Source organism: Schistocerca cancellata, chromosome 10 (genome assembly GCF_023864275.1).
Source record: "Schistocerca cancellata isolate TAMUIC-IGC-003103 chromosome 10, iqSchCanc2.1, whole genome shotgun sequence".
NCBI lineage: Eukaryota > Metazoa > Arthropoda > Insecta > Orthoptera > Acrididae > Schistocerca > Schistocerca cancellata.
Window position 1 is genome coordinate 201,203,655 of NC_064635.1, and position 72,089 is coordinate 201,275,743.

Consider the following 72,089-nt stretch of genomic DNA (forward strand, 5'->3'; position numbering starts at 1 on the left):
TGAGAATAACATTGATATCTGTAACTATTGATGTAACACTAGTGGTGCAAATGACCATTATCACTCATTATTAAACCTGTAAGTGCCTCAGGAACGAGTCCAATATGCAGCAATAAAACTTCTTTATCGTTTGCCCAGTACCATAAAATGTTTAAATTGTGAGACAAGTACCAAAGCAATTGGAAAGAAGATGTTTCCAAGTGTTGTGACATTGAGTAGCACCGAAAATTAATATTTTCATTGTGTTACCACTACATCATTTCGGCACAACTATCGTTCAGATGATCTCTGGAACACGTAACTAACAAACAGAAAGCTTAACGATGCTCAGCTGCATTGGAGGCCTACCTTTGCCATTCACCAGACAAGCGACGACGTGAATGTACCAACAATTACCACTGTTGTCCGTGGTTCCTTGTTGGGGAAACTCACGAGAATCGAAAACTTGCTACTCGCCGAGGATAATCATCAGGGACCGACCTACTAATTAAAAAAAAAGTATCCATACTTGTCCTCCAGCACGATAGGATAACACTGGGCCCTGTAGCTTAGCGACTTCCTTGTTACCATTCCTAATGTCTCTACAGCGTCTTGCGAAATACGTACCATACAGAAATGGGACTCCCAAATACTTTCAGAATCTAACAACCTCTTCGTGGAATATATTCAGAACCTACCCACAAGTTATCAGTTTTTGAATACAATGACTGTCGAAAAGGGATGCAAGTCCGAAACAAGACCAGTGCAATGAAAAAGTTTATGGAACAGGTAAAGGAGGCGATATTGTGTCTTCTTCTACTGTCCTTTGTTGCAACGCGCGCGCCTTACAAAACAATGTAGAGCACTGTAACAAAATGCAATGTGGGTTTTGCAGGTCGCCTTCCTGGAAGGCAAACATTGATTCGTGTTGTTAGCGGAGCCTACCTTGACCGTCGCCTTGAGGGTGAAATCACCAAACGGAGCAGGGATCGCAACAGCTGTCCACAGCACCTCGCCAGCGTTACACACCTGCTAGACGCCGAGGTAAGTCACCCGGGTCCGACACACTGAGGAGAAAAAAATAAATCAGTACTCCTCGAACTCGGTGGTACAACACTGGTACCCCGTAACGTACCAATCGCCCCAGTGAACACGTCCCGAACCTGTCTACGGCGAGTTAACGCGGTACGAACCGAATGGAGGTCGCCCTCGCGCTGGTGCCTTCAGAATGCAACGGCCTGCTCGTGCAGTCCGGTTACAGTAGAGCCGCGGTTCTCATCACACCAGTCCCGACTGCAGACTCCGCTCGACCCCTCGCGAGTCCCCGACTTCACGCGGAGGCGTCCCAGCGCCGACTGAGCATCGCTCGCTCGGTGAGCCCAGGCGCGCAGCTGCACCCCCTCCCCTCCCCTAGTCCAACACCCCCCCCCCCACCCAGTCGCAACGCCACTAGATTAGCCGGAGCTAGTGCGCAGGCGCCAAACACCTTGCGCGCCTGGGCCCAGCAGAGCACGTCGGTACGTCACACGCTGCCCCTCCTTAGCAAACCCTGCCTGTCTCACCTCCCGTGGGGCTATTAGCACGTCTGCCCATTAAATAACCACACGCAGGTGCTGGCTCGCCCCTATTACACGAGGAAGCCCGGATCAAGTTGAGCGTCCCAGGTGTCGTCTATCCTGTCTACATCTACATGACTTCTTAGCAACTCACACTTAAGTAAGTTTTTGTAAAGAGCCACGGGTCGCACACCGTATTTTTTATTGACCACTTTCACTTTTTATTTTATTTATTTATTTATTTATTGTTCCGTGGAACCAAATTAAGGAGAAGTCTCCATGGTCATGGAACGAGTCAATAAATGAAATTTGCATGGGGGCTTATTTTAAATGCAATAATTTTGCCCGCATCTCGTGGTCGTGCGGTAGCGTTCTCGCTTCCTACGCCCGGATTCCCGGGTTCGATTCCCGGCGGGGTCAGGGATTTTCTCTGCCTCGTGATGGCTGGGTGTTGTGTGCTGTCCTTAGGTTAGTTAGGTTTACGTAGTTCTAAGTTCTAGGGGACTGATGACCATAGATGTTAAGTCCCATAGTGCTCAGAGCCATTTGAACCATTTTGCAATAATTTTAGTAGCTGTGTGTCCGGTTACGAAGTCTCGTAACCGGTTGGCGCTGAGTAGTATTAGTACGCAATTTGACTGCATAAAATAACAATAAAGAATGAAAGGAAATTTCCGTTAACACAATTGATTAATTAAGTCCCCTGCAACTATAAAAGCTACGAAACAACCAAGCACAAGTGTAACTGTTCTGTGTGTGGTAGTGTGATTCAACGTACATGTATCTGGCACGGTTCTTCCTCAATACGACAAGATATTTCAAACACCATTTACAATGAACTAATTGAAAAACCAGAAATACTATAATTGCACATAGAGACCAGAATTTCAAATCTAACACATGAACGCGAGCCAGATGCTTTGTTGACTGAACCTGTGACCAAGAGGCATTGTCATTAAGGAAATGTGAAATAAACCTTTTTGTTTTAACTCCATATATATTGACGAAAAATACACTGTGATGATTGCAACATCTTCCATCTATGCATTACACCAACCGAACAGCATCTACTCTCTCGCCCAACAGAACAACAATCGCACACGACATGCTCTGAACTAGTACTTCCCACGACATCCTCTCAACAAGCACTGCCCACGGCAACCTCTGAACTACTACTGCTCCAGTGGAGGCGGCGGAATAGTAATCTTTGGCGCAATCTCTGGCACTGTTATTCAGTGTAGCCACCTTTTAAATTATAACACGATAGTAGAAACAGATAAAATGAAATATAAGACACTTATTATGGTGACAAGTCGTAAGTTTAAATAAAGAAAATCAACAATGTAACACTGGAATTTGCTTAATTTTTCAGCTCTTCCAGGTTCAAATGGCTCTGAGCACTATGGGACTTAACATCTATGGTCATCAGTCCCCTAGAACTTAGAACTACTTAAACCTAACTAACCTAAGGACATCACACACATCCACGCTCGAGGCAGGATTCGAACCTGCGACCGTAGTAGTCGCGCGGTTCCGGACTGTGCGCCTGAACCGCTAGACCACGCGACCGGCAGCTCTTCCAGGATCTCCTCGACAGAATAGAAGGAGTGAGCCATGAGGAAACTCTTCAGTTTAGACTTTACATCTACATTTACATCTACATTTATACTCCGCAAGCCACCCAACGGTGTGTGGCGGAGGGCACTTTACGTGCCACTGTCATTATCTCCCTTTCCTGTTCCAGTCGCGTATGGTTCGCGGGAAGAACGACTGTCTGAAAGCCTCTGTGCGCGCTCTAATCTCTCTAATTTTACATTCGTGATCTCCTCGGGAGGTATAAGTAGGGGGAAGCAATATATTCGATACCTCATCCAGAAACGCACCCTCTCGAAACCTGGCGAGCAAGCTACACCGCGATGCAGAGCGCCTCTCTTGCAGAGTCTGCCACTTGAGTTTGTTAAACATCTCCGTAACGCTATCACGGTTACCAAATAACCCTGTGACGAAACGCGCCGCTCTCCTTTGGATCTTCTCTATCTCCTCCGTCAACCCGATCTGGTACGGATCCCACACTGATGAGCAATACTCAAGTATAGGTCGAACGAGTGTTTTGTAAGCCACCTCCTTTGTTGATGGACTACATTTTCTAAGGACTCTCCCAATGAATCTCAACCTGGTACCCGCCTTACCAACAATTAATTTTATATGATCATTCCACTTCAAATCGTTCCGCACGCATACTCCCAGATATTTTACAGAAGTAACTGCTACCAGTGTTTGTTCCGCTATCATATAATCATACAATAAAGGATCCTTCTTTCTATGTATTCGCAATACATTACATTTGTCTATGTTAAGGGTCAGTTGCCACTCCCTGCACCAAGTGCCTATCCGCTGCAGATCTTCCTGCATTTCGCTACAATTTTCTAATGCTGCAACTTCTCTGTATACTACAGCATCATCCGCGAAAAGCCGCATGGAACTTCCGACACTATCTACTAGGTCATTTATATATATTGTGAATAGCAATGGTCCCATAACACTCCCCTGTGGCACGCCAGAGGTTACTTTAACGTCTGTAGATGTCTCTCCATTGAGAACAACATGCTGTGTTCTGTTTGCTAAAAACTCTTCAATCCAGCCACACAGCTGGTCTGATATTCCGTAGGCTCTTACTTTGTTTATCAGGCGACAGTGCGGAACTGTATCGAACGCCTTCCGGAAGTCAAGGAAAATAGCATCTACCTGGGAGCCTGTATCTAATATTTTCTGGGTCTCATGAACAAATAAAGCGAGTTGGGTTTCACACGATCGCTGTTTCCGGAATCCATGTTGATTCCTACATAGTAGATTCTGAGTTTCCAAAAACGACATGATACTCGAGCAAAAGACATGTTCTAAAATTCTACAACAGATCGACGTCAGAGAGATAGGTCTATAGTTTTGCGCATCTGCTCGACGACCCTTCTTGAAGACTGGGACTACCTGTGCTCTTTTCCAATCATTTGGAACCTTCTGTTCCTCTAGAGACTTGCGGTACACGGCTGTTAGAAGGGGGGCAAGTTCTTTCGCGTACCCTGTGTAGAATCGAATTGGTATCCCGTCAGGTCCAGTGGACTTTCCTCTGTTGAGTGATTCCAGTTGCTTTTCTATTCCTTGGACACTTATTTCAATGTCAGCCATTTTTTCGTTGGTGCGAGGATTTAGAGAAGGAACTGCAGTGCGGTCTTCCTCTGTGAAACAGCTTTGGAAAAAGGTGTTTAGTATTTCAGCTTTACGCTTGTCATCCTCTGTTTCAATGCCATCATCATCCCGGAGTGTCTGGACATGATGTTTCGAGCCACTTACTGATTTAACGTAAGACCAGAACTTCCTAGGATTTTCTGTCAAGTCGGTACCTAGTATTTTACTTTCGAATTCACTGAACGCTTCACGCATAGCCCTCCTTACGCTAACTTTGACATCGTTTAGCTTCTGTTTGTCTGAGAGGTTTTGGCTGCGTTTAAACTTGGAGTGAAGCTCTCTTTGCTTTCGCAGTAGTTTCCTAACTTTGTTGTTGTACCACGGTGGGTTTTTCCCGTCCCTCACAGTTTTGCTCGGCACGTACCTGTCTAAAACGCATTTTACGATTGCCTTGAACTTTTTCCATAAACACTCAACATTGTCAGTGTCTGAACAGAAATTTTCGTTTTGATCTGTTAGGTAGTCTGAAATCTGCCTTCTATTACTCTTGCTAAACAGATAAACCTTCCTCCCTTTTTTTATATTCCTATTAACGTCCATATTCAGGGATGCTGCAACGGCCTTATGATCACTGATTCCCTGTTCTGCACTTACAGAGTCGAAAAGTTCGGGTCTGTTTGTTATCAGTAGGTCCAAGATGTTATCTCCACGAGTCGGTTCTCTGTTTAATTGCTCGAGGTAATTTTCGGATAGTGCACTCAGTATAATGTCACTCGATGCTCTGTCCCTACCACCCGTCCTAAACATCTGAGTGTCCCAGTCTATATCTGGTAAATTGAAATCTCCACCTAAGACCATAACATGCTGAGAAAATTTATGTGAAATGTATTCCAAATTTTCTCTCAGTTGTTCTGCCACTAATGCTGCTGAGTCGGGGGGTCGGTAAAAGGAGCCAATTATTAACCTAGCTCGGTTGTTGAGTGTGACCTCTACCCATAATAATTCACAGGAACTATCCACTTCTACTTCACTACAGGATAAACTACTACTAACAGCGACGAACACTCCACCACCGGTTGCATGCAATCTATCCTTTCTAAACACCGTCTGTGCCTTTGTAAAAATTTCGGTAGAATTTATCTCTGGCTTCAGCCAGCTTTCTGTACCTATAACGATTTCAGCTTCGGTGCTTTCTATCAGCGCTTGAAGTTCCGGTACTTTACCAACGCAGCTTCGACAGTTTACAATTACAATACCGATTGCTGCTTGGTCCCCGCATGTCCTGACTTTGCCCCGCACCCGTTGAGGCTGTTGCCCTTTCTGCACTTGCCCGAGGCCATCTAACCTAAAAAACCGCCCAGCCCACGCCACACAACCCCTGCTACCCGTGTAGCCGCTTGTTGCGTGTAGTGGACTCCTGACCTATCCAGCGGAACCCGAAACCCCACCACCCTATGGCGCAAGTCGAGGAATCTGCAGCCTACATGGTCGCAGAACCGTCTCAGCCTCTGATTCAGACCCTCCACTCGGCTCTGTACCAAAGGTCCGCAGTCAGTCCTGTCGACGATGCTGCAGATGGTGAGCTCTGCTTTCATCCCGCTAGCGAGACTGGCAGTCTTCACCAAATCAGATAGCCGCCGGAAGCCAGAGAGGATTTCCTCCGATCCATAGCGACACACATCATTGGTGCCGACATGAGCGACCACCTGCAGATGGGTGCACCCTGTACCCTTCATGGCATCCGGAAGGACCCTTTCCACATCTGGAATGACTCCCCCCGGTATGCACACGGAGTGCACTTTGGTTTTCTTCCCCTCCCTTGCTGCCATATCCCTAAGGGGCCCCATTACGCGCCTGACGTTGGAGCTCCCAACTACCAGTAAGCCCACCCTCTGCGACTGCCCGGATCTTGCAGACTGAGGGGCAACCTCTGGAACAGGACAAGCAGCCATGTCAGGCTGAAGATCAGTATCAGCCTGAGACAGAGCCTGAAACCGGTTCGTCAGACAAACTGGAGAGGCCTTCCGTTCAGCCCTCTGGAATGTCTTTCGCCCCCTGCCACACCTTGAGACGACCTCCCACTCTACCACAGGTGAGGGATCAGCCTCAATGCGGGCAGTATCCCGGGCAACCACAGTCGTAGTCCGATCGGGGGATGCGTGGGACGAGCTGGCCGTCCCCGACAAACCCCCATCCGGACCCCCACAGTGATGCCCATTGGCAACAGCCTCAAGCTGTGTGACCGAAGCCAACACTGCCTGAAGCTGGGAGCGAAGGGATGCCAACTCAGCCTGCATCCGAACACAGCAGTTGCAGTCCCTATCCATGCTAAAAACTTGTGCAAAGAACGTCTGAACTAATCTACAGAGAGCGCAAACAAAACGACACAAAATTGAAGCGGTTATTAAAATACAAGATTGCCTAGTAAATGCAGTAATGCTGCCACTTGTGCACTGCTGACACACTGCTCGGCGGCGGAAGGAGACTACGCGATTTAACACTATTCGAGTACTAAAACGTGATGCTACAACTCTCAAATACTATAATACGCCCGAAATTTATGAATTAAACAATGCAAGTACCAAAAACACGCAAAGAAATTAAGAATTAAACTATGTAACAAATGAGTGAGCTAGGAGTATACGACTTGCTGCTGCAGCTGCTTATCCAACGGCGGCAGGGAGCACACTGACTGTGACCAACCGACACTGGCCGTTCAAAACAAAAACAGATGACAGACGACTACGCGAATTTACACTATTCAGGTACTAAAACGCGATGCTACAACTCTCAAATACTATAATACGCCCGAAATTTATGAATTAAACAATGCAAGTACCAAAAACACGCAAAGAAATTAAGAATTAAACTATGTAACAAATGAGTGAGCTAGGAGTATACGACTTGCTGCTGCAGCTGCTTATCCAACGGCGGCAGGGAGCACACTTTGTTTGGGCTACTGCTAAGATTTTTGAGTTCTTGTGGTAGTTTATTAAAAATGGATGCAGCAGAATACAGCACTCCTTTCAGCACAAGAGTCAAGGAAGTGCATTCCACATGCAGGTTTGATTTTGAAACGTCCCCTTAGAAAAATTAATGAATTACTGAGCTGATGAACCTCTCACATTATTTGATTTTCAAACAGCTGAGCAGAACTGAACGTACTCAGACATTCGTTCTTTACCTGTTCTCCCGTGCCCGGGTTCCCGGGTTCGATTCCCGGCGGGGTCAGGGATTTTCTCTGCCTCGTGATGACTGGGTGTTGTGTGCTGTCCTTAGGTTAGATAGGTTTAAGTAGTTCTAAGTTCTAGAGGACTGATGAACATAGATGTTAAGTCCCATAGTGCTCAGAGCCATTTGAACCATTTTTTTTTTTTTACCTATTCTGATCAACACTAAACTGACACACAATATTTTTAGCACAACGCAATCTGACTTTCAAAAATCCCTACAAAAGAATGGCCCTGACTAACAATAACCTATACGTTTCACAAATCACTTACCTCACAAAAATCTTCGTTACTCGAACTACTGCAATACAGCGAGCGCCACTACTGCCAGCTAAATAAAAGATTCTAACTACTGAAGTCACTAACTACTGATAGGCATAGTTAGCAAATGAAAGATTTTGATAGAGAACAAACAATGTATTTACCTTAATAGTGTTCAAAAGTCATAATATATATAGCAGTTCATAACATCCAGTCTTACAAATTTACTGTCTCTGATGGACACACGTCCACATCATCCGCTCTCAAAACTTCACCATTTCTCTCCCTTCATCCACCACTGCTGGCGGCTCACCTCCAACTGCGCAACGCTACGCGCTGTTAACAGCCAACTGCCCAACACTACAATGGCGAACAACAATGCAACCAACCTCAGACTGCACACAGCACAGCCAGTGATTTTCATACAGAGCGCTACGTGACGTTGCCAACATAAAAACCTAAACAGCCTACTTACAATTTCTGCGTAGTATTAACTGAGTGAAAGCTTCTAACTCTTGGGAATAATCTAATATTGCTAACAACAAACGACACATTAAAGAAAATATATACTGTGAGGGCAATGTCAGAATTCCCAGACTATTGAATAGGGGTCAACAAGAGGTTCTCGATCTTAACACCACATATAGCTCGAACAGCCCGTTTTTGAGCCAAAAATACCCTTTTTGAATCAGAAGAATTACCCCAAAAAATAATACCATACGACATAAGCGTATGAAAATATGCGAAGTGTACTTTTCGTGTTGAACTGTCACTTATTTCAGATACCGTTCTAATGGTAAATAAAGCAGCATTTAGTTTCTGAACAAGATCCTGAACATGGGATTTCCACAACAGCTTACTATCTATCCGAACGCCTAGGAACTTGAACTGTCCCGTCTCGCTTATAATATGCCCATTCTGTCTGATCAAAATGTCGGTTCTTGTTGAATTGTGCTTCATTCTGGTTTCGCGCGACCGATACGGTCGCAGGTTCGAATCCTGCCTCGGGCATGGGTGTGTGTGATGTCCTTACGTTAGTTAGGTTTAAGTAGTTCTAAGTTCTAGGGGACTGATGACCTCAGATGTTGAGTCCCATAATGCTTAGAGCCATTTTGTTGAATTGTGAGGTAGAAACTGTAAAAACTGAGTCTTATTGTTATTTATCATCAAATTATTTTCGAGAAGCCACGAACTTATTTCATGAACTACATTATTTGATACTGTATCAATAATACACCCAAGATCCTTCACTACAAAGCTAGTGTCATCAGCAAACAGAAATATTTTTGAATCACCTGTAACACTAGAAGGCATATCATATGAACAAGAGCACCATCAGAATACACACTGTGAAAGATACAAATTGAGATAATAATATGGCTGCACTGTAGTACTTCAACATAGGTTTAAAGTACACCAGTAAACGATGACATTGACAGCGCCAAAGATGAAACTGATTGCAGAACAGTACTAGTATCATCCATGGTACAGCGTATACAAAGATAATTTACACCTATAGAAAATGAAAATTACATTGTAATCGCCTCTTTTATGGGCTCGTGTATAAACATCTTACATCTGTACATATCTGCTTACCTTTCAGAAATACGAGTATATGTATAAAATTAAAATATCTTTCAAAATATGTTATAAAAATAGATATTCAAAAATGTTCATGCAAAAATGTATTCACTGAAGAGCCAAAGAAGCTTGTAGAGGTATGCGTATTCAAATACAGGCAGAGTACGGCGCTGCGGTCGTTAACGACTATACAGGGTGTTACAAAAAGGTACGGCCAAACTTTCAGGAAACATTCCTCACACACAAATAAAGAAAAGATGTTATGTGGACATGTGTCCGGAAACGCTTAATTTCCATGTTAGAGTTCATTTTAGTTTCGGCAGTATGTACTGTACTTCCTCGATTCACTGCCAGTTGGCCCAATTCAAGGAAGATGATGTTGACTTCGGTGCTTGTGTTGACATGCGACTCATTGCTCTACAGTACTAGCATCAAGCACATCAGTACGCAGCATCAACAGGTTAGTGTTCATCACGAACGTGGTTTTGCAGTCAGTGCGATGTTTACAAATGCGGAGTTGGCAGATGCCCATTTGATGTATGGATTAGCACGGGGCAATAGCCGTGGCGCGGTACGTTTGTATCGAGACAGATTTCCAGAACGAAGGTGTCCCGACAGGAAGACGTTCGAAGCAATTGATCGGCGTTTTAGGGAGCACGGAACATTCCAGCCTATGACTCGCGACTGGGGAAGACCTAGAACGACGAGGACACCTGCAATGGACGAGGCAATTCTTCGTGCAGTTGACGATAACCCTAATGTCAGCGTCAGAGAAGTTGCTGCTGTACAAGGTAACGTTGACCACATCACTGTACGGAGAGTGCCACGGGAGAACCAGTTGTTTCCGTACCATGCACAGCGTGTGCAGGCACTATCAGCAGCGGATTGGCCTCAACGGGTACACTTCTGCGAATGGTTCATCCAACAATGTGTCAATCCTCATTTCAGTGCCAATGTTCTCTTTACGGATGACGCTACATTCCAACGTGATCAAATTGTAAATTTTCACAATCAACATGTGTGGGCTGACGAGAATCCGCGCGCAATTGTGCAATCACGTCATCAACACAGATTTTCTGTGAACGTTTGGGCAGGCATTGTTGGTGATGTCTTGATTGGGCCCCATGTTCTTCCACCTACGCTCAATGGAGCACGTTATCATGATTTCATACGGGATACTCTACCTGTGCTGCTAGAACATGTGCCTTTACAAGTACGACACAACATGTGTTTCATGCACGATGGAGCTCCTGCACATTTCAGACGAAGTGTTCGTACGCTTCTGAACAACAGATTCGGTGACCGATGGATTGGTAGAGACGGACCAATTCCATGGCCTCCACGCTCTCCTGTCCTCAACCCTCTTGACTTTCATTTATAGGGGCATTTGAAGGTCTTGTCTACGCAACCCCGGTACCAAATGTAGAGACTCTACGTGCTCGTATTGTGGACGGCTGTGATACAATACGCCATTCTCCAGGGCTGCATCAGCGCATCAGGGATTCCATGCGACGGAGGGTGGATGCATGTATCGTCGCTAACGGAGGACATTTTGAACATTTCCAGTAACAAAGTGTTTGAAGTCACGATGGTACGTTCTGTTGCTGTGTGTTTCCATTCCATGATTAATGCGATTTGAAGAGAAGTAATAAAATGAACTCTAACATGGAAAGTAAGCGTTTCCGGACACATGACATATTTTCTTTCTTTGTCTGAGAGGGATGTTTCTTGAAAGTTTGGCCGTAGCTTTTTGTAACACCTGTAGAAGACAACAAGTGTTTGGCGAAGTTGTTAGATCGGTTACTGCTGTTATAACGGCGTGTCATAAAGATTTAAGTGAGTTTGAACGTGGTGTTATAGCCAGCACACGAGCGATGGGACACAGCATCTCCGAGGTAGCGATGGAGTGGGGATCTTCCCGTACGACCATCTCACAAGTGTACAATGAATATCGGGAATCCGGTAAAACATTAAATCTCCTACATCGCGGCGGCCGGAAAACGATATTGCAAGAACGGGACCGACGACGACTGAAGAGAATCGTTCAACGTGACAGAAGTGCAAATCTTCCACAAATTGCTGCAGACTTCAAGCTGGGCCATCAGAAAGTGTCAGCTAGCGAACCATTCAACAAAACATCATCGATATTCTCGGAGCCGAAGGCCCACACCTGTAAGCTTAAGCCTCGGCTGGGTCCATCAACATCGACATCGGACTGTTGATGACTCGCAACATATTGCCTGGTCGGACCAGTCTCGTTTGGATTTGATTCGAGCGGATGGACACGTACTTGTATAGAGACGACCTCATGGATCCACGGCCCTGTATGTCAGCAGGGCACTGTTAAAGCTGGAGGAGTCTCTGTAATGGCGTGGGACGTGTGCAGTTGAAGTGATATGGGACTCCTGATACGTCTAAATACGACTCTGATCGGTGACTCGTACGTAAGCATCCTGTCTGGTTACCTGCAACCGTTCATGTCCATTGTGCATTCCGACGGACTCGGGCAGTTCCAGCAGGACAATGCGACACCGACACCTCCGTAATTGCTGTAGAGCTGCTCCAGGAACACTCTTCCGACAAGGGGAGGCCGCGACGTTTGGAAGGCGGATTTACTGCAGACTTCGTACACTCGCAGTAATCGATGAGGACAACAAAATGTGTAAGCGGTAGAGTGTACTTCTCAAGCGATATTGAGAAAATCGCAAGGTAATTTCGGTCGTCAAACATATATCTGTGCGTGGCTATTTTAACCATGAAGCGGCTGCAGCCGAGTGGTGCCGGCACGGTAGCTCAGCGTGTTCGGTTAGAGCGTTAGCTACCCTTTCTAATAAAAGAACTGAACGAACGGACCATCGAACAAACTGAACGAGTGTAATCGGACTCCACCCTGAACAAATTCTGCGAACAATATAGAACAAAATGTTTCTTTTTTTTTTTAAAAAAAAAAAAAAAGTGGTTGGCGTTGAAGCCGCTAGATCGCTGGATCGAGTTCCGTTCGTCAGTTTTTTTTATTTTCAACACAGTCATTTTCTTTACTATTTATGTTACAATTGATATAATGGGAAAAATACGTGCGATCGGATGGACTTTTATTAAATTTACAATGTTATTTGGCAGTCTACTAATTTTTATTATCACAAATAATATTAATATTCATGACTATCTACTAGTAAACGACCAAACGCATAAAGTAATACTGAAAATGTATGCTTGTCCGTGTCTTCAAAAATGTTCGTATTTAATCGAAAGAGAACGAAAAATTGCTTCTCGGAAGACGCTATTAAAATACACTCGATACTGCCTACTAATTTTTATTATCACAAATAATATTAATATTCATGGCTATCTACTAGTAAACGACCAAACGCATAAAGTAATACTGAAAATGTATGCTTGTCCGTGTCTTCAAAACTGTTCGTATTCAATCGAAAGAGAACGAGAAATTGCTTCTCGGAAGACGCTATTAAAATACACTCGATACTGCATAACCAATTATCAGCGCTGATTTTTAAGGAACTACTGCGTTATGCATGGTTTGCTTCCAAACTATCGTCTGAAACAGAGGTTTTTGAAAATGATAACGAGGTTTGTTTTTCCACGGAAAACGTCAAAAGACCTTGCGTATGAGGAAACATGGCATTTATTCAATGCAGCTGGTGCCGTTTACCTTCACCTTTTCCCTGTTTTTACGAATAATACCATCCTCCAACTTGTACCCGTAAGGTCGAAAGCGACAATTAATTGTACATCTATCGAAAGCCGTCTGTGCCGGTCATAAACTTGGAGGTAAGAAGTCGTTTCGTGCTCCTTCCAGGTATAAGAGATTTCTCAAATCACGGACAAGCATACAGTTTCAGGATCACTTTATGCGTTTGGCCGTTTACTAGTCGATAGTTATGATTACATTATTTGTGACAATTAAAATTAGTAAACTGCCAAATAACATTGTAAATTTAATAAAAGTTCATCCGATTAAACGTATTTCCCCGTTACATCAATTGTATTATAAATACACTCCTGGAAATTGATATAAGAACACCGTGAATTCATTGTCCCAGGAAGGGGTCCCAGGGGGGTCAGATACATCACATGATCACACTGACAGAACCACAGGCACATAGACACAGGCAACAGAGCATGCACAATGTCGGCACTAGTACAGTGTATATCCACCTTTCGCAGCAATGCAGGCTGCTATTCTCCCATGGAGACGATCGTAGAGATGCTGGATGTAGTCCTGTGGAACGGCTTGCCATGCCATTTCCACCTGGCGCCTCAGTTGGACCAGCGTTCGTGCTGGACGTGCAGACCGCGTGAGACGACGCTTCATCCAGTCCCAAACATGCTCAATGGGGGACAGATCCGGAGATCTTGCTGGCCAGGGTAGTTGACTTACACCTTCTAGAGCACGTTGGGTGGCACGGGATACATGCGGACGTGCATTGTCCTGTTGGAACAGCAAGTTCCCTTGCCGGTCTAGGAATGGTAGAACGATGGGTTCGATGACGGTTTGGATGTACCGTGCACTATTCAGTGTCCCCTCGACGATCACCAGTGGTGTACGGCCAGTGTAGGAGATCGCTCCCCACACCATGATGCCGGGTGTTGGCCCTGTGTGCCTCGGTCGTATGCAGTCCTGATTGTGGCGCTCACCTGCACGGCGCCAAACACGCATACGACCATCATTGGCACCAAGGCAGATGCGACTCTCATCGCTGAAGACGACACGTCTCCATTCGTCCCTCCATTCACGCCTGTCGCGACACCACTGGAGGCGGGCTGCACGATGTTGGGGCGTGAGCGGAAGACGGCCTAACAGTGTGCGGGACCGTAGCCCAGCTTCATGGAGACGGTTGCGAATGGTCCTCGCCGATACCCCAGGAGCAACAGTGTCCCTAATTTGCTGGGAAGTGGCGGTGCGGTCCCCTACGGCACTGCGTAGGATCCTACGGTCTTGGCGTGCATCCGTGCGTCGCTGCGGTCCGGTCCCAGGTCGTCGGGCACGTGCACCTTCCGCCGACCACTGGCGACAACATCGATGTACTGTGGAGACCTCACGCCCCACGTGTTGAGCAATTCGGCGGTACGTCCACCCGGCCTCCCGCATGCCCACTATACGCCCTCGCTCAAAGTCCGTCAACTGCACATACGGTTCACGTCCACGCTGTCGCGGCATGCTACCAGTGTTAAAGACTGCGATGGAGCTCTGTATGCCACGGCAAACTGGCTGACACTGACGGCGGCGGTGCACAAATGCTGCGCAGCTAGCGCCATTCGACGGCCAACACCGCGGTTCCTGGTGTGTCCGCTGTGCCGTGCGTGTGATCATTGCTTGTACAGCCCTCTCGCAGTGTCCGGAGAAAGTATGGTGGGTCTGACACACCGGTGTCAATGTGTTCTTTTTTCCATTTCCAGGAGTGTAGTAAAGAAAATGACTGTGTAGAAAATAAAAAAACTGACGAACGAAACTCGATCCAGCGTTCAAGTGGCTTGAACGAAAACCACTTTTTTTTTAAAAAATTCTGTTCTATATTCTTCGTTGAATTTGTTCAGGGCCGACGTCCGATGATACTCATTCTGTTTGTTTGATGGTCTGTTCGCTCAGTTTTTTTTATTATAAAGGGAAGCTAACACAATTTTTTTTTAATCTCATTTTGTTCGCTCTTGTTCGTCGCAACTGCTCGGGGCGGACGTCGTAAGACCCCCTTTTAAATTCCTTGTTGATCGATTAACTCAGTTTTTTTTATTACAGAGGGCAGCTACCCCTGTGACCGAACACGCTGAGCTACCGTACCGGCTGTACCGTGCCGTCACCACTCGGCTGCAGCCGCTTCATGGTTAACACGGCCACGCACAGGTATATATGTTTGACGACCGAAATTATCTTGCGATTTTCTCAGTAACGCTTGAGAAGTACGCGCTACTGCTTACACATTTTGTTGTCCTCGTGGAGTACTACGAGTGTACGAAGTTTGCAGTAAATCCGCGATCCAAACGTCGTGGCCTCCGCTTGTGAGTTTAAACACTTCCGCTGGACTCCAAACTCCCCAGACATGAACATTATTGAACATGTCTGCGATGCCTTGCAACATGCTATTCAGAAGAGGTCTCCACACCCTCGTACTCTTACGGATCTGTTGAGGGTCCTGCAGTATTCATGATGTCAGTTCCCTCCAGCGCTACGTCAGACATTAGTCGAGTGGATGTTACGTCGTGTTGCGACTCTTGCGCGTGCTCGCGGGGACCCTAGATGACATTAGGCGTGTCTACCAGTTCCGACAAGACAATGTATCTCTGCATGCTTCTGCTAGGACCAAAAAGTGATTTAAAAATAAAGATATCCCAGTCTTGCCCTGGCCTGCGCGTAGTCCAGATATGAACCCCACGGAAGGCATACAAGGCATGTTTAACGCAACGAAAGGCACTTTGAGGTCATATGGGAGATAAAATGTGCGGTGCTAGAAGAGTGGCTGACAACTTCGCTGAAAAATGTGCAAACCATAACAAGGTATATTTTACACTACAGGGTGCAGTGAATACAGAGAACTGCCAAATTTGGGGCACTGTTGAAATGTGTGCTGTGCGCGAAGAGATACTGCACTCGCCGTATGTGGCTGTGTGGTGTGGAACCACAAGCATCTTTATTCTCCGTCTGTTCTTCTTTGAAGAGAATACACCCAGAGGGGCCCCCAGGTGTATACCGCGTCGACTATACGTTATCAAGACATCCTTGTGCAGCACTTGTTTCCTGCTTTGGAACAGTGCAGCTGTGTGGAAACCACTGTTTCCATGCAAGACGGGGCAGTAAGTCAAGTAGCTCGCCAGATGAAAGACCTGTTTGATGCAAGCTACCACGAACTTGTTATCTCCAGAGATTTTCCAGATGAGTGGACCACAAGGTTACTTGATCTGAATCGAAGTGAGCTGTGGGTCTAGGGATAACTGAAAGAACGCGTTTACCAGGTACACGTTCAGTCACTACGTGGTCTGGAGGCTAGTACACTGCTGGCCATTAAAATTGCTACACCACGAAGATGACTTCCTACAGACGCGAAATTTAACCGACAGGAAGAACATGCTGTGATATGCAAATGATTAGCTTTACAGAGCACTCACACAAGGTTGGCACCGGTGGCGACACCTACAACGTACTGACATGAGGAAAGTTTCCAGCCGATTTCTCATACACAAACAGCAGTTGGCCGACGTTGCCTGGTGAAACGTTGTTGTGATGTCTCGTGTAAGGAGGAGAAATGCGTACAATCACGTTTCCGACTTTGATAAAGGTCGGATTGTAGCCTACCACGATTGCGGTTTATCGTATCGCGACATTGCTGCTCGCGTTGGTCGAGATCCAATGACTCTTAGCGGAATATGGAATCGGTGGGTTCAGGAGGGTAATACGGAACGCCGTGCTGGATCCCAACGGCCTCGTATCACTAGCAGTCGAGATGACAGGCATCTTATCCGCATGGCTGTAACGGATCTTGCAGCCACGTCTCGATCCCTCAGTCAACAGACAGGGACGTTTGCAAGACAACAACCATCTCCACCAACAGTTCGACGACTTTTGCAGCAGCACGGACTATCAGCTCTGAGACCATGGCCGTGGTTACCCTTGACGCTGCATCACAGACAGGAGCGCCTGTGATGGTGTACTCAACGACGAACCTGGATGCACGAATGGCAAAACGTCATTTTATCGGATGAATCCAAGTTCTGTTTACAGCATCATGATGGTCGCATCCGTGTTTGGCGACATCGCGATGAACGCACATTATTCGTCATCGCCGTACTGGCGTATCAGCCGGCGTGATGGTATGCGGTGTCATTGGTTACACGTCTCGGTCATCTCTTGTTCGCATTGACGGCACTTTGAACAGTGGACGTTACATTTCAGATGAGTTACCACCCGTGGAAACACAGTTCTAAGCAAAGAGGGGTTAAAGCAGAAAGGTGGAAGGAGTATATACAGGGTCTACACAAGGGCGATGTACTTGAGAACAATATTATGGAAATGGAAGAGGATGTAGATGAAGATGAAATGGGAGATATGATACTGCGTGAAGAGTTTGACAGAGCACTGAAAGACCTGAGTCGAAACAAGGCCCCGGGAGTAGACAACATTCCATTAGAACTACTGACGGTCTTGGGAGAGCCAGTCCTGACAAAACTCAACCATCTGGTGAGCAAGATGTACAAGACAGGCGAAATACCCTCAGACTCCAAGAAGAATATAATAATTCCAATCCCAAAGAAAGCAGGTGTTGACAGATGAGAAAATTACTGAATAATCAGTTTAATAAGTCACAGCTGCAAAATACTAACGCGAATTATTTACAGACGAATGGAAAAACTGGTAGAAGCCGACCTCAGGGAAGATCAGTTTGGATTTCGTAGAAATGTTGGAACATGTGAGGCCATACTGACCTTACGACTTATCTTAGAAGAAAGGATAAGGAAAGGCAAACCTACGTTTCTAGCATTTGTAGACTTAGAGAAAGCTTTTGACAATGTTGACTGGAATACTCTCTTTCAAATTTTAAAGGTGGCAGGGGTAAAATACAGGGAGCGAAAGGCTATTTACAGTTTGTACAGAAACCAGATGGCAGTCATAAGAGTCGAGGGGCACGAAAGGGAAGCAGTGGTTGGAAAGGGAGTGAGACAGGGTTTTAGCCTTTCCCCGATGTTATTCAATCTGTATATTGAGCAAGCAGTAAAGGAAACAAAAGAAAAGTTTGGAGTAGGTATTAAAATCCAGGGAGAAGAAATAAAAACTTTGAGGTTCGCCGATGACATTGTAATTCTGTCAGAGACAGCAAAGGACTTGGAAGAGCAGCTGAACGGAATGGACAGTGTCTTGAAAGGAGGATATAAGATGAACATCAACAAAAGCAAAACGAGGATAATGGAATGTAGTCGAATTAAGTCGGGTGATGCTGAGGGAATTAGATTAGGAAATGAGACACTTAAGGTAGTAAAGGAGTTTTGCTATTTGGGGAGCAAAATAACTGATGATGGTCGAAGTAGAGAGGATATAAAATGTTGACTGGCAATGGCATGGAAAGCGTTTCTGAAGAAGAGAAATTTGTTAACATCGAGTATAGATTTAAGTGTCAGGAAGTCGATTCTGATAGTATTAGTATGGAGTGTAGCCATGTATGGAAGTGAAACATGGACAGTAAATAGTTTGAACAGGAAGAGAATAGAAGCTTTCGAAATGTGGTGCTACAGAAGAATGTTAAAGATTAGGTGGGTAGATCACGTAACTAATGAGGAGGTATTGAATAGTATTGGGCAGAAGAGAAGTTTGTGGCACAACTTGACTAGAAGAAAGGATCGGTTGGTAAGACATGTCCTTAGGCATCAAGGGATCACAAATTTAGCATTGGAGGGCAGCGTGGAGGGTAAAAATCGTAGAGGGAGACCAAGAGATGAATACACTAAACAGATTCAGAAGGATGTAGGTTGCAGTAGGTACTGGGAGATGAAGGAGCTTTCACAGGTTAGATTAGCATGGAGAGCTGCATGAAACCAGTCTCAGGACTGAAGATCACAACAACAACAACCACCTGTGGCTCTACCCTTCATTCCATCCCTGCGAAACCCTACATTTCAGCAGGATAATGCACGATCGCATGTTGCAGGTCCTGTACGGGCCTTTCTGGATACAGAAAATGTTCGACTGCTGTCCTGTCCATCACATTCTCCACATCTCTCACCAGTTGAAAACGTCTGGTCAATGGTGGCTTAATGATGTATTGGAACAGCTGGATCGAATTTTTCCTGCCGATATTTCAGAACTGTTTAAGTGTTGTTTGACGACCACATAATTCAAGTGGAATGAACAGTATTATGAGCAAACGGATGGCGTGGCTATGGGAAGCCCCCTAAGTCCCGTAATTGCAAACTTATTTATGGAGAAATTCAAAGAACAGGCCTTAGGTACTGCCAGCAAAAACCAAATGTATGGTTCCGATACGTGGATGACACGTTTGTGCTGTGGAGACATGGTAGGGAGGAACTAAGCCGGTTCCACGAACATCTGAACAGTATAAACTCGAGAATTCAGTTTACGATGGAGGAGGAGGTAGACGGCAAGTTACATTTCCTCGATGTGCTTGTTTTTAGAAACGAAAATGGTAGTTTGGGCCACTCAGTATACCGCAAACCCACGCACACGGACCGTTATTTGCACCGGGATTCGAACCACCACCCACAACAGAAGCGGGGTGTTATCAAGACGGTAGCGGACAGAGCTAGAAATATTTGTAAACCTGAGTTGCTCGACGTTGAGATGGAACATCTCCACAATGCACTAATGAAGAACGTATATTCGTCCGCCGAAATAAAACGTGCGTTGAGGCAGCCACGCAGAAATCATACTGACGTCCAGGCTACTGCAAAATCTAAGGTTTTCCTGCCGTTTGTTAAAAATGTAACGGAAAGAATAGGGAGGATCTTGACGAAGCGGAATATTACCGTAATTTACAAGCCCACCAGGAAGATACAGGAATACCTTAAGCCTGCCAAGGACGCTCGCAAACCACTGGAAAAAGCTGGAGTGTATAGGATCCCATGCAGCTGTGGTGATGTTTATGTGGGTACCACTAAAAGAACTGTTTCTAAGCGTTTGGAAGAGCATAAGGGAAATTGCAGAAGAGGAGAAACGGAACGATCAGCTGTTGTGGAGCATGCTTTCCAGCCAGGGAACCACAATATTCGTTTCGAGGAGACGCAAGTCCTAGCAGCCACAAGCGTATATTACGAAAGGCTCTACAGGGAGGCAATCGAAATCCCTAAACACCCTAATAATTTCAACCGTAAGGAGGAGAGTGTGAAATTAAACGGCATATGGATGCCGGTGTTAAAGAAGATGTGTTCCACCCGCCCACTACTGGGTGATGGCAACGGCGATCAACGGCGACGGACAGCGGCCAATTGCACTGACGTTTTCAAAACACGTGACGTCACGCCGCGGCGTGGGAGCGCGCGGACACGGGATTTAGCGGCAGTCAGTAGCGAGCCAGTGGGTGTGTTGGACCTTCCATTGAGCTACGGACCCCCTTGAAGATGTCTCCCGCAGTCGGAGACGAAACGTTGGGAATCGACACAGAATTCATCAACCGACCACATCATAACAGCCCGGATAATTATAATGGACATGATATTTCCGGCCGTGAAAGTCTACATTTTAGTATAATGGTGGCTGAGCAACTGGCTCGTCACAATACGCCAGTCACTACTGTTGATGAACTGTGGTATCGTGTTGAAGCTGCATGGGCAGCTGTACCTGTACACGCCATCCAAGCTCTGTTCGACTCAAGGCCCAGGCGTATCAAGGCCGTTATTATGGCCAGAGGTGGTTGTTCTGGGTACTGATTTGTCAGGATCTATGCACTCAAACTGCGTGAAAATATTATCACATGTCAGTTCTAGTACAATACATTTGTCCAATGAATAGCCGTTTATCATCTGCATTTCTTCTTGGTGTAGCAATTTTAATGGCCACCATAATGACAATGATTACCCCACACTACAGCTATTGTCAACACATGTACTACCTCCAAACAGAGCTTGTACATCACATGTGAAGTTCAGGCGGAGTCCTCGAAACACATTTGGACCCCCAATCAATTGTTGTTTATTAAACTGTCCAGCCAAATCAATATCAATAGCCTTGTACGTGCATGGCGACGTCGCTGGCGGCGCAGCGTTCCTGTCTATCGTGCTTTGAAGGCAATTGATATTGATTTGGCTGGACAGTTTAATAAACAACAACTGATTGGAGGTCCAAATGTGTTTCGAGGACTCCGCCTTAACTTCACATGTGATGTACAAGCTCTGTTTGGAGGTAGTACATGTGTTGACAGTTAAGTAACATGTTATTATTGATGCACAAATAACAACAACGTTAAATATCTAGCACATCTGATGGATAATGTCTGCTAATTAGAAGGCAGCCGCATGATAATTCAGCTCACAGGAGCACACTGGGATCACAATGATCCAGGATCCAGTCAACAACAAAGCACATTCACAGCTCCAGAAACTAAGGTTAATGAAAGGAATGAGGCAGTGTTGAGAGTTTTCATTTAATGAATCAACTAACGACAGAACAAATCAAAACCTGTTCTCACATGGGCATGGGAGACCAACATTTCGGCTCCTGAGCCATGCCCCATCACGCTTGCCATAGGGCTCACGTCAGACTCAGCTGCACACTTCCCCCACCGCCGCGACACGCTGTCTGCGGTCGAGGAGAGCGGAGAGGGGGAAACTGCGAATGCGCCGCATTTAGATGGCACCTCAGTCGCACTGCGTAAGACTTGGTTCTACTTTTCATATTTCCCAGTAACACAGATTACAAGTAAAACGAATTTTCCATATTATTTAGTTGTTTTAAAAAATGGTCCAAATGGTTCTGAGCACTATGCGACTTAACTTCTGAGGTCATCAGTCGCCTTGAACTTAGAACTAAGTAAACCTAACTAACCTAAGGACATCACACACATCCATGCCCGAGGCAGGATTCGAACCTGCGACCGTAGCGGACACGCGGTTCGAGACTGAAGCGTTGAAACCGCACGGCCACACCGGCCGGCACAATTGTTCTAGGTGTTCCGAAGATGTAATACAAGTTTTATCCTGGTACAAATTGTCAGCATAAGGACAGACAGATTGTTTCACAGATTTTCGCACTAAGGTTTCCGTGTAATCGTCACTTATTTAGTTTCATAAATCGAGAAAAGGTCTTTGACTCACATATGTCGATCAAAATATAGTATCATACAGTTTTAATCTGCCAGGAAGTTTCATATCAGCGCACACTCCGCTGCAGAGTGAAAATCTCATTCTGGAAACATCCCCCAGACTATGGCTAAGCCATGTCTCCGCAATATCCTTTCTTTCAGGAGTGCTACTTCTGCAAGGTTCGCAGAGGAGCTTCTGTAAAGTTTGGAAGGGAGCAGACGAGGTACTGGCGGAAGTAAAGCTGAGAGGAGTCGGTGTGAGTCGTGCTTCGGTAGCTCAGATGGTAGAGCACTTGCCCGCGAAAGGCAAAGGTCCCGAGTTCGAGTCTCGGTCGGGCACACAGTTTTAATCTGCCAGGAAGTTTCGTATCAGCGCACACTCCGCTGCAGAGTGAAAATCTCATTCTGCCTGAGGAAAGTGAAGCAGATGTCCAGGACAGTTTTAACACGAAACAGTTTGTCATTAAAACTGGAATTACCTTGCATGTCGATCAGTTACATCTTTACGTTCACAGGAGCGCTATTAGCTGATACAGGAAAGGGTCCCAAATAAAGCTGATGTATGATTGGCAGTGTTCTCAGAAGTTTAGGAAATTATCCTTGTAATCCTTCCAAAGCCAGAATTAATTTTTCAGACTCAGAGTTTTCTTTAACGGCACTGAACTTAGGAAACTGGATTGTGTTTGTCACAATATGTCCCCTTCGGTAAAGCGATTTTTTTTAAGTCCGTCCCAGTCAAATATGAAAGAAGTCTATTCCCACCTTGCAATATCTTACTGTGAACGTTGTTCAGTCAAATCCATTTCAGCATTGTTAGTGAGTAGCCTTTACTTGCGTGTCTTATCGTAAATACAAACCTCAGAATGCGAACTGACAACCTAACTCTGCTACTGGGCTCAGAGCCTCATCACTTACATGAAACTGAAAAGACTCCTCTGCGTGGGAAAACTGATCTCATTCATAAGCAAATAAATAAACAAACCAATAATTTCAAGCTCAGCAGTGCGAATAATTTGAAACAAAAGTATCTGTATTTAAAAAACTCTAATGCCGACCTGCATATGAATATAACCTGAAACATACGAAAATTTCTGCACTGACATATGGCCCTAGTAAAATATAGAAAGAGAGAGAACCTGCACTGCGTTAAGGATACAAAACAGTCACTTATTATGAATTTCACCTGCAAAGCGAAGTACTGGCAGAAACAGCAACACAGCAAGCATTCCGCAACAGCTAAGAAAATACAGCTAAAAACTAAGTACAGTTGGCCCAGGGAAATTGGGTACATAATCTTGACACAGAATGCTAACGAAACTCATCACTGTACCTGTAAGTTCTGAAATTTCAGTTAGGAAGGAACTTACGAAAAATAAAACAATTATATACTCTAACAAGAAAATCCATTTAATCTAATAACTTCCATGGTACAGGAAATTAACTCAGAAGGTCAATTAAAAGAATAATTATCAAAAACTCGACTGTGACTTGGGTGAACTGGACCAACAACACAAGCCTACAAAAATAAAAATAAATTTTTTACCTCATCAAATAATAATCCCTTGTTCTTCATTTCAAAACCTTTTACGTGTCCGTATTCTATCCAACCATTATTCTGACAAGGGAACCTCCCCATCGCACCCCCCTCAGATTTAGTTATAAGTTGTCACAGTGGATAGGCCATGAAAAACTAAACACAGATCAATCGAGAAAACAGGAAGAAGTTGTGTGGAACTATGAAAAAATAAGCAAAATATACAAACTGAGTAGTCCATGCGCAAGATAGGCAATATCAAGGAGAACGGAAGCATAGGAGCGCCGTGGTCCCGTGGCTAGGGCGAGCAGCTGGGGAACGGGAGGTCCTTGGTTCAAGTCTTCCCTCGTATGATTGGTTTACTTTCTTTATTTTCGTAAAGTCCGTTCGTTCATTGACGTCTCTGTTCACTGTAATAAGTTTAGTGTCTGTGTTTTGCGACCGCACCGCAAAACCGTGCGATCAGTAGACGAAAGGACGTGCCTCTCCAATGGGAACCGAAAACATCTGATCTTAAGGTCATAGGTCAACCGATTCCTCTACAGAAAAACGCGTGTGATATATTCTACATGACACTGGTGACGGCATGTGCGTCACATGACAGGAATACGTTGTCGACCCACCTAACTTGTACACTTGGCAAATGGGTTAAAAGATTCTTCTACCTTGCCCGATTTAGGTTTTCTTGTGGATGTGATAATCACTCCCAAAAAGTGATGAAAACATCAGAGTTTGTGACATAAACTGAAAATAAAAAATTAAATTTTTACTCGAGGGCAGACTTGAACCCGGGACTTCTCGTTCCGCGCTGCTCACGCTAACCACGGGACCACGGCGTTACCCAACTGAATTAGATCTTGTGTTGCTTATAATGAGCATGGACTACTCAGTTTGTATATTTTGCTTATCTTGTCATTGTTCCACACAACTTCTTCCTGTTTTCTCGATTGATCTGTGTTCAGTTTTTCAAGGCCTATCCACTGTGCCAACTTACAACTAAATCTGAGGAGGGTGCGATGGGGAGGTTCCCTTGTGAGTTATCATTCCTCCTCATAATAAACCTGCAACTCGAATGGTTTCCAAAAGTGCGTCCATGCGTTACACTGTACACTCAATGAACCCTGCCTGCTGCACACCGCAGTTCTCCATTACTGACTGTCGAAGATTCTAAGACCCCACAGTTCTGCCACCGCAAACACAGAAGTCTGGAAGATGGGAGACGAGGTAATGGCGGAAGTTGAGCTGTGAGACGGCCGTGAGTCGTGCTTGGGTAGCTCGCATGGTAGAGCAAAGGTCCCGAGTTCGGGTCTCGGTCCAGCACACAGTTTCAATCTGCCAGAAAGTTTCACAGATACTGTAGCCTAACAACTGTTCCTCTGACCACAATTCTTCAAATTATCATTCACCTTTACAAATATTAACACACCCAATAACATAACCAAAAAATAAGCATCTAACAGCATTTTAGGAATGCTAGGTCTGCAATCCATTCCACATGTTCCAAAACTGTTGCAATTGACAGTGGAATTATGTTACGACTTCAGAAATTTTAGTATTCATACCAGCAGTTTCTTCAATTGCTGGATGCCTCCAATGTAGCTCGAAGTGCTTTTTGATGTACAGAAAAACGAATCCCGTCTGTTGACCACTGTAATTTTTGCTCTTTCGTTGTCAACTAAATCTTTAAATCTTTTCTGCATGGTATTTCTAACGTTAAAAGGTTTTTTGCTTTTCACATTTAACCAAATATAACATTGATGATGATAATTTATGGCAATGTTTGCCGACAAGATAAAGAATGCAACCTTTAACACTAGATTGCGTACTCACGGCAGTTCTCCTTGGCCGTTTTTTGGTACGAGTTAGAAAGAGAGAAAAATTAATGAATGATCGCCGATGCGTTGGTTCTCGATTGTGTTCAGGAGACGTACGGATTGATTGCGTGAAAATAGTTTCTCAAATGACCTCTTAACCCGGATTGCTTTCACGCAATCAGACTCTTCAATGATATTACCTAAGGGACCTATTTGAATAATAAAAAAAATTGGAAATGAATGCAAAACAGTGAAATTTTGTAAAAAAAATTGTCAGCTCGGAAATTGAACACATTAATGGTCTCCCAAATACAATCGAGACACCGCGATAAAGAGCGAACCTGTAACAAAGTTCATTTAAACATAAACATTATTTGTGGTTAATTTAAAGAAAAGAATAAGCATAGATTTTCTGTACAGTGAAGCATCAATATATTCTCAAAGAACAAAGGCGTTAAACTATAAACATTAACAAATTTACAATGAATACAAAACTTACATTTTTATGTTTTTCTCATACATGGAGCAGTCCAACAATGGCTGCTGTTATATGTGTGATATTTTGTAAAAATTAAATGTCCTGGCGTGCGCGTAAGTATTTTTTTTTATCGGCACAAGGTTTACAAAAGCGTTTTTCTTTCTTGGTTTTTCACACTAAATGAAATATAACTTGTAGCGGGGCTACACAACACGTCTTAACAAGTCGGCGACCAAACATCAAAGGTAATGAAGTACATGTTAACATATCGGCGACCAGAAGTACAACTAACTATAAAGACTCTAGAATTTTCCTAACAAATGATAAATTGTTCTTTCTTCTGTTTCGCAGCTTCTTGCTATCAAGCGCTGCGGCAATGATTTTAAATATCTGCGCCCAGCGAGTCACAGTGTTTAAAGGTACCTTTTAGGCGCACGTTATAAACAGATTTCGTTTCTTTACTCTCGCGTTGTCATGCTTAGTATCATTACAAACTACAGCTCGATGGCTGTCTTTTCTCATATGCAAAATGTCTGAAATCAAATAATATCACAACAGTTGCAATTGACAGTGGAATTATGTTACGACTTCAGAAATTTCAGTATCCATACCAGCAGTTTCTTCAATTGCTGGATGCCTCCAATTTAGCTCGAAGTTCTTTTTGATGTACAGAAAAACGAATCCCGTCTGTTGACCACTGTAATTTTTGCTCTTTCGTTGTCAGCTAAATCTTTAAATCTTCTCTGCATGGTATTGTAATATCCTTTCATAGTAAATCTGCAGTACCTGTCACTTACGCGACTGCATAATATAAACTGAAGAGCTACAGAAACTCGTACAGCCGACTAAAGTAGTGTGGGGCCCCCAACAGCACGCAGAAGTGCCGAGACACTACGTAGCATGGACTTGATTAATGTCTGAAGTAGCACAGTCAATTGAAACCATGAATCCTGCAGGACTGTCCATAGATCCGTAAGAGTACGAGGAGGTGGAGATCTCTTCTGAAAAGTACGTTGCAAGATACGCTCAATAATGTTCATGTGGGGGAGTTTGGTGACCAGCAGGCGTGTATAAAGTCGAAGAGTGTTCCTGGAGACACTCTGTAACAACTCCCGCTGGAATTTTCCAAGTACCTCGGAATGCACAATGGACATGAACGGAAGCTTACGTATGTGTCATCTGTCAGAGTCATTTCTGGACGTACCACTTCAACAACACACGCCCTTCGCCATTACAGAGCCTCCGCCAGCTTGAACAGTCTCATGCATGATCCACGGATTCATGAAGTTTTCTCGATCCCCGTACACGTCCACACACTCGATACAATTTGAAACGAGACTCGTCCAACCAGGCTAAATGTTTCCAGTCATCAACAGTCCAATGCTGGTGTTGACAGATCCAGGCGAGGTAAAGCTTTGTGTCATGCAGTCATCAGAGGTAGACGAGTGGGATTTCGGCTCCAAAAGCCCGTAGCGATGATGTTTCGTTGAATGACGGCCCAGCATTGAAATCTGCAGCAATCTGTACAACGGTTGCACTTCTGTCACTTTTAACGATTCTCGTCACTCGTCGTTGGTCCTTTTCTTCCAGGTTTTTTTCCGACCGCAGCGATGTCGCAAATCCGATGTTTTACCGGATTCCTGATATTCACGGTACACTCGTGAAAGGGTCGTGTGGGGAAATCCCCACTTCATCATTATCTCGGAGATGCTGTGTCCGATCGCTCGAGAGCCGACTATAACACCACGTTCAAACTCACCTAAATCTTGATAATCTGTCATTGCAGCAGCAGTAACCGATATAACAACTGCGTCAGACACTTGTTGTCTTGTGTAGGCGTTGCCGACCGCAGACCCGTATTCTGCCAGTTTACATATCTCTGTATTCGAATACGCATGTCTACACCAGTTACCCCGGCTCTTCAGTGTGTATTGAGAATTCCCATTCCTCTCTTCCGTCATTGTAATTCATTTTTAAAGGCCTGCCTCTTTTTGTGCAAATGGGCATTGGATCTGTGAACGTCCTTTGTACCTCATACAAACAGTTACGGGTAAGGAGAGCTGACGCCACGATTCTGCCGAACTGAAGAGAGCTGTGCCAACCGAAAAATGCCGCAGCACAGTACTGAATGAAATGTCCCTCTGTCCCAGGCGCCTCCGGTATGGAACGAGCAGAGCCGAGACAGACTGAGCTGTGGTCAGCACGCGGAACACATGGACCATGCGCAGTTTGGCACATTACGTCCGGCCTTGGCATAGAGTGTTTCAGAAAGAAGTACGTAATTTTTATATGTGTATAACCACAACAGATTACTTTGTTTGTGTTGTAGGTTGGCAGGAGGGCCAACACCGGGATCTAGAGAAAGCCGAAAGGCACGCGTTTTAGCTCACGAAGGCTGGCGTGAGGTCTGGAACAGGACAAGGAAATTAGACTTTAGAAAAACGGACGTAGCTGGTGGAATACTTAACTTTAATCCATTAATGATGAGCGTCGCACTGGACGGTACATTATTCTTAATCTCAATAGTAACTGGCAATGGCGCCTTGCTAGGTCGTGGCAAATGACGTAGCTGAAGGCTATGCTAACTATCGTCTCGGCAAATGAGAGCGTATTTTGTCAGTGAACCATCGCTAGCGAAGTCGGTTGTACAACTGGGGCGATTGCTAGGAAGTCTCTCTAGACCTGTCGTGTGGCGGCGCTCGGTCTGCAATCACTGATAGTGGCGACACGCGGGTCCGACGTATACTAACGGACCGCGGCCGATTTAAAGGCTACCACCTAGTAAGTGTGGTGTCTGGCGGTGACACCACAGTTTGTTTATTTATTTTTTACTGGACTTACTGTCGAGTCTACGCCCATAATCAACGGTATCTGCATTATAGAAGACAAAACACATTAAAAATAAAATAATCTGTAGTGTATGATGTTTCTATTACACTACTGGCCATTAAAATTGCTACACCACGAAGATGACGTGCTACAGACGCGAAATTTAACCGACAGGAAGAACATGCTGTGATACGCAAACGATTAGCTTTTCAGAACATTCACACAAGGTTGGCACCAGTGGCGTCACCTACAACGTGCTGACATGAGGAAAGTTTCCAGCCGATTTCTCATACACAAACCGCAGTTGACCGGCGTTGCCTGGTGAAACGTTGTGATGCCTCGTGTAAGGAGGAGAAATGCGTACCATCACGTTTCCTACTTTGATAAAGGTAGGATTGTAGCCTATCGCGATTGCGGTTTATCGTATCGCGACATTGCTGCTCGCGTTGGTCGAGATCCAATGACTGTTAGCAGAATATGGAATCGGTGGGTTCAGGAGGGTAATACGGAATGTCGTGCTGGATCCCAACGGTCTCGTATCACTAGCATCTTATCGGCATGGTTGTAACGGATCGTGCAGCTACGTCTCGATCCCTGAGTCAACAGATGGGGACGTTTGCAAGACAACAACCATCTGCACGAACAGTTCGACGACGTTTGCAGCAGCATGGACTATCAGCTCGGAGACCATGGCTGCGGTTACCCTTGACGCTGCATCACAGACAGGAGCGCCTGCGATGGTGTACTGAACGAAGAACATGGGTGCACGAATGGCAAAACATCATTTTTTCGGATAAATCCAGGTTCTGTTTACAGCATCGTGATGGTCGCATCCGTGTTTCGCGACATCGCGGTGAACGCACATTAGAAGTGTCTATTCGTCATCGCCATACTGGCGTATCACCCGGCGCGATGGTATGGGATGCCATTGGTTATACGTCTCGGTCACCTCTTGTTCGCATTGACGGCACTTTGAACAGTGGACGTTACATTTCAGATGTGTTACGAACCGTGGCTCTACCCTTCATTCGATCCCTGCGAAACCCTACATTACAGCAGGATAATGCACGACCGGATGTTGCAGGTCCTGTACGGGCCTTTCTGGATACAGAAAACGTTCGACTGCTGCCCTGGCCAGCACATTCTCCACATCTCACACCAACTGAAAACGTCTTGTCAATGATGGCCAAGCAACTGGCTCGTCGCAATACTCCAGTCACTTCTCTTGATGAACTGTGGTATCGTGTTGAAGCTGCATGGGCAGCTGTACGTGTACACGCCATCCAAGCTCTGTTTGACTCAATGCCCAGGCGTATCAAGGCCGTTATTACGGCCAGATGTGGTAGTTCTGGCTATTGATTTCTTAGGATCTATGCACCTAAATTGCGTGAAAATGTAATCACATGACAATTCTAGTATGCATGAATACCCGTTTATCATCTGCATTTCTTCTTGGTGTAGCAAGTTTAATGGCCAGTAGTGTATTTAATGTGACTGCTATTTTTCATATAATTTGCCTTATATACTGAGCCATGCCGTGCAAGCCTCATCCCTTTCAGCTTCGGTGTTCCTCGGCTGCAGCCTACAAGTGCAAGAGAGCTGTGGTCCATGGCGATACAGTGGCTGGAATGTGTTCTTGAAAGACAAGTTGGAGTCCTAGCGCTCCAGCAAGTGAGAAACAGAGGGCGACCAGGCTGCTGATAATTTCATCTCGATAACCAAAGACAATTAAACTGGTGGGAAAGTCTGGAATATTCGCCTTCAGCATTCTTGTGCCCTACAAACAGTGACTGGCGTTCCGATGAAGCTCACGATGGTTAGATTCTTTTAGTTACCAAACTTCAGCAGGTTCTGTAACAATAGCGCAGTGCGATATAGTTTTAGTACTGTTTCTAACTCTGTCCAAGATGCTACTCCAGGCGGGTGTAAAATGAGTATGGACAACGAAAAATACTGAACGCAAAAATGAAGATTTGGCCCTGTTTGACTAGCCCCTAAAGCAGATCTTAGGATCTCTTAACGGTGATATTATCTCCTCATTCTTGCTCTTTAACATATAAATTACAACATAAACATAAATGAATGATTAAGGTTCAAATGGTTCAAATGGCTCTGAGCATTATGCGACTTAACTTCTGAGGTCATCAGTCGCCTAGAACTTACAAGGGAATGGTCAGACTTGTCATGCCGAAACATGTATTGATTTTTTTAGCACTGTTATTTAACTGTGCAAAAGGTCCGTTTGCAAAATTGTAGCTGCTGACATGAACTGGAAGTCCCTAAAAAAGAATCACGAACATGGCTGTGTTTCCTGCTTGGCGCTTGCAGTGACGGCTGGCCACCCCTGGAAATGGCGAGTCGCGAGCGTTGCGCGCATGGTCTGGAAGTGCGGCCGTCTTATCGCAGCGTTCACTAAATAGGAATATCGCTGCAAGGTTTTGGTGGAAATGGGAAACGAATATTCATTTCTGTGGCATGCACGTCCTTTTAGTTTCTGGTACGTATTTCGAAACATACCGTCCTGAAACTGGTTAGAGATATGAAAGATGTTCTTCTGTACATGTTCATCTATACTCCGCAAGCCACTTTACGATGAACATTCAATCTCCCCTCACAGGTGATGGCGAACCCTGTAAATGTTTTGCTGCTTGCCATGGAGATATACCACAGTCGCCAAATGAAGCAATCAACAGAAAACACGCGTGAAGACTATGTGTTGTGCGACATGGTTGTTAAACTTCTAGACGAGCATGTAAATGGCGCAGACATGTGGCTAGAAACAACTGGAACACTCGATATTGCAGACTGTGACTCTACAGACGGCGAAGACACCGACGAAAGTTGCACTCATGAAGAATCTTCGAGTGATAGTGCCACGTACCATCATCAATTATCTCCGAAAGTAACACCAGCAACTACAATTACCTTATCAGACAAAGAAAAAGCGGTGACGTATTGGTTGAACGAAAGTGGTAAGAAACGCCTACGTGTCAGTACTGTTCAAAATAAGTATCGCTTTGTCCGTTCTGAACGTGAATTGTATAGATGGAAAAAGTAAGTCACTCGACGACGTAATAGTCGACTGGAAATTGCGACGGAGATAAATGCGCGACTTTTTGAGTTATTTACCGATGCCAGACAACAGTCATTTGGTGTGAGCAATACAACTTTGCGTGATTGGGCGTTAGAGATTGCCAACGCGATAGGCGCTACAGAATTTACAGTTTCTCAAAGTTGGATTAGTCGCTTCAAAAGATCACATAAAATTGTGGCAAGAAAAATAACAAAATTTGTATCGAGAATCAGGTCGGAAAATGAAGTGACACAAATCGAAATGATAGAAGCTTTTCTTACGAATGTAAAAAAATAAGATCGCTAGTTTTAGTGAATCGTACGTGTACAGTGCAGATCAATCAGGTTTTAAAAAAGAAATGCGTGCGAAAAGAACACTGTCATTCAAAGGGGAAAAACATATTGAGGCGATTGCACAGTCCACGACTGCACTCACCCATTCATACACTATAATGCCCATAATTAGTCTGGATGGTTCATTGCTGCTCAAAATATATGTGTGTCTTCAATAACCAACTGGACGTTTTGGACCACGTGTCAAAAGAACAATGTTCTATGCAAATAGTCTTGTAGTAGACGCATCGAAGTCTGGAAAAATGGGAAACGAAAACGTTACACTTTTCATGCGTCATGCTTTTCTTCCGTTCTGCGCGAACAAATCTCTTCTCCTTCTAGATTCTTGGTCAGGCCATAAAAGGTCTGATTCATTAAAAGCTGTATTTCGAGCCCACCCTGACAAAGAAGTAGATATGCTTCAGATTCCACCAGGCACGACCAACGTAATTCAACCTTTAGACAGAGAATTTTTCCGCCAGTGGAAGGCATTTTACAGAAAACTAACAGAGAAAAATTATTGTGTGCTGATCACTGCAATTTCCTGTCTATCACCGTGACAATATTCTCAAGCTGCAATCAGTAGTACATTATCGATTTTCCTCTCCACGATTTCAGAATTTGATTAAATATGCGTGGCACTCCTCGAAATATGCTGATATTAGGCCTGATTCATTCCTAACACCAGCCCAGTTTTGTCTACGGACGTCTAACAACGTCTGTGATTCGCAGGGCTGTCATATGTCGTCTTTGCTTGTATGTTCTTGGTGCACAAAAAACCTATGTTTTGAACATTGTATCAATGTTTCGCATTTTTGCGGTAATTACAAGAAATAAAATTTGGACGTGTTCTAAATCGTATATTTATTTGTGTCTATTTCATAGCTAGTTGGAAAGAATGTCGTAGATAACATATCAGCCATATTTGTCAACGAATGTTTAATTATCATACGATCGCTTTCACTGGGGGAATCAGCTCTCTCACCGCTGTGGCAAGAGAGCGGCGCGTAGCTAACGCCACCTTGTCCCTAGATGGCGTTGGTATAACGTAGCGAGAGAGGTCAGGGTTGTACAAGAGGCAGTTATAAGCGTGGAAACCATGCGACAATAATGTCTTACTTCATAAAATTGTTTACAGACTTCCAGGTCATGTCAGCAGCTAAAATTCTGCATACAGACTTCTTGCAATGTTAACTCACAGTGGTAAAAAAAGCAACACAGGTTTCGACATGACAAGTATGACCATTCCCTTGTTAGAACTAATTAAACGTAACTAACCTAACGACATCACACACATCCATGCCCGAGGCAGGATTCGAACCTGCGACCGTAGCGGTCGCTGGGCTCCAGACTGTAGCGGCTAGAACCGCACGGCCACTACGGCCGGCTAATGATTAAGGGAACTAACAACTACAAACGAGTAATGTTGTTTCTGCTTATATAGAATGGCTCTGAGCACTATGGGACTCAACTGCGGTGGTCATAAGTCCCCTAGAACTTAGAACTACTTAAACCTAACTAACCTAAGGACAGCACACAACATCCAGCCATCACGAGGCAGAGAAAATCCCTGACCCCGCCGGGAATCGAACCCGGGAACCCGGGCGTGGGAAGCGAGAACGCTACCGCACGACCACGAGATGCGGGCGCTTATATATTTACTATATATTACAACCCCTTTATATATTGCAAATGTTTATATATCAATGTCCAATGGACATAAAGAGATACAAGTGGATTTCCTAACTAACACGATTGATCAATTGCCCAAATCTGCCCCTTTTTATGGCTACACGATATAATATAAATAATACGAGATGACTGACATCATCTACGTACCAAACACTAGAAGACACTACTTTCAATGATGATCTACAGTGGTGTGCAACCTCAGTGGAAATAAAAGTTACGTGATCACAGCTGTTTAGCTTTATAGCCCTAATAAGCCGAAGCAATTAACAATATCACCGCATGTACTCCGTCCGGTGAGTTCTCGTACACGTCTGCAACGACGGAAGAACTTCAGCCACAAAATATTAAAAGAAAACATCATTCAAACACTAGGACGGCAGAAGACGTTCCTCTGACAAGTGTAATCTAATGCTGTCTTCTCTCTGTGTTCTGCAGACGACAAACGCGAGCTCCCACCCACAAGGACGGAGTTCAGGTAACGCCTCAACGAGAGTACAGGCAGAAGACGTGCTGTCAATGACTGAACACTGCATACTCAACGACGACTCCATACCCTGAGGCGAAGTTCAGAATCATATAAGTTTGGAAGAGTACAGTGCCTAACCGCTCTAACTATAAAATCACCTGAGAGCAAAGACAGCAATTCCGTCTGTACCAACAAAAAGTGATATTGAGCGACGTCAAACACAGACGCTCAAACAGAAGACCTCGTTCTCTCCACCGGTGGCTTCCCAGCAAAGCTCAGCTCCCCTCACTCGTAACTGCAGGAAGCGAATCACATTCCCGAAACCACGGAATATTCTCCCTCTCTACAGATTCTTCCGAACGCCGACCAACCATATTTTAGTCTTTTGTCGTCCAGCGCGGTAAGTTTGCGAGGAAATACCTGTCCCCATTAATTAGGAATACATACAATAGAGAGTAAGTATCCTCGGAAATAACCCAGCCTGCGTGATTTCCGAGATGACGCTTCCTCGTTCCTCTCTGGTGCATCCAAGACTTTTAGAGTTTCCGAATTATTGTCCGGTTATCATTCCAGCCCCGCTACAACGCTGACCGCCCGCCGCTGTACTGTGCTTCAGCGCTCAGGTGCCCCGACCGTCCGTGTTGGCTACTTCCTGTGTGAAGCAGGGCCAACACACCTGTGCCGGCTTTTCCAACCAGGGCTTCAGTTACGCCTGCCATTTCATTTCCACTGTCGTTCCAGCCTCCACTAGTATAGGCAGTCAAAGACACTCCGTCACCTTTCATGCAATAAGCGTTAGCAATTATTTACAAGGTGTACGTGACAAAAATGGTTCAAATGGCTCTGAGCACTATGGGACTTAACTTCTGAGGTCATCAGTCCCCTAGAACTTAGAACTACTTAAACCTAACCTAAGGACATCACACACATCCATGCCTGACGCAGCATTCGAACCTGCGACCGTAGCGGTCGCGCGGTTCCAGACTGTAGCGCCTAGAACCGCTTGGCCACCCTGGCCGGCCTGTACGTGACAATGTCAGTCTTCTCTAAGTATTCCTATATACGATGTACAACCTACCAAATGATACCTAATTCCGGTTGTAAATCATGGGAAAGTATGTAGATGAGTCCAGAATGAGATTTTCACTCTGCAGCGGAGTGTGCGCTGATATGAAACATCCTGGTAGATTAAAACTGTGTGCCGGACCGAGACTCGAACTCGGGACCTTTGCCTTTCGCGAGCAAGTGCTCTACCATGTAGATGAGTGCTTTTAAGGTGCAAAATTATAGCCGCCTTACAAATGCTATAAAATTATGACCTCTAGCTATGAGTTGTAAGTGTTAATAACTTTATTAATTCTATTAATTTCGGCTCTGTATAGCTCCAAAAGTAGATAGCTTTATTATTTCTAGAAACTTCTCCTCTGTGTTTTTGAACGTTAAAGCTCATGCTATTTTTTTTTTAAATCTGCTCTGTATGGCAAATAAAGTTCACTTGTTTCTGCATCATATCTTGAAGGGTAAAATCTATGTTAATATTAAAAATGTAATGAGAATACATTCAGAGCTCTGATACATTTAGGGTTAAAATACACTGACGGAAAAAAAATCGCATCACCAATAAGGAATTGTGTGAAATGAACAACAGTTGGTAGGCGTGTGTCTACATTTGACAGATAATGGCTATTCAAGTTTCGCGCCAGTCGCACAAGAGTGGCGCTGGCAGCGTCACTATTAGCGTGCAAATCAGGCTTGTTTTAAACACACGCTGTAACGGTCGTGAGTGTTAGTTATCTTTGAGGCTGGACGTGGCGAGTTGACGTTAGTCAAGAATACCTTTAAGAGGACAAAGACTCCATTGCCAACAACTCACTTCGTTCGAACGAGGTCGTGTAATAGGGCTACGACGAGCTGGGAGATCCTTCTGCGCTGTACGCGACTGCTGGCAGCGGTGGTCACGAGAATGTACTGTTGGAAGAATACCGGGTTCCGGGCGGCGACGTTACACTACTGAGAGGTAAGACCAAGGTGACCGACGATGGCTGAGGCGCATTGTACTGCATCTGCAGCAGCGGTTGGCACAGGAGTGACACAGCGATCTGTTACAAATCGGTTACTTGAAGGACAGCTCCGATCCAGAATCCTCGTAGAGCGCATTCCCCTGACCCCAGACCACCGCTGTTTCCGACAGCTAGTTGGAGAGCAGGGTGGTGGTCTGTTGTATTTTCTGATAAACTCTGATTCTGCCTCGGTGCTTGTGATGACTGTGTGTTGGTCAGGGGGAGGTTAGTTGAAGGCCCCCAACAGACCTGTCTACGTGGCTAGAAAAAAAATGGTTCAAATGGCTCTGAGCGCTATGCGACTTAACTTCTGAGGTCATCAGTCGCCTAGAACTTAGAACTAATTAAACCTAACTAACCTAAGGACATCACAGACATACATGCCCGAGGCAGGATTCGAACCTGCGACCGTAGCGGTCTCGCGCTTCCAGACTGAAGCGCGCAGAACCGCACGGCCACTCCGGCCGGCTACGTGGCTAGACACACTGGGTCTACACCTGAAGTTATTGTCTAGATTGCGATTTCGTATGACAGCGGGAGCACTAAAGTGGTTTTCCTACGCAACCTGCCTGCAAATTTGGGCGTCAGTCTGGTGATTCGAACTGTTGAGCTCCCATTCCTGAGCAGTATTCTAAGGGGTGTTTTCCAAAAGAATAACGCTCGCCTGCATTCTGCTGTAGTAGCCCAACTTGCGTCGACATGTTGTCTTGGCTTGCTCGATCACCAGATACGTCTCCAATGGATTACATGTGCGACATATTCGGACGTCAACTCCAGCGTCACCTGTAAAACAAGATTAACTGTACCAACCGACCAACTGTAACAGGGGCTTTGTCAAACAGACATTCTAATTTACCCAACTTTAACTTTGTTAACGGCAGTAGGCATTGTTCGATTTTGCATGAAAAAACATTTTCTAACAAGGGAACCTCCCCATCGCAACCCCCCTCAGATTTAGTTATAAGTTGGCACAGTGGATAGATCTTGAAAAACTGAACACAGATCAATCGAGAAAGCAGGAAGAAGTTGTGTGTAACTACGAAAAAAATAAGCAAAATATACAAACTGAGTAGTCCATGCGAAGATAGACACATCAAGGATAGTATTAGCGCAGGAGCGCCGTGGTCCCGTGGTTAGCGTGAGCATCTGCGGAACGAGAGGTTCTTGGTTCGAGTCTTCCCTCGAGTGAAAAGTTTACTTTCTTTATTTTCGCAAAGTTATGATCTGTCTGTTCGTTCATTGACGTCTCTGTTCACTGTAATAAGTTTAGTGTCTGTGTTTTGCGACCGCACCGCAAAACCGTGCGATTAGTAGACGAAAGGGCGTGCCTCTCCAATGGGAACCGAAAACATTTGATCGCAAGATCATAGGTCAACCGATTCCTCCACAAGAAAACACGTCTGATATATTATATACGACACTGGTGACGGCATGTGCGTCACATGACAGGAATATGTTGTCGACTCACCTAACTTGTACACTTGGCGAATGGGTAAAAAGATTCTTCTACCTTGCCCGATTTAGGTTTTCTTGTGGATGTGATAATCACTCCCAAAAAGTGATGAAAACCCAAGAGTTTCTCACATGAACCACAACAAATGAATGCAACAGTTTCACAGTCGCACAGTTTTCCCTGTGCTGTGTCAAAATATGTTTTGTTTCGATGTTCGTTTAGGTATAGCGTGCCCATACTACGGCGCAGTTACCTCGCATAGGACGGAAGGACGAACAGATAATAATTGTCTGAAAAAAAAAAAAAAACTTTTCGCTCGAGGGAAGACTTGAACTTAGGACCTCTCGCTCGGCAGCTGCTCACGCTAACCACCGGACCACGGCGCTTCTGAGCTCAGAGTATCCCTGATGTTGCGTATCTTCGCATGGATTACTCCGACTGTATATTTTGCTTATTTTTTTCATAGTTCAACACAACTTCTTCCTGTTTTCTCGATTGATCTGTGTTCAGTTTTTGAAGGCATATCCACTGTGCCAACTTATAACTAAATCTGAGGGGGGTGCGACGGGGAGGTTCCCTTGTAAGTGTCATTAAAATCTGGTTATTGGTTAACACTACAAGCACCTGATTATCAACCCATTCCATGAAAACCACACATCAATAGCACTTTCCATTTCCGCAATATTTGTGGTGTGAGGTTTAGGTGATTCACTCTGTATAAAATACATAAATGGGAAAGGTCACTAACAAATATCTAGAAAATTTCGTGAGGAAATTACTTCATTTTTTTTTACAGATTACTCTTATAAAAGTCCAGATGGGCGTGTGCCACGTCGAGCGACGTCGTTACCCTGAAGGAAGTCATTCGCAAGGTTTGCAAGATGAGGGTGCGAACTGTCGTCCACGAAGACGAATGCCTCGCCAACGTACTGCCAATCTGGTTGCGTTGTCGGTCGGAGGATGTCATTCACGTATCGTACAGCCGTTACGGCGCCTTCAATCACCACCAGCGGCGTGCGTCTACCCCACATAACGCCACACCAAAACAGCTGGGAACCTCCACCTTGCCATCCTCACTGGACAGTGTGTCTAAGACGTTCATCCCGACCGGCTTGCCTCCAAACAGGTCTCCGACGATTGTCTGGTTGAAGGCATGTGCGACACTCATCGATAAATAGAACGTGATGCCAACCCTGAGCGGTCCATTCGGCACGTTATTGGGCCCATCTGTACAGCGCTGTATGGTGTCGTGGTTGCAAAGATAGACCACGCCGTGGACGTTGCGAATCATGCAGCCTATTGCGCACAGTTTGAGTCGTGACACGACGTCCTTTGGCTGCACGAAAAGCACTATTCAACATGGTGCCGTTGTTGTCAGGGTTCCTCCGAGACATAATCCGTACATAGCGGTCATCCACCTTTGCCCGGTCATCCGGTGATCGGACATTTGCCACGCCGGACATTTGCCAGGGCGGACATTTGCCACGATTTTACCTGCTCCGAAGGGTTGGGTCCCTTCTCTCCCCTTCCTACTCCTCCTAACTCGCTGCCAGACCCGCAGTAAAGGTACTTGCTGAGCCTTTCCGCTGGTTTACTTAACATAGGACCAGAATCCCTAAGGATTTTCCGCCACATTTCTAGAGAGAGTTTCGTCGTGGAAACTATGAAATGCATCTCGCATTGAAATGCGCACCAAATTTCGAGCCTCAGTAAAACTTCGCCAATCTTGGACATTTTGCGCTCATCTAAATTATACGTGCCTTTTTCGGTACTCCTGCAACAGCTTTCTGTCGTGTTTTGTGTACCACGGGGGATCAGTTCCGTCTGTTATTAATTTATTTGGTATGAATCTCTCGAGTACTGTTGATACTATTTCTTCGAACTTAAGCCGCATATGGTCTTCACTTACATAATTTGGAAGGATTGGAGACTGCCTCTTAGAAAGACGTCAACCGAATTTTTAGTTGCTTTTATAGATAGATATATTTCGCGTTTAGTTTTGGTGAATTGATTTGTTACGAAATTGAGCCTCGCTACGACTGTGTGTTCTCTAATCCCTGTATCCGTCGTGATGCTGAGGATTATTTGTGGCTAAGAGGTCAAGTATGTTTTCGTAACCATTTACAATTTGAATGGCCTAGTGAACTAATTATTCAAAATAATTTTAAAAAAGCATTTAGAACAATTACGGAAGTTGTTTTCTATCTACAATAGGGTCTGAAAATATATTTTTGTCAACATACGGAAGGTAGATGAAGTCACTGCCAACTATAATTGTATGAGTAGGGTACTTATTTGAGATGAGACTCCAGTTTTCTTTGAAATGTTCAGCAACTTTCATCTGAGACCGGGAGTCGCTAAAAGGAGCCACTTATTAATTTATTCCGGTTGTCGAATATAACCTCCGCCCATACTAACTCACAGGAACTATCTGCTTCAATGTCGCCTGTGAGCTGAAACACACATTACATTATTTTTTCTCAAGTTGTGGTTCTTGTTTCTGTTGTAGTGCAGATAATTACAATTACGGCTTTCCCTTCCAAATCCTAGGATGCTGTGACCCTATAAATACCAGAGCTAAGCAATGTGGAACAACAACGTACGTTACAAGCATAGCATTCTGTATTACTTAATTTCCTTCTTTCTAACATTTTAAAATTGTACGTCGACTTTAGACGACATGTCAGTCATAGATGTTCTTATCTCTATTTAGTGAACGTATTTTCAGTCGTGTTTTGAAAATTGTCCCGCTACACATTATTAACTAATGTCTCGCCGCAAGGGATATCTGAGTTTAGAGAGTAAATTAACATGGAGTATGTCGTTCTTCTTTTCAAACATTCACATACCCATTTCTTCTTTCCTTATTGTCTTTTGGGCATGCAGTTGTAGTAATTAAAGTAGTCACAAATGCATTGATCAAAAAGAAATGATTAGAGTACATTCACTATCTCATTACATCGTTCCTTTCTTGTTGCTCCCATGGTGATGGACTGTTTCTATCGCAATCAGTAAGCGTGAAAGGAATCTACCGTACAGACAGAGGGATCTATATTTATACTTGGCAGAACTAATTACATACTGACATAATCGTCGGAATTGCTTCCGTTTCCCAAAAGTTATATGTTGTGGGTTGGCAGGAGAGCCAACACCGGGTACTAGAAGAAGCCAAAAGGCACACGTTTTAGCTCACGCAGGCTGGCGTGAGGTCTGGAACAGGACAAGGAATTTAGACTTTAGAAAAACGGACGTAGCTGGTGGAATACTTAACTTTAATCCATTAATGATGAGCGTCGCTCTTGACTGTACATTATTCACAATATCAACAATAACTGGTAATGGCGCCTTGTTAGGTCGTAGCAAATGACATAGCTGAAGGCTATGCTAATTATCGTCTCGGCAAATGAGAGCGTATTTTGTCAGTGAACCATCGCTAGCAAAGTCGGTTGTAGCACTGGGCGAGTGCTAGGAAGTCTCTCTAGACCTGCCGTGTGGCGGCGCTCGGTCTGCAATCACTGATAGTGGCGACACGCGGGTCCGACGTATACTAACGGACCTCGGCCGATTTAAAGGCTACCACCTAGTAAGTGTGGTGTCTGGCGGTGACACCACATTATAAATATTTCGATTTCGGAAAAGAAGCTCTGTATTTCGCCAAGATGCCGAATAAGAAGGTCCCTTAAATACTGGTTGTATCGAGTAAGATGTGGAGACGGCGGTTTGAAAGCGGACAGAAGAAGTACGAGGAAGGGCGTCCCTTACCTGAGGGATCGCTAACGCGAAGGGGCAGGTGTGGCAAATGCCCGGCGTGGCAATGTCCGGCATTCGGTCATACGCCCTTGGGCCGCCTGAGCGAGGCATGTCATCGACAGTTGCTGTCTCTCTGTATCTCCTCCATGTGCGAGTAACATCGTTTCAGGTCACTCCTAGACGCCTGGACACTTCCCTTGTTGAGAGCCCTTCCTGGCACAAAGTAACAATGCGGATGCAATTGAACCGCCGTATTGACTGTCTAGGCATGGTTGAACTACAGACAACACAAGCCGTGTACCTCTTTGCTGTTGGAATAACTGGAACTGGTCGGCTGTCGGATACCCTCAGTCTGCTGCTCATGCATGGTTGTTTACATCTTTGGGAGGGTTTAGTGACATCTCCAATCAGTCAAAGGGACTGTGTCTGTGATACAATATCCACAGTCAACGTCTATCTTCAGAATTTCTGGCAAAGAGGGTGATGCAAAACTTTTTTGATTTGTGTATATATTCTTTCTCCTTATATACAATTTTAAGCAAAAATTGCGTATACGACAGTATGCTGTTTTGTTTTCTTCATCGCAGTCAGTTTTGAGAGGAAGGAGAAATGTATTTATGGATTATCCACTTACGATCGGAATACTACTACGGAAACTGAGTCACCCAAAACTTTGCGATCCAACCAGTTCAGAGCTTGAAACTATCAGAAATACTGCCATTCCAGATTCTATCCTCAAAGATCCGGCAGCTGGGGAGACATGTCCTGTACCTTACATTTATGGTACCAACCAATATACCCATTCATTTTAGTGGCTTCATTTCCAATCGAGGTTTCGTCCGCTATAACAGTAAACAATACTCTAGATCAGAGTGAGATGGGGAGATGGGCAGAGAGGGGGAGGGGAAGAAGATGAATAGAGAGAGGGGGGGAGGCAGGAGATGGCAAGAGGGAGGGAAGAGGAGAAGATAGAGACTGGGGGAGTAGGAGAAGGACAGTGAGCTGTGAGGGGGGTCGGGGGAAGGGGAGGAGGAGAAGATGCACAAGAGGGGGCGAGGAGGAGATGGAGGGGGGAAGAAGATTAGGACTATATGCTACTCCCACACATACTTAGCAACTGCGGAACACTGTCGTGTTTGCTAATCCTGTATAAAGTGTGGTTATTCGATACCTTGTATTTGTGAATGATGGTATCATTGTGGGTACGCATGAGCATTGGACACCACGGGACTATGCGCGGCCTTGCTGACACATTGCCTTTTTCATGCAAATCTGGTTCGCGCAAATATTTCTTTGTACCCACTACAAATAGTTGTGTAAAATAAGAGCTCCCTACCTAGGTCGTATTCTATAAATTTCACAAGCCAGATCGTGCTACTGGTAAAATTAATGGGTCTGAACATTGTACACTAATGGGCCAAACATTTTGACCACTGCCCACTATGATTTTGGATGCTGCCTGGTAGCGCCGAGGAAAAGTGACGCAGTGGAGAAGTATATGAGCGGAGCAGAGACGAATGGGAAATCATTCTATCGACCAAAAGTGGCCCAAATGCGGAAATCCACCGACCTGAGCGAGTTTAGCAGAAGTCAGATTGTTGTGGCCCAATGCTTGGGAGCCACCACCTCGGAAACGGGGAAGGTGGTCGACTGTTCACGCGCTACTCTTGTGAGCGACTATGGCAACTGGTTGAAGAATGCTGAAACCACGAGTAGGTGCCTCCTCACAGAACATAAGGATCGGAGGCTTGCCCGCTATATAAATGAGGACAGGCCGGCAGTCCGTGGCAGACCTGAAGACAAACTACAGCGCCGGCGAAGGCACCATTGTTTTGGAGGTCACCGTCCAGTGCACGGTGTTGAACATGGCGTTCCGCAGCAGAGGATCCTTACGCGCTCCCATGTTGACCCAACAATATCGTTAGTTACAATTACAGTAAGCACAGGATTATCGCCATTGGACTGTGGATCAGTGGAATCGTGTTGGCTGGTCGGCTGAATCCAGGCCAATGGTGGTTTCCAGATATGCCATAATCCAGGAGAACATCTGCTCTAAACATGCAGCGTGACCCAGACACTGGCCTGTGGGAGCAGTGTTATGGTCTGGGGGACATTCACCTGGACTTCCAGGGAACCTGCCGTAGTAATCGAAGGCACCACGACAGCTGTGGACCGCGTAAACATTATTAGGGACCACCTGGAACCCCATATGCCTGATGTCATTGTCAACAGCGATGGCAGATTCCAGCAGGATAACTGTCCATGTCACAAAGCCAGAATCGTGCTGGAATGGTTTTGAGGAGCATGATATCGAACTCACATTGATGTTTAGCCATAAAATTCGGCTTACGTGAATCCGATGAAACCCAACTGGGACGCTTTCGAACGCCAGCTCCGTGCCTCTAATTCAAGCGCCCGAAAATTACAGTTCAAATGGCTCTGAGCACTATGGGATTTGACATCTGAGGTCATCAGTCCCCTAGACTTAGAACTACTTAAACCTAACTAACCTAAGGACATCACACACATCCATGCCCGAGGCAGGATTCGAACCTGTGACCGTAACAGCAGGGCGAGTCCGGACTGAAGCGCCTAGAACCGCTCGGCCACAGCGGCTGGCGCAAATTACGGGAAGTGTGTGATCTGTGCGTAGGTATCTGGTTCGACAGACCTCTGCAAACCTATCAAGTACTTGTCGAATCCATGGCACGCCCAGTCACTGCTGAATGGCGTTCCAGAAATGGACCAACATCCTTATTAGTAAGTGGTCGTAATGTTTTGGCTCATCAGTGTATACCAGAGGACATTTTCAATTCAATTGTTATTTCAGGCTTACGTTTATGCGCAATTCAGTGTCAAAACCCTAGTAAGTAATGAATGAGCAAGCGAGCTAACTGAATCTAGGAGCCCCTAAGCAGAAACCACGTAAACCAGATAAGCGCAAATTTTATCGCATGTTTATAGCTTCATTCTTGTAGAAGATATGGTTTTGTGAAATCTTATCAGTCTTCTTGCAATACCCCTGCATTATGACGTGCCGACCTTCGATCATAAATAAATGAAGTCACAGTAAATGCCACCGCAACCCCCAAGTTACTAACCACATTTGCTTCAAACATGTTCTTCTGTTACACAGCAATTAAAAGAACAGGAAACGGGTGGATTATTCCAGAACATTAGACGCTAATTTTGCTTCCATTTGCAAAAAGGCAAAACGTTTCGCGGAATGCTTTCTGTGGTGTCACCGCCAGACACCACACTTGCTAGGTGGTAGCTTTAAATCGGCCGCGGTCCATTAGTACATGTCGGACCCGCATGTCGCCACTGTCAGTAATTGCAGACCGAGCGCCACCACACGGCAGGTCTAGAGAGACTAACTAGCACTCGCCCCAGTTGTACGACGACTTTGCTAGCGACTACACTGACGAAGCCTTTCTCTCATTTGCCGAGAGACAGTTAGAATAGCCTTCAGCTAAGTCCATGGCTACGACCTAGCAAGGCGCCATTAGCCTTACAGTGCTTGTAGTTAAAGACTCTCACTTGTATCGTCAAGAGCGATGTACCACAATGATGGATTAAAGTTAAGTATTCTAGCAGCTACGTACTTTTCTTTCTCGCATTCATTCCGTATCCTGTTTCAGACTTAAGCAAGCCTGCGTGAATTAAACGTAGGCCTTTCGGTTACCCGTCACTGTGGACTGGCTGTCTTGTCAGTCCACAACACTTTCCACGATTCTCATCCCGAGAAACCTGAATAGCGCGCTCGTAGCGACTGCTAAAAACCGAGAAACAAAAGGCGGTGACGCTCTCTTTCGTACATCCCCATCTCCCACCCCCACCCTACCTGGAGGCGCAAGGGCAAACACCCAGCAGAACAACACTAAAGACCGATAGTACCAGAACATCGTGCACAGACGTTTCCGTGTACTTTATACACTATTCTAGAAACCTCAAGGACGAGATAGGTAAAGTAACATATCATTAACTACTTTGCAGAAATGAATGCAACTGGGAAAGTGAGGAGCATGTTTTCAGAGATCTGCCAGTCGTGAACAGAAAGCTGGATTTTACATTCTGAGGTTAGCGTGACTTTAGTTTTTTTCCATTTATTGCATTTCGATCCCCCCTGCCCCCCCGGCTGGCAACAGCATAACAGGCCACCCTACAGCCTACAGAAAAGTTAAAAACCATAATGAGAATATAAACAAACAATAAAAACAGGTTATAAAACGGTGACATTGTAAAAAACTGTAAAATGGCGGAAAGTTGTAGAATTAAAAATATTAAAACACAGCGTTGTCACAGTAAGTAGACAGGCACAATTAAAAAAACACGGTGACAGTCTGGTATCTCTTTGCACGAGATAAAAAACACAACTAGCGCAGTATGGTGGCTGTTCGCAACACTGAAACGGGACGCACAATAGTAAACATTCACTTCAATCAGGATTGTAGAGGCGACATGGCGGGAGATGCGGGTGGGGGGAGGACCCCGATCTATGAGTGGGGAAAAAGGGTGGGAGGTGAGGAATAGAAAAAAAGGGGGGAAACCAATGGAGGGAGAGGGCACAGAAAAAAGGGGGGCAGGGCGGACGTGAGTAGCAGTGGGGAAGACAGTGGAGGGGAAAGCAAAAGGACTCAGGGGAGAGGAGGAAGTCAGGAGATGGTAGGTGGGGAAAAAACAGGATGGAAGTGGGGGGGAGGGAGCCAGGCTAAAGGACAGAGGGAAGGAGGCAGAGGTGAGAATCAGAGTTGATAGGAGGGATAAATGGAGGGTGAGAGGGCATCATCCAGGAGGGGGAGTTGATGGAAGCCACCTCGGGAAAGGAGATGAAGCTTATAGAGGTGGAGGGTAGGGAGGACACAACGGTCAAGGAGAAGAGGAACAACTAGGGGATGAGGGGGATCAAGTCGGTGGGAGGCGTATAGGACGTGCATATCTGAGGAAAAGGAGCAGATGGAGGGAAAGGAATCAGGATATAGAGGATCCGAGTGGCGGACAGAAGGCATATACGGAAGGTGAGATGGACTGCGTGACTTTAGCGCCAAAGGGGAATGATCTCGCAATACAAGGCAGTTGAAGGAATGGGAAAAAATACAGTGTGTATCAATCAGTGGACAATTGCAGTCCGCCTTGGAAGTGTACTTCATTACAACGTGGCTGGAGATAACATTTGGATGACTTCACACGTGAAAGAATCATCGGGAATCTGCGCGGTCCAGTCATATTAATATGAGCAACAACTATGTTCGATGTCAACATGCAGTAACCACTCAGACGGCAGTTGGCAGCACTAGCAGTGGAGGGTATGTACAGTGTGAAACAGGAGGTGGGGGAGAGGCAGAAAAAACTGCAGTCAAGGTCGTAATGCAGAAACGAAATGATTTATCTGATGTCCAAAAGGGCATGGTCATGGCTTTCGGGCCAAGGGTGGAACCATTTGCGAAACGGATAAGTTTGTAAACTGTTCGCGTGCCACAGTCGTAGAAGTATTCTCTGGATGGCAAAATGAGGCTATTCAAAACCGGTGACGAGGCAACCGTGGAGCACCACGGGCCATAGCTGAAAGGAGTGAAGGATGGCCACAGACATGTGTATGGCCGAGTAGAGCTGGGACTCTGCGATGTCGCAGCTTGTGAAATCTTAAGCAACTGACTGCCCAAACTAACAAAGGATCTACCAACAGTGTCTCTTCAATGACCGTTCAAAGAACGTTGCCACTTATGTGGTTCCACAGCAGACGCCTGGTTCTCGAATCCTTACTGACTGCTGACTGGAAGCTGCACATTTGCACACCAGTACCGCAACTGGACGTTCATTGACTTGTGGAATAATCGGATCTACTGCCGGATGTTTGTGTGGCTCTGGCACAATATTTCGGCCACGTAACTCGTTGCCTTCTTCAGGTGCTACCTGAGACTGCCATATTGGAAGACGTTCATTGCTTGGTGACAGATGGCCTTTTCGAGTGAATCCTGTTTTTGCTCAATCGGGCAGATGGAGCAAGCATCCTGAAACCAGGAGGGAGCAATATGGTCTACGGAATGTTTTCGTGACAATTCCTGGATGATCTAGTGATTCTGGAAGTCACGCAGGATCAACAGAAGTACACATGTATCCTCGGGGACCATGTCGATACATACATGAAGTTTCTTCTCCCTCGGCACGATGGCATCTACAAGCAAAACAACACAATGTATGTGAGCCGCAGTAAAGTTAGCTTTGAAAAGCGCGCCGCAGCGCGTAGCGTGAAGCAGTTGCCCTCCGTTTACTGGCGTTGGCGCTGTCGTCGCAATTGAAGACTTCGGTGCCTCCCTAAGGGGAAAGGGGAAAAGTGGGCTGTTCGCGTGGGTTTAAGAGGTGGCTGTATGGGCTCTCGTCGAGAGTGGCCAGTCGGGGCATCAAGAGGTGACTTCTCTGCCGGTGCTAGAGGGACAGCACGCAGACCGCGGCATCAGCGTAAGGGACTAGAGATGGGCAAAACTGTTCTTTTCAGAGATTGGATCAGAACTGTTCACTCCCTGAAATGAATTAGCTCTTTTTCATGACTCACCACTCATTTACAATAGAAAATAAATGGAAGGCACATTGCCCTTTAAACTTGGTTTATTCCAGTACTATACCTGTATTTTGATCTTATTTGATCCTATTTTGAAGTAACACAGATAATGAGTAAGAATTTTGTATTGTTTATTGAAATTTCCATGATATGACAAAGTTTTTGATTATTGATTTATTTTGCACCATCGTGGTTTTTTGGGTGATCAGAAAATGTTGTAACTTGAGATTTACATTAACAATATATTTGGCTATAATGTATTAAAATTTCATTAACCTCATACAAATACATCGCAAGCCATATATTTTTAAAGTGAACGTTTCCTTCCGAAGACGCCTAAAATCGCAAAATCCGTACCAGAATAAGAAAAAAATATATAAATTTGACTGTAAAACGAAAGTGCTGCATATAGCCTTACGCAGAATAAAACAAGGAAAATATTGGTGTATCACATTTTGTGATACGTTTATCGGTTCGCTCGTAATTAAAGGGTAAATTCGATGTGTCCATAATAAAAATCCTACAGTAAGAGGAGACATCAGGAACCTAATCTAATCAGTTTAAACAAATTAAAATAAAAGAAAAACAATTGATGTATACATAACATAATAATGTAATATACATAGCGGTATTACTACGAAGAACAATATCCAGTAGGGACGAACTCCGAAGCAGAGGCGCTGAGTCGAGCAGGTCGAGCCGCGAGCTGTATTACTGCATGAGCTGAGACCGCAGAGACCAGAGTGTCACCTGAGTCGCTTTGCTCAACGCTCTGGCTAGAGTCGAGACGGTGGGGTGAGCGTTCAGCGGACGAGTTCCGAGGGTGGGGGGAGCGGTGAACTCACCTGCTCCGAGACAAATCGTCCGTTCCCTTGCGAGCAGGTTTTTGCAAGTAGTTCCGCTAGGTGGCTCTCTGTCCTGTTGCTCGCATCAACTGCCCAGAGGGCAGGACGTGCGACTGAAACGATCGCCGACAGAGTGCGATGTGAAGTTAAGCTGCGACAGACGCTGCATGCGGCAGACGACGCACAGAGACAGCACGGCATATGTGAAACACAAAATCCAATGGGGCACTGCACAATGCAGGCAGCCAAGGTAGAAGCAGGGCAGAGGCCGGCGCTGGCTGTGTTGTGTGGCGTGCACTGTGCTGTGACCAGCAGAGGCGCTGCTGATATGCTCCGTCTCTCTCTCTCTCTCTCTCTCTCTCTCTCTCTCTCTCTCTCTCTGCCGTGGGAAACGTTTGGAGCTACCGTTCTTTTTTTCTGAATCACTGATTGTTCACTCCTTTGAAAGATTCAACTCTATGAATTAGTTCAAGAGCGGATCCCCCATCTCTATAAGCGACGCGAGCAGCGGCTCCGTGGTATGGGGCCTTAACTGCTCGTCGCGAAAGGAATCTTCCTGAACGTGGGTCCGCAAGGGGCCTAATCTGCAGTTCGGCCGTATGCTGTCGATCGGCGAGGAGGTTCTGAAAATCGGCGCGCCTTCCTGCGTCTGTTGAAACGGCTAGCAGTGGGCGGCTCGGCAGGGCATTGGGAGGTGCTGCGTTGGTTCAGTCCTGGGAGTCGTAACGCACCAGAAGCTAGTTTTTTTTTTTTTGGTCATCAGTCTACTGACTGGTTTGGTGCGGCCCGCCACAAATTCCTTTCCTGCGCTAATCTCTTCATCTCAGAGTAGCACTTGCAACCTACGTCCTCAATTATTTGCTTGACGTATTCCAATCTCTGTCTTCCTCTACAGTTTTTGCCCTCTACAGCTCCGTCTAGTACCATGGAAGTCATTCCCTCATGTCTTAGCAGATGTCCTATCATCCTGTCCCTTCTCCTTATCAGTGTTTTCCACATATTCCTTTCCTCTCCGAATCCGCGTAGAACCTCCTCATTCCTTACCTTATCAGTCCACCTAATTTTCAACATTCGTCTATAGCACCACATCTCAAATGCTTCGATTCTCTTCTGTTCCGGTTTTCCCACGGTCCATGTTTCACTACCATACAATGCTGTACTCCAGACGTACATCCTCACAAATTTCTTCACTCAAATTAAGGCCGGTATTTCATATTAGTAGACTTCTCTTGGCCAGAAAAGCCTTTGTTGCCACAGCGAGTCTGCTTTTGATGTCCTCCTTAACTTCATTGACTTCGTGACCATCAATCCTGATGTTAAGTTTCTCGCTGTTCTCATTTCTACTACTTCTCATTACCTTCGTCTTTCTCCGATTTACTCTCAAACCATACTGTGTACTCATTAGACTGTTCATTCCGTTCAGAAGATCATTTAATTCTTCTTCACTTTCACTCTGGATAGCAATGTCATCAGCGAATCGTATCATTGATATCCTTTCACCTTGTATTTTAATTCCACCCCTGAACCTTTCTTTTATTTCCATCATCCCTTCCTCGATGTACAGATTGGAGAGTAGGGGCGAAAGGCTACAGACTTGTCTTACACCCTTCTTAATGCGAGCACTTCGTTCTTGATCGTCCACTCTTATTATTCCCTCTTGGTTGTTGTACATATTGTATATGACCCGTCTCTCCCTATAGCTTACCCCTACTTTTTTCAGAATCCCGAACAGCTTGCACCATTTTATATTGTCGAACGCTTTTTCCAGGTCGACAAATCCTATGAAAGTGTTATCATTTTTCTTTAGCCTTGCTTCCATTATTAGCCATAACGTCAGAATTGCCTCTCTCGTCCCTTTACTTTTCCTAAAGCCAAACTGATCGTCACCTAGCGCATTGTCAATTTTCTTTTCCATTCTTCTGTATATTATTCTTGTGGTCTCGGGGTAGCGTCTTTGATTCATAATCAAAGCGACTTCGGTTCCGGGTTCGATCCCCGCCACTGCCTAAATTTTCATAAATAATCAGCATTGGCGGCCGAAGACTTCCGGCATAAGAAGTCAGCCTCATTCTGCCAACGGCCTTGTCAAAGAGGGCGTAGGAGCGGATAGAGGTTCAGGGCACTCTCTTGTCCTAGGGGTGGGAAATTGCCCCTAAAGGCGGCAGAATCAGCAATGATCAACGACATGAGGATGCAGAAGGCAATAGAAACCACTGCATTAAAGACACGTAACGTGTATCCACAGGACATGTGGCCTGTAATTGAAGAAGTGTCATGATGATCTCTCCATTGGCAAAAGATTCCGGAATAGTCCCCCATACGGATCTCCGGGAGGACTGCCAAGGGGGAGGTTACCATGAGAAAAAGATTGTATAATCAACGAAAGGATAACGTTCTACGAGTCGGGGCGTGGAATGTCAGAAGCTTGAACGTGGTAGGGAAACTAGAAAATCTGAAAAGGGAAATGCAAAGGCTCAATCTAGATATAGTAGGGGTCAGTGAAGTGAAGTGGAAGGAAGACAAGGATTTCTGGTCAGATGAGTATCGGGTAATATCAACAGCAGCAGAAAATGGTATAACAGGTGTAGGATTCGTTATGAATAGGAAGGTAGGGCAGAGGGTGTGTTACTGTGAACAGTTCAGTGACCGGGTTGTTCTAATGAGAAGTTGAGTACTGATTGTTAACAGATTTTATGAAGATTAACTGAATTCAATTTACTTATTCTTGTTAATTATACCAGCCGTATTTTTTTGTGGGTTTCCCGCCATTCATTCTCGTCTGCCCACTCGCGGGAAGGTCGTAATATTAGAAAGGGTGGTCCATTTGTCCCCTTTTGAGGACGAAAGGGGGGGGGGGGGAGTCGGAGTAAATCTGTGGTTCGGATTGCTTCTTTCCCCTCCCAACTTACCTACGGGTTTATTCGACTGTTAGCCTCTGCCATCTCTGTGAAAGACTAAGGTACCAATGGCTGTACTGTTTAAAATGCAAGGCACTAAGACCTGATCCATTCTCTCGCCTGTCATAACTAGTATTACTAGACCCATGTGTAAAAGGTACTCTAAGAAAGAAGAAAAATTCCTTTTGCCTCGTGGTAAGACCTAGTCAATTGCATAACGAATTCCTGCTCATCTGGAAGGTGTAACTTACTTAACTTTGTGTTTATGTATATTTGGCTATAGGTAAGCAAGGTTGTTAATGTACGCTGTAGTGGATTTTTTATATTGTTTCTAGTCAGCAAAAACTGCTGTGTGTTTTTCCGATTCAATACCTTTTAAGGCTTTTACTCAACGTGCTTATGTGTATTATACAGGTGGTTGGTTATTACTGTGTTTTGCCATGCAAAAGTTCGCCATTTCATTACGGGTCGAAATTGTTGCCTTGAAAGGAGAATGTTGTAAAAGTTCGCAAGTCCTACCTGGCGAGCAAGTGTGTTTGCCGTAAGTTAACTGGCAGAAATTTGTGAAATTTGTGTTTTTAATATATTTTGAAAATGTTAACGTTATTAACTGTGAGTGCTCCCCCTCCCCCCGTGTACATGACTCATGCGTTTTGGTTTTTCTATTTTGAAAACTTTTGTAAACAGGATTGTCTTTATATGTTGCAGACAAGTTAGATTCTGCACCATTTAATGAATGGAGTGAAATTCACCTGTAATTTAGCTAAGCTTGAAATATTATACAGCGTCGCGTTGTGTATGTTTAATTGCTTGCATGTACTTGCCTTTTACTGGCGTGAAATTTATTATAATAATTTAATAATTTAAAAATCGTTTCCTATCGTAAATTGTGACTTATTTGTTAAATGACTGTTGGCTTTTTTTAAATATCGTTAAGTCTTGCACCAAATTTAAATAAAAAAAAAATGGCTCTGAGCACTATGGGACTTAACATCTATGGTCATCAGTCCCCTAGAACTTAGAATTACTTAAACCTAACTAACCTAAGGACAGCACACAACACCCAGCCATCACGAGGCAGAGAAAATCCCTGACCCCGCCGGGAATCGAACCCGGGAACCCGGGCGTGGGAAGCGAGAACGCTACCGCACGACCACGAGATGCGGGCTTTAAATAAAAGTGTTACTCAAAATTGTGTGTAATTCCGCCAGTTAGACCTGGGTACCTACTTCCACTCTACATTTTGTGTATTGATTGAGGTTAATAACCTTTGGTAAACCAGTAGTAATTGGCTCTGAGCACTATGGGACTCAACTGCTGAGGTCATTAGTCCCCTAGAACTTAGAACTAGTTAAACCTAACTAACCTAAGGACATCACAAACATCCATGCCCGAGGCAGGATTCGAACCTGCGACCGTAGCGGTCTTGCGGTTCCAGACTGCAGCGCCTTTAACCGCACGGCCACTTCGGCCGGCAAACCAGTAGTAATTTTACAGCTCAGTGTGACATAGCTCACAGTGAACATGCATTTAAAAAAAAAGAAAAAAAGAAAGACTGGGTTTACCGTTCTCCTTTGGCCACCAAACTCACTAGATTTAAACCCAATGGAGAGTCTGTGGAAATGTCTCAGTCGGGCTGTTTGCGCCATGGAAACTCAACCAACAGCACTAGCGCACCTGCCCACGACAGAGCAGGTGTGACTCCATATCCCTCTCGATACCTTCCAGCACATCATTTACCCTCCTCTTGCACGTCTCACGGTGAAAAATGTGGTAATTCAGGCTTTTGAACTGGTGACCACAGCAGTTAAGTCCAATAGTGGTCAGAGCCATTTGCTCAGGCTTTTGACAGGTGGTTACAGTGTAGAAGAAAGATGAAGTTTGACGCATGTAGCCCAGCAGCTTGGCATTGCACGCAGCATTGTTTCATGAGCACGGGAAGCGTTCAGAACCAGTTATCCTACTGCGTGAAGAGGAGGAGGTGGTTTACCATGGTCAGTTACAGCAGCTGATGACCACTAAAAAATGGTTCAAATGGCTCTGAGCACTATGGGACTTAACATCTGAGGTCATCAGTCCCCTAAACTTTTTTTTGTTTAGACTGGTTTGATGCGGCCCACCACGAATTCCTTTCCTGTGCTAACCTCTTCATCTCAGAGTAGCACTTGCAACCTACGTCCTCAATTATTTGCTTGACGTATTCCAATCTCTGTCTTCCTCTACAGTTTTTTCCCTCTACAGCTCCGTCTAGTACCATGGAAGTCATTCCCTCGTGTCTTAGCAGATGTCCTATCAACCTGTCCCTTCTCCTTGTCAGTGTTTTCCACATATTCCTTTCCTCTCCTATTCTGCGTAGAACCTCCTCATTCCTTACCTTATCAGTCCACCTAATTTTCAACATTCGTCTATAGCACCACATCTCAAATGCTTCGATTCTCTTCTGATCCGGTTTTCCCACAGTCCATGTTTCACTACCATACAATGCTGTACTCCAGACGTACATCCTCACAAATTTCTTCCTCAAATTAAGGCCGTTATTTGTTAGTAGACTTCCCTCGGCTAGAAATGCCTTTTTTGCCATAGCGAGTCTGCTTTTGATGTCCTCCTTGCTCCGTCCGTCATTGGTTATTTTACTGCCTAGGTAGCAGAATTCCTTAACTTCATTGACTTCGTGACCTTCAATCCTGATGTTAAGTTTCTCGCTGTTCCCATTTCTACTACTTCTCATTACCTTCGTCTTTCTCCGATTTACCCTCAAACCATACTGTGTACTCATTAGACTGTTCATTCCGTTCAGCAGATCATTTAATTCTCCTTCACTTTCACTCAGGATAGCAATGACATCAGTGAATCGTATAATGTATTTTAATTCCACTCCTGAACCTTTCTTTTATTTCCATCATTGCTTCCTCGATGTACAGATTGAAGAGTAGGGGCGAAAGGCTACAGACTTGTCTTACACCCTTCTTAATACGAGCACTTCGTTCTTGTTCGTCCACTCTTATTATTCCCTCTTGGTTGTTGTACATATTGTATATGACCCGTCTCTCCCTATAGCTTACCCCTATTTTTTTCAGAATCTCGAACAGCTTGCACCATTTTATATTGTCGAACGCTTTTTCCAGGTCGACAAATCCTATGAAAGTGTTTTCATTTTTCTTTAGCCTTGCTTCCATTATTAGCCGTAACGTCAGAATTGCCTCTCTCGTCTCTTTACTTTTCCTAAAGCCAAACTGATCGTCACCTAGCGCATTCTCAATTTTCTTTTCCATTCTTCTGTATATTATTCTTGTAAGCAGCTTCGATGCATGAGCTGTTAAGCTGATTGTGTGATAATTCTCGCACTTGTCAGCTCTTGCCGTCTTCGGAATTGTGTGGATGATGCTTTTCCGAAAGTCAGATGGTATATCGCCAGACTCATATATTCTACACACCAACGTGAATAGTCGTTTTGTTGCCACTTCCCCCAATGATTTTAGAAATTCTGATGGAATGTTATCTATCCCTTCTGCCTTATTTGACCGTAAGTCCTCCAAAGTTCTTTTAAATTCCGATTCTAATACTGGATCCCCTATCTCTTCTAAATCACCTCCTGTTTCTTCTTCCATCACATCAGACAAATCTTCACCCTCATAGAGGCTTTCAATATATTCTTTCCACCTATCTTCTCTCTCCTCTGCATTTAACAGTGGAATTCCCTTTGCACTCTTAATGTTACCACCGTTGCTTTTAATGTCACCAAAGATTGTTTTGACTTTCCAGTATGCTGAGTCTGTCCTTCCCTAGACTTAGAACTACTTAAACCTGAATAGCCTAAGGACATCACACACAGCCATGCCCGAGGCAGGATTCGAACCTGCGACCATACCAGCAGCGCGGTTGCGGACTGAAGCGCCTAGAACTGCTCGACCAGGATGACCACTACACTGTGCAACAGGCAAGAAGGGACTGACGTCAAAAAGTGACTTTAAGTTGCAAACAGAGCTGAAAGGCACACGACCTCACGATTCGCTGGATGCCGGTGTTCTCTCTACCCGATGGCCAGTGTTTTTTTTTTTTGTTCCATTTTTTTTCATAATGGCCTAAGAGAATGGTCGGAGCGAAAGAGGGCAGGGGTCCTCTTCCGCGGCCTGGCCGCAATGTCCCGTTCCTGCCCTCCCAGAGCCAAGGAAGGAAATGGGATCAGTAGAATCAAGATAACTTCATTGGATCAAATTCATTTCCCATGTACGAGGGCATTTCGAAAAGTAAAGATACAATGGCTTGCAGTCCTTAAAAAGAAAATTTATTTAGAAAACATCAGTTACATCTTATTAACTGGATTATTTGTTAATTTGATATTTTTCGACATAATCACCCCCATTATCCAAATATTTGTTAAGTCGGTGCACAAGCTTTTGTATCCCACTGTCACAGAAGGTTGCCGCCTGTTGTCGGAACCACATTTCAGCTTCATCTTTGATCTCTTCATCGTCATGGAATGATTTTCCACCAAGATGTGCCTTCAGGTAATGGAAGACACGGAAGTCGGTGGACGCAATGTCTGGGCTGTATGCCGAATTGTCCAATACGTCCCATTTGAATTGTTTGTGTAGTGCATTGGTTAGGAGCGCTGTGTGAGGCCGAGCACTGTCATGAAGCAAGCGGACTCTACTTGTCAGCATTCCCCTGCGTTTGTTTTGAATTGCCCTTTGAAGACGTTCCAAAGTCTGGCAGTATGCAGCAGTATTAATTGTCGTTGCAGGAGGCATAAATACCAACAGAGGAATGCCTTGTCTGTCCCAAAATTGATTTTCTTCGCTGAAATCGACGTTTTGCATTTCTTGGCTTTTGGTGAATTCGAATGGCGCCATTGCATTGATTCTTGCTTGGATTCAAGTGCATGGTGATAAACCCATGCTTTTCTTTTTGTGTTCTTCCGTTAACAGTTTTTGAACCCAGCGTGCACACAATTGCCTGTACGCTAACTTGACAGTCACAACGTCATAAAGAGTTGTTATTGACATGTCCGGTATGATCTGAATCAATTCTTTCAATGTGAGACGTCTATTTGCACGAATTGCTTCCTCCGTTCTCCGAAAAAAAGGCATCAGAGATCACAGATGGCCAACCTGCTCTTTGTCCGTCATGAACATCGGTCCTACCTTCAGAGAAATGACGACACCATTTCGTTACATTTTGTCGATTCATAATGTTCCCATAAACGGAAACAATTTCTTTGTCAATATCTGCTGGTCGCTGACCTTTTGCATCAAGAAAACATATGACGGAGTGCACTTGGCGGCATTCTGAATTGGCGCAGCCATTTTAAACACGACCTATTCCAACCAGAAGCAACGTTCAACTGCCGAACGACCGCGAGGAGAAAGCTAACGGTTCAAGGTTAACACCAGTGTTGCCAACTTGCTCGCCAAAACTCTTCTGTTCCTCTGGTGTACGGTGTATCTTTACTTTCCGAAATACCCTCGTATTTATTTAGGTCTTTTTTTTATAACGGGATCCTGTAACCGCCACCAGAAGTTTCCATGTCGTCTTCGCTTAATGAATGTGAGGGGGATTCCCTCTAAACCGTTCTCTGAGGATCAATCGTGTGCCGTGAATCGTTTTCAAGTGTGTCTTCTAGTACTTGGAACGCCCAAATGGGCAGAAGGATCCTCGAATAATGCGCCTAAGTAATTCGATAGTCGTGTTCGGAACAATGTGTGGTGGCGGAACGCCTGCGCTGAAACGCCGATCCTGTCGCAGCAACTCAGCAACGATGTCTGCAGCAGGGGAAAGAAAGGCAATCTGCAAACCAACAGGCTTCACAACAGCCTAACCGTCTACCCAGTATCGACGGTCCGCCGCAGATCAAATTATAAGTTCTTTTCTCAGTTACTTGAAAAATCCACGAAGAAAAACATTGAGCTGTAGCAGATTCAACCTAGAAGATAAGGATAGACGCAGCAAAGTACACCAGTCCCTGTTGTAGAAAAGTTTTATCGTAACCAAAATTTTTGACAGTTCAACAAAGTCACAGAGTTCTATATGTTCGTTGTGCGGTCTGACACTCCTTGATATCTTTGCCAGAATAAATTGAAATTCTTCTAATTTTTCTTTAAATAATTAATTAATGTCACCAAAGAATCAATCTTGTTCTCATTTAACGAAATATTCCACTTTAAAACCGATCTTCTTGACCACAATCCCTGATAAAGCTTTAAAACAGAATTTTAATACACATCACAGTATCGATTATTTTCAAAATGTGAATACGTGTCGACTCCTCATTAATAAAACTTTAAACTAGTTAATTATTGAAGATCGTCCACACACCTGATAAAATTCTGCCAGAATATCTTCAAGAAGTCTGAATTTTAATAAAATTGGCAAATTTCACACATAAATAATATTTACACTGTATGTCGTAACAACAGAGTCAACTGACTGTTTTACCTTCCAACTCGAAGTTTATTTAACAGTTGATATCCAATTGACATCCAATTACAAACTTTATCATTCCACCTTCAACATTGAATCCCTTTTCATTTTTTTATAAAAAAAACATAAAACATATTTTAATAATGGTCAGCATGATGTTTCAATGGTTCTTGCAGCCGCCGGCGGTCGACTACGATGCAACAGTGGTCAGCTCTCGTCGTCCGCCGCGTCTGGAGTCCCCGCTGGATCATCTTGCTGCCACGCTCGACATGAAAGAAAAGAAACAAAATCTTTTTAAATAACAAGTGTCCACTTAACATACTACAAATAAATAAATCTATATATTAACATTTCTTACCTGGCATCGCTCAAGCGGTAAAGAAACGCTGATGTTTCCTGATTAGACTTTTGAAACACCACACCCCTCACGAGTCGTCGTCAGTTGGACCCACAAGTCTATACCCCCGCCGGCGAAACATTGCACTTGACAGTTTGCTTTTTGTCTAGTTAGGTTGGCTATACTGTAATAGCGATGTTGCAACAGCAGCCTCTATACACACAGCAGACGATACAGTTTTCTGTCCCGTCTCGTAAATGCAAGCGATTGAGCAATTACAGTGTATATAAAAACTCGTTTTTAGTTGTACTACAATGACAGGAAGTAAACAACCGTATAACAATGCATGTAAAAGCATAACAATGCGCACCCTTTCGATAACGGAGCAAAGAAATACAAAAAACAAGCATCTGACGACTGGTACTTTAAAATCAATAATGTACATAGTTTACAAAATAAATAATAACCGAGATTGCAATAAATAACCAATATTAGTAATTTCTCACTCACCAATTTACAGCGATAATGGCGCAATTCCATCCAGCTCGCCATCGTCACTGTTGTCCGATTCATCGCCAAAACCGTCTTCATCGTCGTCATCAGCAAGACAAATCATTAATTGTTCATGGCCACTGATAATGCCTTCTATTGTCTGTGCTGCTCGTATAAGCTTCTCGACGTGCTCTACTCTTTTTCTCCATGAGGCTGCATCCACAGTCGCAAGAGCTTCACGCAACAGCTTTTCCACCTCTGTTATTGTAAAGGACTTGTTGTTGTTCCTTACATACATTTTTACATCACTCCATATTAACTCAATAGGGTTGAAATGGCAGTGATATGGTGGCAGCCTTATTACAGTATGACCCTGCTCCTTGGCAATTTCATCTACTACATATGTAGGTGTCGTAGGCTTATTTTCTTTAACAAGAGAATATAACAGAACCTCTGTCATACTCATATCCGCTGCAATATTTCGAGCCTGTAACCACTGCACCATAACTTCTTTCCGATCATTTGTGGTTGGGGCTTTGTTCTGTATCACCGAATGATATGGAGCATTGTCCATTACAATTGTTGTAGGGACAGGAAATTGTTTTGAAAGGTTCCTGAACCACTCAACAAATCGTGTGTGATCCATATCTTCATGGTAATCACTAGTCTTTTTTGATCTAAAAACTAAAAGTGCGTCAGGGACAAAACCACTGGAGGAGCCTGCATGGACCACAATTAATCTAGCTCCACTTCCCGTCGGCTGATGGCCGCTACTGTTGGGTGTGTTATCCGTCCAACATTTACTGACAGCTTCCTCGGCATTAACCCACGTTTCGTCTAGCCAAATTATGGAATGAATGTCTCTGCCCACAATTTTGTGCAAGAAAATGCTACGAGCGGTAACAATATGTGCCCTCTCTAACAGTACTTTGCGTCCGTCTAGCGTTTTGTAACGTAAACCCATGTTTTTAGCACAATTTTTAGTGATGTTTTACCACCCCTGAAGAGTTCACTTTCTTTTAAAGAGATTAATAACTTAGCTACAGTCGGATACTCTTTTCTGCTGTAGTAAGCGTAAACATGCCCTCGAATTGCATCAGTCTGGAACGAATCTGAATCTGTGATAGGACTAGGCCGCTTTTTCTTCTTTCCCGGGGTTGATAAAAATGTATTATTTGATCCAGACAGCTCGGAATTATTACGGCTCACTTCAGTATCTTCCAAGTTTTGTAGTAATACTCCCTTACTTACTACGGTTCTTCCACTAATACCAAGAGTTTTCGACGTACGTTCCACCACTTTGTCGCCAGGAATTGATGGCTGGCCATGAATGCTTACGTAGTTTTTCTCCTGCTCGTAAAACTCACGAGTTCTGCGTGGTTACTCTGGCTGTTTAGCGGCACCCCTCGACACAAAGGATTGTCACTAGGTGAACGAAGTCGTTTCGGTGGCATTTTCCAAGTATGTACACTCACAACGTAACAAAAGTCACAACGATACAGCACACAGTACAACGAAAACACGCGGTAAACAACGTACAATTCACGTTGTATACACATTCACTAAACAAAGCCGGCAACGCGGGAACTTTGACGTCACAGCACGTGAGTAACAGCGGTGCTCACTGCGCTGTGATTGGCTGGCGCCCCGTGCTGAACGCCTAGCGCCTATCGTTCTTCACTTGTTACTCTGTTACGCTGCCAACTTCATACGCAAACGTCAAGTGCAATGTTTCAGCGGCCCGGGTATAGAGCGCTGTCGGTTGCGGCTTGCAAAATGTAATACAGCGCCATGCCCTTCACCCAGTCCACGGCGTTCGTTCTGGTAGTGGGAAAGTAAACAGTATCTGGATGTAGGAGTTCGTCTGGCGTGACAGACTCTGGCTGTCTTCGCAACAGGAGCGCCAGCATACGTTGGGCAAGATCCCAGCACCTGCCTCTCACAGCACATGTCAGACGGTGAGCGTCCGAATCGACGGCTGCACAGTGCGGACACAAAGGGTCGTCAGCGAGATGGCTGGAATGGAGGAAATGGCTGGGTCGTTCCCCAAGGGTCGGTGCTGGGGCCACTGCTGTTTCTTATTTATATAAATGATATGCCTTCTAGTATTACAGGTTATTCCAAAACATTTCTGTTTGCTGATGACACCAGCTTGATAGTGAAGGATCTTGTGTGTAATACTGAAACAGTATCAAATAATGTAGTTCATGAAATGAGTTCGTGGCTTGTGGAAAATAATTTGTTGCTAAATCACAGTAAGACTCAGTTTTTACAGTTTCTAACTCACAATTCAACAAGAACCGATATTTTGATCAGACAGAATGGGCATATTATAAGCGAGACGTAACAGTTCAAGTTCCTAGGCGTTCGGATAGATAATAAGCTGTTGTGGAAAGCCCATGTTCAGGATCTTGTTCAGAAACTAAATACTGCTTTATTTACCATTAGAACAGTATCTCAAATAAGTGACAGTTTCACATGAAAAGTAGTCTACTTCGCATATTTTCATACGCTTATGTCATATGGTATTATTTTTTGGGGTAATTCTTCTGATTCAAAAAGGGTATTTCTGGGCTGTTCGAGCTATCTGTGGTGTAAGTTCGAGAACCTCTTGTCGACCCTTATTCAATAGTCTGGAAATTCTGACATTGCACTCATAGTATACATTTTCTTTAATGTCGTTTGTTGATAGCAATATTAGGTTATTCCCAAGAGTTAGTAGCTCTGTGGAATGCACTTCCTTGACTCTTGTGCAGAAAGGAGTGCAGTATTCTGCTGCATCCATTTTCAATAAGCTACCACCATAAGTCAAAAATCTTAGCAGTAGCCAAACACTTTTAAGTCTAAACTGAAGAGTTTCCTCATGGCTCACTCCTTCTATTCTGTAGAGGAGCTCCTGGAAGAGCTGAAAAATTAAGCAAATTTCAGTGTTACATTGTTGATTTTCTTTATTTAAACTTACGACAAGTCGCCTGAATATGTTTCTTATATTTCATTTTATCTGTTCTACTATCGTGTTATAATTTCATGTATTGACTCGTTCCAAGACCATGGAGACTTCTCCTTAATTTGGTCCCACGGAACAACAAGTAAATAAATAAATAAACAAACGCATGACGCACCCAAGACCGTTGTGAAAGATGACCTTTTATGTGATATGGGTGTTATGATGTGGGGAGGCATAATGTTGTTCAGGTGTAATGATATGGTAGACTCAGCGCTATTATTCTGATACTGTACTCCTTCTTCATGTGCACCTTTTCAGGGATGCATTCGGTCTTGACTCCATTTTCGTAGATGACAATGCGCGAACGCTTCCAAGAGGGCAGGTGGAGCAGCTATTGGAATGGGAGGATATTCGGCGAATGGAGTGACCTGCCCGTACCCCTGACTTAGTATCCGAGGAGCACTTGTGGAATCCAATAGGGACACGTATTGTAGGACGTCCACCTGCACCAGCAACCAACCAGGGGTCGTTAAGACCGCTGGTCGAGGAATAGAACGCCCTACCGCCAGAACCTCTTACCAGTCGTGTTTCCAGCATGGCAACACGTTTCAGAGCATGCGTTGCCATGAGTGATGATCACACACACTATTAACAACCATATTTCGCCTTTTTAGTGTCCAGAGAACCCTTAAAAATCACTTTGGATTCAGTGTAATTACTCTGTTTCAATAAAAGTGTCATTACTGTTCATCTCATTGCGCATTCCTTTCAGTTACCGTCTGTATTACACTGTAGTAGTACTTTCTATGTATGGTGCAACGCTCATCGAGATATGTTACTTGACAGTGACAAATGTCCAGGGTGGTTCAAATGGCTCTAAGAACTATCTTTGGAATTTTGTGGATCATATTTTCCCGAAGGTCTGATGGTAAGTCGCCAGTCCCATAGAGTCTAAACTTGAATAATAGTTTGGTTGCCACTTCTCTAAATTATTTAAGAAATTTCGGTGGAATATTATCTCTTCTGCCTTATTTGATCTGAACCCTTCCGGAGCTCTTTTACACTGAAGCGCCAAACAAACTGGTTTATGCATGCGTATTCAAATACAGAGATATGTAAACAGGCAGAATATGGCGCTGCATTCACCACCGCCTTTGGAAGACAACAAGTGTCTGGCGCAGTTGTTAGATCGGTCATTGCTGCTACAACGTCAGATTACCAAGATCTAAGTGAGTTTGAACGTGGTGTTGTAGTCGGCGCACGAGCGATGGCAAACAACATCTCCGAAGTAACGATGACGTGGTGATTTTCCCGTACGACTATATCACGAGTATACCGTGAATATCAGGACTCTGGTAAAACACCAACTCTCCGACATCGCTGCAGCCAGAAAAAGATCCTGCAAGAACGGGACCAACTACGACTGAAGAGAATCGTTGAACGTGTGAGAAGTGCAAAAATTCCGCAAATTTCTGCAGATTTCAATGCTGGGCAATCAACAAGTGTCATTGTGCGAACCATTCATCGAAACATAATCGATATGGGCTTTCGGAGTCGAAGGCCCGATTGTGTACCCTTCACGACTGCACGACACAAAGCTGCATGCGTCGCCTGGTCCCGTCAGCACCGATATTGGACTGTTGACGACTGGAAACACGTTGCCTGGTCGGTCGGGTCTCGTTTCAAATTGTATCGAGCGGCTGGACGTGTGGTTCCGGCGGAGGTTCGAGTCCTCCCTCGGGCATGGGTGTGTGTGTTTGTCCTTACGATAATTTAGGTTAAGTGGTATGTAAGCGTAGGGACTGGTGAACCTTAGCAGTTAAGTCCCATAAGATTTCACACACATTTGAACATTTTCTGATGGACGTGTACGGTGTAAGTAGGCTGTTTATGTTTTCTTTATGTAAGTAGGCTGTTTATGTTTTCTTATTGGCAACGTTACGTAGCGCTCTATATGAAAATCACTGGCTGTGCTGTGTGCAGCCTGTGGCTAGTTTGCATTGTTGTCTGCCATTGTAGTGTTGGGCAGCGGCAGCTGGATGTGAACAGCGCGTAGCGTTGCGCAGTTGGAGGTGAGCCGCCAGCAGTGGTGGATGTGGGGAGAGAGATGGCGGAGTTTTGAAATTGAACTGCTATATATATTATGATTATTAAGGTAAATACAGTGTTTGTTCTCTATTAAAATCTTTCATTTACTAACTATCCCTATCAGTAGTTAGTGACTTCTGTAGTTTGAATCTTTTATTTAGCTGGCAGTAGTGGCGCTCGCTGTATTGCAGTAGTTCGAGTAACGAATTTTTTTGGTGAGGTAAGTGATTTGTGAAACGTATAGGTTAATGTTAGTCAGGGCCATTCCTTTGTAGGGATTTCTGAAAGTCAGATTGCGTTGCGTTAAAAAAATATTGTGTGTCAGTTTAAGCACAGTCGTGTATAAATGTTGTAAGGGGACGTTTCAACGGGTATGGAGACAACCTCATGAATCCATGGACCAGGGGACTGTTCAAACTGGTGGATTCTCTGTAGTAGTGTAGAGCGTGTGCAATTGAGTGATGTGGGACCCGTGATATATCTAGATACGACTCTGACAGCTGACACGTTCTCAAGCATCCCGCCTGACCACCTGCATCCATTCATGCCCATTGTGCCTTCCGACGGACTTGGACAATTCCAGTAGGAAAATGCGGCACCCAACACGTCAAGAATTGGTGAAGAATGTCTCCAGGAACGGTCTTCCGCTGATCTCCAAAGTCCCCAGACATGTACACTATTGGACATATCTAGGATGCCTTGCAACGTGCTGTTCAGGTGAGATCTCCAACCCCTCGAAGGCTTACGGATTTATGGACAGCCTTGCAGCATTCACGGTGTCATTTTCCTCCAGCACAATTTCAGACATTAATCGAGTCCATGCCATGCCACGTCTTGTTGCGGAACGTTTGAGAAAGCAAGTCTTTTTACTCGATTCACGTATGATGCCTAGAACAGGCGAAACGTGTCACATGTGAAGATTAAAGAAACCTGTATTGTGCAACCAAGACTGTTTTTCTGCACGTAAAAATATATATTTATAGTAATCAAGCGTTCGAGAAAACTTTCCTTAAATTTATCACGTCAGCACAAGAGAGACCGGGTCACCTCAAACATTTTGCTCTTACAAGGGGAGGCCGCCAATTGTGAAATTCAGATTCGATTCATACTGCGCATAATAAAAGCTCATGGCCAGAGGTGTAATGTGGCAAAGCACCAAGATGCACTTCTCAACCGTTGTCGAGAAAATCGACAGTTAAATGAAACCGTTGCGGTGAAATACTCTTTACGATTAATAATTTTCTGCAGCATCGTGGCGCAGCGTTAAGCGCTCGGGTTCGTAATCCGAAAGTCACCGGATCGAATCTCCCGCCATGCAACCTTTTTTTTGTATTAGTTCTTTTTGTAATTCAAATGTGTGTGTATATATATATAAACACACACACTATATATATATATATATATATATAATTCCCGGCCCGCATCTCGTGGTCGTGCGGTAGCGTTTCGCTTCCCGCGCCCGGGTTCCCGGGTTCGATTCCCGGCGGGGTCAGGGATTTTCTCTGCCTCGTGATGGCTGGGTATTGTGTGATGTCCTTAGATTAGTTAGGTTTAAGTAGTTCTAAGTTCTAGGGGACTGATGACCATAGATGTTAAGTCCCATAGTGCTCAGAGCCATTTTTTTATAATTCCCGGCAATCAGTTGCAACAATTATGCATATAATAAGTTGTTGAAAGTCGTTTCTCGTGGAAAAACTGGCGACTTCGAACATCATTATGTTTTCCGCCAACAAAGTTGTATTTCACAAATGTTATTAATTGTCTTCATAATGTTAACCACGTATAGTTAACAGAAGACGCAGAAACGATATTCCGAAACGAATTCGTATAGCGTAAGTCAAACGTTCGAATTAGATTGGAAACCCCACGAACACAAATTTGCTGTGGCAGGTATGAAATACACTCCTGGAAATTGAAATAAGAACACCGTGAATTCATTGTCCCAGGAAGGGGAAACTTTATTGACACATTCCTGGGGTCAGATACATCACATGATCACACTGACAGAACCACAGGCACATAGACACAGGCAACAGAGCATGCACAATGTCGGCACTAGTACAGTGTATATTCACATTTCGCAGCAATGCAGGCTGCTATTCTCCCATGGAGACGATCGTAGAGATGCTGGATATAGTCCTGTGGAACGGCTTGCCATGCCATTTCCACCTGGCGCCTCAGTTGGACCAGCGTTCGTGCTGGACGTGCAGACCGCGTGAGACGACGCTTCATCCAGTCCCAAACATTCTCAATGGGGGACAGATCCGGAGATCTTGCTGGCCAGGGTAGTTGACTTACACCTTCTAGAGCACGTTGGGTGGCACGGGATACATGCGGACGTGCATTGTCATGTTGGAACAGCAAGTTCCCTTGCCGGTCTAGGAATGGTAGAACGATGGGTTCGATGACGGTTTGGATGTACCGTGCACTATTCAGTGTCCCCTCGACGATCACCAGTGGTGTACGGCCAGTGTAGGAGATCGCTCCCCACACCATGATGCCGGGTGTTGGCCCTGTGTGCCTCGGTCGTATGCAGTCCTGATTGTGGCGCTCACCTGCACGGCGCCAAACACGCATACGACCATCATTGGCACCAAGGCAGAAGCGACTCTCATCGCTGAAGACGACACGTCTCCATTCGTCCCTCCATTCACGCCTGTCGCAACACCACTGGAGGCGGGCTGCACGATGTTGGGGCGTGAGCGGAAGACGACCTAACGGTGTGCGGGACCGTAGCCCAGCTTCATGGAGACGGTTGCGAATGGTCCTCGCCGATACCCCAGGAGCAACAGTGTCCCTAATTTGCTGGGAAGTGGCGGTGCGGTCCCCTACGGCACTGCGTAGGATCCTACGGTCTTGGCGTGCATCCGTGCGTCGCTGCGGTCCGGTCCCAGGTCGACGGGCACGTACACCTTCAGCCGACCACTGGCGACAACATCGATGTACTGTGGAGACCTCACGCCCCACGTGTTGAGCAATTCGGCGGTACGTCCACCCGGCCTCCCGCATGCCCACTATACGCCCTCGCTCAAAGTCCGTCAACTGCACATACGGTTCACGTCCACGCTGTCGCGGCATGCTACCAGTGTTAAAGACTGCGATGGAGCTCCGTATGCCACGGCAAACTGGCTGACACTGATGGCGGCGGTGCACAAATGCTGCGCAGCTAGCGCCATTCGACGGCCAACACCGCGGTTCGTGGTGTGTCCGCTGTGCCGTGCGTGTGATCATTGCTTGTACAGCCCTCTCGCAGTGTCCGGAGCAAGTATGGTGGGTCTGACACACCGGTGTCAATGTGTTCTTTTTTCCATTTCCAGGAGTGTATAAACTCCGTTACTCGCTCGTTGCACTTGAAGGACAGATGTTCAATGGGCCGAAACGAGCCGCCGCATAACAGCGTAGTTGCCTGCTAACTTCGAAAGAAGGTAGATGCGGTCCCTAGCGCAACTTATAACATCGTCGAAAATCAGTGCGGACGTGAGACCTTTGGTACGCCCTGTTAAACAAACGGAAAAATGGAGGCGGTACAATTGGAGAGCGATACGCCTTTACCAACATGCATAAGCAATTCATTAATATTTGAAATACAAAAAACTGATAATAAAAAAATGTTGCATGGCGCGAGATTCGATCCGGCGACCTTCGGATTACGAACTCCAGCGCTTACCGCTGCGCCACGACGCTGTAGAAAATTACTAATCGTAGAGAGTATTTCACCGCAACGGTTTATTTTAACTGTCGATTTTCTCGACAACGGCTGAGAAGTGCATCTTGGTGCTTTGCCACATTACACCTCTGGCCATGAGCTTTTATTATGCGCAGTATGAATCGAATCTGAATTTCACAATTGGCGGCCTCCCCTTGTTAGACTTGCGGTGAGAGCTTGTCTCTGCCCTGCGCGACCACAGCAGGTGAGTCTCTACTCTGGGTACAGTAGTACTGCAGTCCACCCCCTTCCACAGTGGTCGTCTGTGCACGTGCATGGTGCAGCCACGTGTCTTCCCCTCCCCCCGCTCCACCACCACCCATCCGGGCCCCACTGCTCACACATCACGTCCAGCCGCCCTGCACCCACACAGCTGTCCAGCGCACGCGGCGTGTAATCTGCAAAGCTCGATATAGCTTTAGCTACCTCCCACACGCGCGCGGCGCTCGTACCGTGTCTGCGCGCTCACCACGTAGCGTGGCGCCGAGGTGCTGGGAGCACCAATCACGCCATCCTTTATCTCGAAAAAAAGAACAAAAAGGAAGAGGAGAAAATGTGCGACGTTTGCACGTAATAGCGGACGCTACGCCCGTCGTCTTATCTTTAAGAGCTAGTCGAAGAAATTTTCTGTCCACGTCAAGGACGCATGGAAATGCGGAGGATCCCAACCATTACCACGTTCGTTATTTATTTCGATATTTTGAACATGGCTGCACTTCAGCAACGGTTACAGAATAGCAAATGGTTCAAATGGCTCTGAGCACTATGGGACTCAACATCTTTTTTTTTTAAAGGGTATAATACTTTATTTTATTTTATTTGTTGGTCATTTTGTTCTTATTTTGTTCTTGTGTATTTATTTGTATTCGAGCGCAGGTCTTCTGCCCACTTTTTTTTAATCTTTTTTATGTATATAGATATCAATGTGCGAACAGTCATAGTTAATCAAGCCTGGAAAACTAAAACAGAATGAAGACACCATCGAAGATATGAAACGTAAATAACATAAAAAGAAAGCTACCGGCGGGGGGTCAGGGATTTTCTCTGCCTCGTGATGGCTGGGTGTTGTGTGCTGTCCTTAGGTGAGTCCCATAGTGCTCAGAGCCATTTTTTAGAAAGCTACCACGTCGTAATAGACTGCGCCCACTGATAAAGATTGTTCAATACATACTCGGTTGCAGTTCGTTCTGACGTCATCTGCCACTGCCTGGAACATTCCAGCTGCACGGCGGGCTGTGAAAGGCACTCCATAGGTAGTTTGCGAAGCACTGTCGATATCTGGTATGCCCGGAAAACACATGATGTCTTTCTTGCAAATAGAGCCAGAAGTCAAGGAAATTCTTGTGTCCGTCACGACAGAGGTAATGGACCGCATGTCCACGTATCCAGGTGACGGAGTCGGTTCGAGTCTTGGGGTAAAATGTCTCATCCGGAAACAATAACGTGCGTGCAGATATATACTCCGGCCTAACTCGCAAGAGACAAGCCAGCATCTGCCGCACTAGGTGCCAAACCGGTTCCGCCTCTCCACAGCTGAGGTGGTGCTCGTCAGAATCTAAAGTATTACAACCCACACAATTGGGAGATTCTGCCATGTGGATATTGTAGAGACGTTCTTGCGTCACCAGCTTCCCATTAACGACTACGTACCATTGCGAAACAACATCGGAATCAGGCATGGCATCGTGTACAGTCTTCCACACCACGCGCCACCGTACGTCAGGATATTTTAGTTCGACCACATTTAGGGGGCGGCGTTGCAGCATGTCATGATATAGGCGTCGAGTTGTGGCCATTTGTGGTGTCGTGAGCGCCACACTGCAATAACTTTGTTCTAAATGGAAACGTCCTGTATAAAAGAGGGGCGCTGGGATGTCCTGCAGCGGCACCGGCGGTCTTAGTGAAGCAGGTCGTAGCGCCGGCAGAAGCAGACTCGTGAGGCTCGTAGGACAACGGCGCAGCAGACATAAATGTGAGCTAACATAGAGGGCAATGGCCCTATCATGGACGTTAACTAGGCCGAGACCACCTTTTTCCTTGGGGAGGGTAGGAGATACGTATCTGATCTTCAGTAACGGTATGAATCATCTTAGGTCATCAGTCCCCTAGAACTTAGAACTACTTAAACCTAACTAACCTAAGGACATCACACACATCCATGCCCGAGGCAGGATTCGAACCTGCGACAGTAGCGGCCGCACGGTTCCAGACTGCAGCGCCTAGAACCGCATGACCACACCGGCCGGCACAGAATAGCAGGTGAATAAGAAGAATTAGAGCCCTATGAACATCTAGAGCTCAGGGATGGGAACCTACTAAAAGGTCAGCCGCAGCTCGCCTGTAGACAATTTTTCGTCGGCCTCAAACCCTTGCTGATCGCAACAAAAATCTTCGTACGACTGCCGGTAGCCTTCGCGAGTGATTGTTTCCTCAAAATTCTATTACACAATTTTTGTGCGCACAGTTTTATTTGTCAGTTTATGTTCCACTAAGATAATTGTCACTATACAGGCACCTAAGAATTTTGTCCTCTTTAGTGTCATTATGTTTAATAGTGTGCTTATGCACTGGCAGTATTACTTTTCGTTCGATGATGTGCTGGAGGTCATATTAATCTGTTCATTGTCATTGTTGTTGTTGTTGTGGTCTTCAGTCCTGAGATGCAGCTCTCCATGCTACCCTATCCTGTGCAAGTTTCTTCATCTCCCAGTACCTACTGCAACCTACATCCTTCTGAATCTGCTTAGTGTATTCATCTCTTGGTCTCCCTCTACGATTTTTACCCTCCGCGCTGCCCTCCAATGCTAAATTGGTGATCCCTTGATGCCTCAGAACATGTCCTACCAACCGGTCTCTTCTTCTCATTGTCATTACGGTTGCAATAATCTACTTATGCACAAACATCATTATTTTCGTACGATAATGTTTTGATGGTCTTATAAGGGTCTTAATGCATTCTAGTATATTTTATTTTGCGTTTGCTTTTTTCAACATTTTATTCTGTACTCGTTTAAACGCATGGTGTATTTCTGTAATTCTGTTAGTAATTTCAGTGTGTTTACGTTTATTGGCTATTTATGCCGCCAAGTGTACTTAGTCATCGGCGCATGCGCCTCAGGGTTTGTTTTCCTGCTATCTAGCTCTCCACTCTCCCTTAGTCGGCATGTAGCTACTAACGTGGTCTGGCATTTTATGTGACTGATGTAACTGGTGTGAGAAGCCGCTGATTTTATGGGCCTTAAAATTTACAAATATCTACAGATCGTTGCCGACATATTTCATGTGGAGATGTTAGATCGCTTTGCCAATGTGGAATTTGTAAGTACTACTTTTCCTGTGTTGGTACACATCATGTTGTTTGTGACGTGCCTATACTTGTTGCTGCAATTAATTTCTGTGTGACACGTAATACTGGTCCATAATCTTTTGATAGTAATTTATGTTGCCGCACTATATGGAGGTTTCTTGTCCTTCTGAGGAAGACGGGTTTAAATCCCTTGAAACCGTTAAGGTTAATTGAAAACCATCATTTATTTGCCATGCAAATATTTGGTCATCTGTCTTATTCACTTGCCTTATTTATTTATGCATTTCATGTCAGGAACACATTCCAGTACTGTATTTATAATGCCGTGAAGTTCAAAATGAAGATGAAATAGTATTATACCAGCGGAAAAATGCTGCTATCGGAACACAACAAAGGCTAATGCTCCTGTTTAAAAGACTCTGAAAAGTAGGGTAACTGCCTTATTCTACCTACAAGCACCTTTAT